Consider the following 72,089-nt stretch of genomic DNA (forward strand, 5'->3'; position numbering starts at 1 on the left):
GGGTGTAGAACGTCTGGGTGTGTGTGAGCGCTTTGCTGGAGTAGATTCAGATGGGCGTCCACCCCGCGGCGCTGAGAGGACACCGTCCTCGACACCCCGAGGAGACAGCATAGCGGGACATCCGAGCAGAGCTGTGGGGGGGTGGGGACAGCCGCCAGGAAGGAGGGAAGCGGTTTCTGCTTCTGTTTGGGAAATGAGATGTCACATCAGAAATTACACACAGTTATTTATCACCAGCTGGAGACTTCCAGCCAGACTGGAAGAAATTGAAACAATACCTCCAAGTAATTCTAGCCCTTTCTGGTTAGCATCTGGTCTCAGGAAATCCCTGTAAACGAGGTGATTCTGACTATTACAAATTGTGAGTTTTTCCCCGGGTCTAAACCCAACAGATTTATTTTGAGATGGTGTTTGACATGGTGCATTATATCTGTAACCAAGGAACCGTAGAAGCCACTTTCCTGCAGGGACTTTGCCTCATCCCCCGAGAGACTTGCAGGCAGTGCCCAGCGGCCACGGCCACGCCAAAGACAGGTCTGGCTTTCAAGTGATTAGAGTCTTCTTACACGAAATTACTAGAACGTCATTAGTGAATACTGGCGGTACCCTTACAGTGGTTGAACTTACGATTTTTTGACTTTACAGCGGTGTGAAAGTGACGTGTATTCAGCAGAAACCACACTTGGAGTTCTGAATCTGGACCTTTTCCTGGCTAGCGGTATTCGGCCCAATCCTCTCTCTCTGAGCACCTGCAGGGTTGCTGCCAATCAACAAACAGTGCTCTCAGAACCACTCTGGACCCAGACCACCATCTGTTTTTCACTTTCAGTGAGTGTTAAATTCATCGCATGAGATAATCCACACTTTATTAGGAAACAAGCTTTGCGACAAGGATGTCGCCCAGCTGCAGGCCCACGCGAGCGTTCTGAGCACCGTGAGGCAGGTGAGGTGAGGCTGGGATGCTTGGTCGCTTGGGGGGATTAAATGCACGTTTTCCGACTACAGTGCGTTTGTTGGGGCGCCCCCGCCTCCTTGTAAGAGGAGGAAGATCTGTACCCAGAGCGTGGCCCCTGCAAACAGTCTGATACAACAACCAGCCCAGTGGCGCCCGCTGGGCCTGCAGACGCGAGAGCCAAGGTCGCAGAGCTGCCGCCGCGTGGAGGACACGGGAGCAAAAGTCGTGATGACCTCGGTTCCAGAGCCACACACCCGAGGAGGGACCGCAGCTTGGCCAGGACAGGGCGGGGGTCACAGAAACATCTGTCTCAGCTCCTCCACGACTGGGCAGCTGACAGCCAACAGAAACTCTCTCAGTTCTGGAGGCTGGAAGCCCGAGATCGAGGCACCAGCAGATCCGTGGCGGGTGAGGACCTGGTGGTTCCCGGTTGGTGTCTCCTCCCCATGTCCTCACCACGGGGAGGGGAAAGGGAGCCCTCTGGGGCCTCTTATCAGGGCACAAATGCCATTCACAAGGGCCCCATCCTCACCTCAACAGGTGACCTCATCACCTCCCAAAGATCCCACCCCGTGATGTCAGCACGTGGGGGGGTCAGATGTCAATGTGTGAATCTGGGGGACGCACTCCCCCAAGTGTCTGGGAGGACGAGAGGGTGCAGCTGGGGAAGCAGCACGTGCAGGGATGTGCATGGGGCACGAGATCACGTAGTGCAGGGACAGGAGGGCGGGCAGATGCCACCATGAGCACAGGAACTCGAGAAAGCAGGGGGTGAGACGTGAAATTCAGGGTTAGGTCACAGAGCACTAAGATGGTAAACTTTATGTTCTGTACATTTTAACACAATTTCTAAATTATAAGAAAAGAATCCCTCTTGATGCCTATGTTCCAAAGTGTACCGCAGCCTTCCTGCATTCATGCTGGGGTGACTTCATGTCTCCTAATGACTTTTTCTCACCCTGACGCCCCTGGGCTGTGATGCAGGACGTCCTTGGGGCCACCGACTGCACAGCTCGGCCGCTCAGCTCTGCCCCGTTTCCGCCCGGTGCCTCCAGGGCTGCTCTAGGCAGTGGAGATGCCAATGTGACAGGACAGACAGACACACGGTCATCAGTACCAAACACCACTTTTAGAAGCTTGTCACTAAGGACCAGGGAGAAGGAGGTCGGTGTGTGTGACGTGAGTGCAAAGCCAGCCCCAATCATGGAGCTCCGAGTTGCCTGCAAGGACCAGACTTTGGACAACATGTGTGCACGTGCATGTAAGAGTGAGGATTCGCCCCCACCCCAGGGTCTCCACGCGCAGGCCCCCTCCCAGAGAGAAATCAAATGGCAGAAGGGCCCAGGTTGACACCACAGTGACGCCCAAACACGTTACAAGTCGCTGCACAAGGGTCTAATCTCCAGATAAAAGACAAGTTATAAATGATGGGAGTCAGGGGCGGGACATTCCTAAAGGGTCCCAGGTGAGAGGGGCTTTGGGAAGCGGGGAGGGGCAGGGTCTGAGGCCACAGGTCTGTCCTCAGTCTGAATCGTCAGCACCAAAACCCTGCACTGTCACCCACATAATGGTATTTTATCAAGTTGTCTTTGGCATCTTCCCAAAGTGGGGCCTCCAGAGGCAAGCGGCGTTGCCGACGGGGTTGCTCTGCTCTGGGAAAAGCTCAGTCCGTGGCTGCAGCTTCAGGAGTTGCTGTTTATAAGAAGACGGCATAGGATGATGACTGATAATATCACTTAATCAAAATGAAAGTGGGGTGCATAGCTGTTATGGGCTGAACTGTGCCCCCTAAATTCACATGTTGAAGCCCTAACCCCCAGGACCTCAGAGAGTGAGTGTAGTGATTCTTCTTTAAAGAAGTGATTTAGGTAAAATGCAGTCATCAGGTTGGGCTCCGATCCAACGGGACTGGGGTCCTTATAAGAAGAGGAAGGGACCCCAGAGGTGCAAAGGCTCAGGGGAAGGACCTTGTGAGGACACGGAGAGGCCAGCCGTCTGCAGGTCCAGGACAGAGGCCTCGGGAGAGCCAGTCCTGCCGGCGCCTGGATCTCTGACTCGGGCCTCCAGGCCTTCAAGACAAGAAATCTCTACTATTTAGGCTCCACCCCGTCTGCGTCCCCAACAGACAGCGGTGCCTGCAGATGCCGTGTCTGTGTGTGGCCTCTCAGTGGGACTCTGGACATGGAAACCCTGTGAGCAGGGACTTTGCAGCCCAGCCTCCCTCCCACGTTTAGGGATCTGGGCAGGGGCATGCGTGGGGTCTCCTGAAACACCCTCCCCGACCTCCCCTCCCCAATTCTCACAACTCAAGGCCCCCCACACCCCCAGCAGGGGACAGGAATTAGACACGGGGGCATCCTGGCCACTCAGGGACGCCCCTGTCCCCAGGCCCCTGGGCAAAACCAGGGTCTCAGGGGTGAGTGACCTTTGTCATCAGGGGAACAAGGTGGCTCTACACTAGTGGGGTTCTGGGGATCCTGGCGTTCCCTGGGTCACCCCCTTACTTCCTGTCCCGAGGTAAAGTACAGCAGAAGACAGCGGCAGCCCTGCCTGTGAAGACAAGAGCTGAGACCTCTCGGGGTGGACGTGTGTGTGTCACTGCCGGGTGGAGAGCCTGGGGACTGGGCAGGGCCAAAGGCGGAGGGAGAGGGCTGGCCACCCAGGAGTGGAGTGGGCCAGCTGTGCCCCAGGGAGCAGCGCACAGAGCAGCTGCCTCTTCTTTCCTGCAAAGCTCCTGGGCCCCCAGAGGCTCCCTGCGTGCCGGCCTGCAGCTGCTGCTCTGTCCCCAGACCAGACAGAGCTGATGTGCACACTCTGGACTCTTCTGGGCCCCAGAGGCAGAGTGTTGCCCCTGGGGGCTCATACCTGTGTGGAGCGATGGGCAGAAAAGAGACAAAGAGATGAAATCAGGCAACTGTAAGAGGAACACCGAGGGGTGATGGGGGGAGTCAGGACCCCCCCAGGGGGCTCACGTCAGGCACACGCTGCTCCAACCAATAGGCCTAGTGGTGCGTGAAATGAGGGGACAACCACACAGACACCAGGAACGGCATCCCAGGCTGGATGGGGAGGCCGGTCGGGGCCAGTGACCAGGCATCAGACGGGCAGCACGGCAGAACCGAGGGTTTAGCCCCTTAATCCTCCTCTCTCCTGGGGTCTCTGCGGGAGCTGCTGCTTTCCCCTCTGTGATGTTTTCCGTTGTCCCTTTCTGTCCTCGCATCCGGGGCTCAGGGGCTGCGGTGCTGCCCAGGGCCATCAGGCTCCCAGCTCAGGTGAAAGTGCACCCGATTGGGCTTCCCCTACTTCCTTCCTTTCATGCTTCTTCCTCGATCTTGGACCCCAGCCTCCAAAACCGTGGGAAATAGACGTCTGTTGTTTAAGCCACCCTATCTGTGATGTTTGTTACACAGCCTGAGCTGACTGAGGCAGAGCCCATGAAAGACCCCACCATGTCCCACAAGGCCAACCCCAACAGAATGGTGTTGCTTTTCTCCTCTTGGGGATAAATAGCCCATCTGTGTTGACTTTGGTCAGAGGATGCTAGCATGTCTGGAGCCTGTGAGAGGCGCTGGGATTGTGCCCTGGTTTGGTGGAATCCCTGGAGAGTCAGACAGGGATCCCAGTCCCCAGGACCTGTGACCCCCTCCCCAGCCTGGGAGGCAGAGTCAGGGCCACAGCTCAGCAAATCCATCCAGCAGACACAAGTTATGCGCCTGTGTTTCTCATTTACTGTATTCGCAGTGTGTGGTTAAAACTTGATGTATCATTTCAAGGAACCATGAGGGCGTCTGCACTGGGGACCACAGAGCTCTCATTTCCAAATAGGGTGGCTAAGGGTCACACATTTTCCTGGTTAATTGGTGCATTCTAGGTGTGTCCTCTAGAAGTCTGAAAATCTGCACAGGAACTGAAATAACTTCTAATATCATAGTATCTGCTAAGAGGAAATTCCAAACAAACCCTCAGAGATGAAGAAAACAGGGGAATAAGCAAAAAGACTTGTTAAATGGTCTCCGTCCTTCCCTCTCTCTTTCCTTCCTTCCTCCTTTGAACTTGTTTCTCTCATACACAGGCAGCACAGGGAGATTGCTAACGTAAGAAAATTAATCAGAGGCAGCAACGGTGTCACTGCCGAAGTAAGAAGCCGAGCAGACACACAAAGTGTGACAATGTGCAGAGTCCTCCTTAGGGACCCCGACTTGGTGACGATTCTAAGCTGATGACATTTTTACGTGCATCACAAACACAGACAGGTGTGATCGCTGCTTCAAGTCTGGGCTGTGCTGCGGAAGGCAAGATGCATGGAACGTAAGCTTATTTATAGAAGCCTGGACACTTGAGCCCAGCTAGGCCGGTGTTACGTGTTCTGTAAATGCTTGACTGCATTGGAGAAGTGCATCAGCTCGATGGAAGGTGAGGGATCCCAGCTTGAGCTGGTGGGTAACCAGGATGACCGGGGGGCAGGTGGGACACGATGACAGGGTGATGCATGTTGCCTCCATCCAGGGCCACAGCCAGCTCAATCTTTCGCCACGACACCTGGGCACAGGGGCTCAGCTCCAGATCCTTTTATCAACAGCTGGACTCCTCTGGAGTTTGTTTGTAAGGAGAGCACATACTTTTCCAACTCAGAGGTGAGTCCTTAATGCACTGAGGAAGCCCATGATTGATCATTGCGTGGTGATCAGTCAGACACAAGGAGTTAGGACACCGTGTTCATGATAAAGGGACTCAGATCCTTGAAGAACACGAGTGAAGGAGCCTCATGGGACACGCACATCCTCTGTGAATGGCCATATTCCAGCGAGCTTGTTAGCAGAGGTCTGGATGCCCGTGACCTTCACCAGATCCCAGGGGAGAGAGAGACCCTGCGCACTGCGTGTCTCTGTGTGTGTGTGTGTGTGTGTGTGTGTGTGTGTGCTCAGGCACATGTGTGTGCTTTAAACTTTGACCGTGGGAAAGAAAGAGCCACAGAAAGGAACCATGTGCCTTGGGGAGGGACAGAAGGATATGCACGTGCGTGTGAGTGATTGACGTGTGCCTGCGTGCAGCTGTGTGGTGTGCGTCTGCGTGTGAACGTGTGCAGGTAAGCAAGCGTGCACCCACGTGAGGCACACGCCACGGGGAGGAACCGGAAGATGGAAGCTCTCTCCAGAATCAGGGCCTCTGGAAGAGGACTCCCCTTCCAGTAGGTACCCTTTGGATGAGCTGCCCTGCTGTCAGGGGCTTGCAGTGCCCTTCAGCTGGGCTGGGGCAGCTGGGAAAGAAAGGTTGAGGGGAGGGTGGCAGGAGCCGTGCCCCTCCCAGGTCCAGGGCCGCCTGAGAACATCCAGAGGGAGGGGGAGGGAGTCAGGGCTTTCCGCAGAGCAGAGTCTGGTGGGAAGCCAGCTCTAGTCACTAAGTACGGGGCTTTTGGCACTGGAGCTGGTCCTTTTCTTTTCTTTTCTTTTCTTTTCTTTTCTCTTCCCTTTTTGTTAAGGAGAAATTACAGATAGGAACTCCCATATTTAACAGCTGGTCCTTTTAACAGAAGAAAGTCACACTGAGACAGGAGTCATCAGAAGGGTCCACTGAGCTGGACGTGCAGGATGGCTCAGCCAGTGGCCGGCAGCGATGGTGGCCTTTCCCAGGGGCTCAGCTGGGCTGTCAACAAGGTGATCGCACATGGCCTCTGCAGGTGGCTTTGGCTTCCCAGAGCTGGGCAGCGGGTTTTGAGATGAGACATTCCAACAGCAGGCATCCCAAGAGACCCAAGCAAAGAGGCAAGGTTTCTCACACCCTGAGGCTCATTCTGCTGTGTAAAGACATGGGCTAGAGACAGCTATGTGCCGTCACAATGGACGCAGAAAAATCCTTGGAAAATCCACCATCCACTCGCGATAAAAATTCTCAGCCAACTGAAACTCAGTGAAAAGTGTAGACAGAATGCCAGCCGCACACATGCCACGTGGTGGGGAAAGAAACAGTCTTGGCTGTAGATCCGGGACGAGACGAGGACACCTTCCTAAGAGTCTGGTCCAGAGTCCCTGGAGCTGTTCAGAAGAGCCAGTGATGGGGTGAGCGGGGGACAGGAAAAGGGGAGAGTGGCGAGGAGAGAAACGAAGGTGGCACTGTTTGTGCAGGGCAGGGAAACCTTCTAACTTAATGACTTTAATTAGCAACAGCAACAACAAACAATGAAGCCAGTGAATAAAAGTAGGAGAATGTGAGCACACAGGGAAACATTGTGCCTCTTCCTTAAAGACTGTGAGGTGAAACTAACTATGTAGCCAAATACCTCGCGTTAACCACCCGTTATTTGATAGGAAGACTCAAAAGCATAAAGAGGTCGATTGTCTTAAACGGTTTTTGTGGATTTAACGCAATTGCAGTCAAAACTTTGACGGGTAAAATTTAACTCACATTAAGTTCCTACTCTGTAAATTAAAGAAAAATCCATTTCTGACACATAAAACCTTAAAGGTAAAAGGCAAAATGGTAACTGCAGGAATAAGATTGGAGAGTACCTTATGATTTCGGGGTATGATAACATGTCTTCAGACAGAAAACTCCAAAGACAGATAACGTCGGCAATATTAAAATTAAAGTTTCCTGCATCCAAAAAAGTACAAATGTTCTGAGAATTCAAGCCACAGTCAATAGAAACATTTGCAATAACGTGCTCCAAGGAGAAAATGAGATGGGCTTATAAATTCTAAAGAATCTGCATCTTTTCTAATTAGTTAAAGAAAGGCAAATGAAACTCAAATTGAGATATCATTTCACGCTCAATAGACTGAAGAAAAAAAAGTCCAAAAGTAATGGGAACTTTCACTCAGTGCTCCAGTGAACGGAAATTGATGTTGTCACTGTAGAGTGTTTCGCAGCATCTGATGCACCATCGTGGACAGGTTAATGGCTGCTCAATATGTCCACATGCAAACCCCCAAAAGCTGTCAATCGGTTACGCCACACGGCAGAGGGGGATTCACACGGAGGACGGATTGTAGCTTGTTAGTCAGCTGACCTTAAAACGGGGAGGGGACCCTGGATTCCCCAGGTGGGCAGCGTAATCACAGGGTCCTGAGGAGCAGGGGACGGAGGCAGAAGAGAGAGAATCAGCGCGAAGTGATGGGGGCCCCTGACCACCTCTGGTTTGACGATGAAGATGAAGGTGGAGAAAGGGCCCTGAACCCGGAGGTGCAGGGGCTTCTAGAAGCTGGAAAAGGCAAGGAAGCGTGTTCTCCCCTAGAACCTCCGGAGGGGACACAGCCACGCCCACACCTTGATTTGAGCCAATAAGATGCATTTCAAACTTCTGACCTCCAGGACTGTAAGAGAATAAATGTGTGTCATTTTAAGCCACTAAGTTTGGGGTGACCTGTTAAAGCAGCAGTAGAACATTGATACATGAAGTTAAACTTAATGCTGCTGAAACAACAATTCCACTCTCAGGAAAATGACTTTGAAAAGTTCCCGCAGATATGAGGATCCAGCCTGGAGAGTGATTTATTGACAGCTTCCTTGAGGTCTAATTGAAATGCGATAAAGGGCGTAAATTCAAAAGGTGCAATTTGATACGTGTTCACCTGTGAACTCATCAACACAATGGGGATAGAGCACAAATGCAGAGACCCCGGAGTTCCCTCCGCTCCTTCTCCCAGCCGCTCTTTGCTCTGTTCCCTCCATTCCCAGGCACACACTGGTCTGTCTTCCTTCACTGTGAATTAGATTGCATTTTTCGGAATTTCATATAAACAGAATCCTACGGTGTGTCCTCATTTTTCTCTGGCTTCTTTCCTTCCATTTAATTATTCTGAGATCATCCATGTGGCTTCATACATCAGCGGTTCATTCCTTTTTAATGCTGGTAGCGCCTCGTTGTGTGGGTGTCCTGCATTTCTTGACCCATCCACCTATGATCCTTATTTTTAATCTTAGTGATTCTAATAGGTGTGTCATGGTATCTACTGTGGTTTTAATTTATATTCCCTAATGACTGATGGCCTAGAGCATCTTTTCAGGTACTTATCTGCCATCTATATATGGTCTTGGTAACGTGTCTGGTCAAATCTACTGCCCATTTTTGTGAGTTTCTGGGGTTTCTATTATTGACTCGAGAGGGTTCTTTGTACATTAAGAATTCAGGTTTCATATGAGGTGGGTGATTTGTAAGTATTTGCTCCCAGTCTGTGGCTCGCATTTTCATTTCTGTTAATAATATACTTCAAAGAGCCAAAGGGTCTGTTTTAGATGAATTTTTATGAAATTTTCTTTTGTAGATCATGTTTTTGGTTTTAGGTCTAAGAAATGTTCGCCTAACCCAGGCACGATTATTTCCTCCTTTGTTTATAAGTTTTATAGTTGCATTCAGATCTTCCACTTAGGTCTGGGGTCCGTTTCGAGGTGATGTCTCTATCAGGTGCAAGTTATGGGTAGAAGTTCATTTGGGGCACGTTGATGTGTGTTCAATTGTTGCAACACCATTCGTTGAGAAAACTATTTTCAATCTACTGAATTGTCTCTGCATCTCTGGTGAAAACTGCTTACTAGCTTTGCGGCGTCTGCGCCTGCCCCTTTGATCTATTTGTCTATCTTTATGCTGGGACTTTCTTCTGCTCCATTGATCTATTTGTATATATTTATGCCAGGATCACATTGCTTCGATTACTGTAACTTTCTAATGTCTTGAAACCAGGTAGTTTTAGCCCCCCCCGTTTTGTCCTTTTAAAAATTGGTCAGTTATTAATTGATTTTCTTCTCACGTGTCATATTTTTCAATTTTTTTGCATAGCTTTACTTTTTTTTTTTGGATACCAGACACTGAACTTTATCTTGTGGGATGCCAGATATTTTTGTGTTCCTGTAAATATTCTTGAGTTTTGGTCTGGGATGCAGGTAAGATACTCAGAAACAGTTTATCCCTTGGGTTTTGCTTTAAGGTTTATTCACAGAACAACATTATTACACGGCCTAGGACTGGTTATGCCCTCTTCCTAATGAGGCAAGACCTCCAAGGCAAGTCCTTGACCCAGTGCCGTGATTTGTGAAACGGTCGAGTCTGGCTGGGGGAGACATGAGCTCTCTGTCCCTGCCTGAGCATCTGGTGTGCTTCCCTCTAGTTCTTGCAGGAAGTTATTTCCACAGCGTCGGTCCCTGATAAATACCTGAGGGGCCCCCTGCAAACCTCCAGGCTTCTCTCTGCCCATCTCTCATCTCTCGGGCACCATGTCTTGTGCAATCCAGATGTGGTGGTCTCTCCAGACCCTTAGCTCCACATCCTCAACTCGGAGGCAGGGGTGGGGGTGGGCTGCCGGTTTCCACCTGACCTCACACACAACCCATCTGGCTCCCCAGCCTGCAGCGCCCCAGGTGCTTACCTGGGGCTCTCTTGGAATCTGGTTCATCTCTGAGCAGTGACTGCCCTTTGTTGACTGGTGTCCAGCATCTTGAAAACCATTGCTTTGCATATCGCTTCTGTTTTGTGTTCCTTGTTTCTTTCAGGCAGGAGGGTAAATCTGGTCCCTATTCCATTTTGGCTGAGCACAATTTTTAATAGGAAAAAAAAAGCCTGAAAACGACCTAAATGCCCATCAACAGCAGACTGTAAAAATACAGGGCCCCTCACCACCAACCCCATATAACAGTGAAAATACTTTATGCACTTCAATGTGATGAATCTCAAAAGATAGTGTTGGGCAAAGGATCAAATCAAAGAATGATAAATGCAGAGCTGTCCCATTTATAGGTCAGAGCAGACGAAACTAATGAATATCTTGTTAAGGATGCACTGATAGGAGAGACACCATAAAGGAAAACACAGAAACGGTGAACGCACGATTCAAGAGGAAATCTCCTCCAGGGCAGAGCAGGTGATGGAGTCAGAGAGACACACAGGAAGCTGGTGTGGTCCAGGGGACCCAGTATCTACCCAGTGCAGGATGACACATTGCACTGATAGTAACCCTATGACCAATGTCTCACAATCTACACGAAATCTTGTTACTGTTGTGGACATATACAAACATATCCTATATTTTACAACTTACAATATTGTTTTAAAATTTAAACGACCTATTCTTCTCAAAATAAAAATTTGCCTAATCTGTCAGAAAACAAAGTTCACTGATTTGCTACTTGTAAGGGAAATGCCTAAAACAAAATATGAATATTTTAATTGCCAAAATTAATAGGCAAATGAATTCAAGAAGATAATAGAGAATATACACAAACAGCATCACAGGAGACACTAACCCATGTATTTCTGTATTTGTTACAACAAACAGAAGTGAGATTGTAAAAGTTCTAACAATATACTTCAGAAGCAATTAATTTATTTTAACTGTACCGAAAAGATTTCAAAAAATAAATAACATAATATCCTACATATTCAAATAAAACACTGTTCAAGAACATCCAAAATCATAAATTATATGGAGAATGTTCCTTGATGATGTCAAAATAATAATAGAGGACATATGCAAACAAAACTTTAACAAATGACACGCATCTTGGGATTGAAGAAAGAAAGGATGCCCTTCTCTTTGACAGAGACCTTCGTGTTTTTATTAGGACGGTTAAGACCTGTGAGGTTGAGGGTATTTTATGTGTATTTGTCATTCATACAAGCTTATTTGAATTGCCTGTCTGTGTCTTTTCCCCATTCTTTGTTAGTTGCATTTTTGTTGCTGTTGATTTGAAAGATGTGTGTGTGTGTGTGTGTGTGTGTGTGTGTGTGTGTGTATGTTATGTGTGTGTGTGTGATTTCAATCCAGGGGAACCTGAAGAGTCTAACAATTCAGTTCCATTTAACACTACCTGATTCGGCCAAGGACCCGTCACCCCTGCAGAGGCAGCAGTTGGGGCTCTGGGATGCTCGCTCTGTCCTGGGGTCACCTCAGCTTCGCGGGGAGGGCTCACGGGAGACATGCAGAGGGAGGAGGGAGGCAGGTGCGGGCTGAGCAGGCAGAAAGGAGAGCGATCACGGGTGGTCCCTGCCTTGGGGTCATCTCCCCTCTTCCCCAGGGATGGATGCAGGAGAGGCAGCCCTCCCACCCTTCCCCGGAGCACGAGGGCAGCTGGTGCCCACAAGAAACTCACGCTCTCCAGGGAGAACACCCAGAAAACTGAGGAGTTGACTCCTGTCAACAAGGTCAAAGACATGTAAGAAGATAAGGGAAGAGATGGGACGAGGAAAATTCACTGGAGAAGCAGCCAGCGGGGACCTTGGGCAGGAAAATGTAGCACTTGAGATGTAGCACAAGGAAGCCGGATAAGTGGTAGAATGGGCACAGCCGGGGAAAACTGTGGGCTTGCAGACCGCAGGGAGGAGCAGTCAACATCACTGTGGGACGTGAGGACACCACAGGCAGTGAGAGGGTTACAGAAGCTGCAGGGAACGAGCGTCTGCCCCCAGCGGCCGCGCCAGGACCCCCACCAGAGGTCTCTGCCCGCAGCCTAGTGAGTGTTAGAGAAAAGAGGCTTCGGTTTACACATTTATCACTGAGTCATATTACTGGAGTGTGACTACAAAAAAATAAGTAAATGGTCTTTTTGTTGCGATAGAGTTGATTTACTGTGTATTAGCTTCCGGCGTACAGCAAAGAGATTCAGGTAGATATAGATATGGATATAGATAGATTCTTCTTCAGATTCTTTTCCCTTATAGGTTATCACAAAATATTGAGCATAGTTCCCTGTGCTATACGGTAGGTCCTTGTAAATAGAAATAAACTCTTAAATTCCTCAAATAAAATCAGCAAATCCAGAGAATTCACAAGCTGTATGGGGAATAGGGTGACCTAATATCTAGGCGCTATTTTTGTCTTAACATATAAAAAATCAACTAAGCCAAAGAAAAGGAAAAGAGAAAGAATATTCATGACAACTCAGGAAGGAACACAAATGTACCACAACAGGTGTCTTCTTAGAGGAACAAGAGAAAAACTGATAAGGCAGAACTCAACAGCAGTAGGTAAATATAAGTGTGGTCTTAAACATAATCACCCGTAGAGTAAAATATATAGAACATATAACAATAGAAGAAAACAGGAAAGAAATGAAGGTGAAACAAATAAATGGGTAAGTAATAAATATAAATGGAAAATAGAAATAAAATGGCAGAAGTCCTAGTATAACAGCATTTAAAATAAAGTTAAAAGATTTAAACTTACCAGTTACAAGAAAAAATGTCTCAGGCGAATGAAAAATAATAAGACACAACAACACAGCATCTATCAATATATACATACTTAAGAGCAGAACGGTCAGCACTGAGAAGATGGAAAAGACATTCAACCTGAATGTGAGTCCAGGGGAGGATGGCTGGTCATCATAATATTGGACAGAATAAAATGTGACTAAAGCACGTCCTAAATATCAAAGCAGGTAAAAGGGCAATTCCACTGACACAGAGCCACCGCTAACACGTATGCCCCTAATCATACAGCTTAAAAGTATATCAGTAGGGCTTCCCTGGTGGCGCAGTGGTTGAGAGTCCGCCTGCCGATGCAGGGGACACGGGTTCGTGCCCCAGTCCGGGAGGATCCCACATGCCGCGGAGCAGCTGGGCCCTTGAGCCATGGCCTCTGAGCCTGCGCGTCCGGAGCCTGTGCCCCGCAGAGGGAGAGGCCACAACAGTGAGAGGCCCGCGTACCGCAAAAAAAAAAAAAAAAAAAAAAAAAGTATATCAGTAAAAACTGAAAGAAAAAAAAACCTGGTGGAAGAGAGGGTAAGTCAGATATTGTGACTGGCAATTTTAACTCCTCTGGAATCCTTTGGGTCCAGCAGTCAAACACGCACCCAGAAAAGAGAGACACACAAAGAAAGAGACGTAAAGATTGAATCAAGTTCAAGACATGTGGAATATTTGCAAGTGTAGACATATAAAGTCTCAACAATTCCCAAGTTTCAATATTATACAGAAAACATATCCCAACTACAAAGTTTTAATATTATACAGAAAATATATCCCAACTATAAGACAACCAATGTTGAAAATACCAAAAAGTATCCAAATTGCCTGTACGTTTAGAAATGAAGTGACATTTTATTATAGAAATTCTGGGCTATAAAGGAGAAGAGAACTAATTCAAAACCTCTAGAAGTGAAAGTAAATAAAACACTACATGTAAAATCTGTGGATTTAGTGGAAGCAGCACTTAATGGGGGATTTATGGCTTTAAATGTATTAACCAGGAAACAAGTGAGGTTAAAAACAAACACTCTGAAGATCCAACTCAAGAATTTGGAAAACACAACAGAAGAGACCCAAAGAAACAAGAAGTGAAAAAAAAAACAAGAAAGAAAAAGATAAAAGTCAATGAGATAGAAAAGAGGATTAGAAGAGAGATGCAACCAGATTTGATTCTTTAAAAAGAGTAATGAATCAACTTTCCACAAATCTGCATACGGAAAAAAGTAGGAGGATGGAGAGAAGATTAAAATGACACAGAAGGGATGGGGACAAAAATGATGGGGACTCAGAGGGACAGCAGAGACAAAAACACTTCACAGGTATTTCAATAGGATATGCCAATGCATCTGAAAACTAGATTAAATGGATAAAAAGACACAATGCAAAAACTGGCTGAAAAATAAATAGGGAATGTGAACGATCTGCTACTTATTAAAGAAATGAAAATTACAGCCAAAGACATCCGTCTTCAAAACCCTGGAAAAGACTGTAAAAAATTCTTCAAGTCTATCAAATTTTCAAGGAATAAATACAATATAATATAATGCAATATAGTACAGTATAATATAAATATCCGGCTAGCTTTATGAAACTCATGTAATATTGGTTTTAAAACCAACAAGGGTTATAAAGAAAATAAAAAATATGTCTTCTTCAGTGATGAACACAGATACCAAAATTACAAATAAAATATTAGTTACAGAACACAATATTGTATTTAAACAATACATCTTGAAATTACAGGCACACGGGCCGCTCCGCAGAGGAACTTGAAATGCCTTCCCTTTAAGACCAGCTCAGCACTGAAGTTCCGTGTCCTCTGGAGAAGAAAGTGAGTGCCCTGGGGGGAGGGCGAGTCACCATCGTCCTTTGCAGACATAATGATCATCTTCCCAGGAAAAAAATAATCAGCAGAATCAACAGACATACTAAGAGTTCACCAATATTGCTGGAAACAAGGCCAACATATACAACCAACAGCATTACCTGGACCTTTAATAATCAATAGAATATACGATAAAAATAATATGCCATTCACAATAGCCACAAAAAAAAATCTATGTCTGGGACTAAATTTAACCAAACATGCAGGAGCCCTCCTCGGAGAAGGTTTTAAAATTCTGATAATAGACAAAGGGAATGATCTGAATAAATGAACAGGGGCACCATCCCCTAGGATATAATTATTTATTACAAAGATGTCAGTTCTCCCCAAATTAATCTATGCATTCAGTACAATCTGAATTAGATTTTTAATTGGAGCTTTGGGGAAAAAACAGAATTATTTTAAAATTTGTGTGGATGAATAAATGTTCTCAAATGGTTCCAGTAAACTTAATTTTTTTAATGCAAGCCTGTGTTATGACAGACTACTTGGCCACAGTAACAAATACGGTGTAGGGGGTGAGAGGGATGCCAGTGCAGACCTGAAGAGGATTCAGAGATGGCTTAGTGCACAGGGTGTTACATGCGTGGGATCAGTGGGACGTCCAGAGGGCTCACTATTTACTGGAAAACAGAACTGTCCCCACGCCTGACAAGTGCAATGATGGACCCCAGCTGTGAAAGATGAAACCACGATGTTCACAGAATAAAATGTAGAATCGTACGTTGTATCACCCAGGGAGAGGGAAGGGCTGCTTTAAAGAAATAAAAACTTCAAAAGCACAGACCAGGAGACCTCAGACTGATAACATTTTGATACCAATGTATTCATTTACAGTTCTAGAGCCCAGGAGTCTGACCTGGGTCTCATGGGGCTTAAAGCAAGGTGTGGGCAGGGCGGGGTCCTTCAGGGGGCTCCAGGGGAGGATCCATTTTCTTGCCACATGCCTTGGTACCTCCAGAGCGGTGCCCCTTCTCTCCTCAGAGCCAGCAATGTCAGGTCCAGGTCTCAGGTTGCATCACATGACCTCCTCTCCTGCCTCCTTCTCCAACTTATAAAGACCCTTACTGATAGACAGAACCCACCTGGATAATCCAGGACAACCTCCCGGATTTAAGGTCCACTGGTTCGCAGGCTTTGCTCCAGCTGAGGCTTAAACCCCCCTTGCCACGCAAGGCAGCATGTTCACAGGCTTTGAGGACTATTATAGGGACATCTCTGGGGAGGGCTTTATTCTGCCTACACCATATTATATAATATTATATTATGCTATATTGTGTTATATTTAAGCACCTATAATTTCTAGATAGAGACGTAGATGATGATGATGATTCAGTTGGATAGATGACAGATAGATAGATAGATAGAAAGATAATAGACAGATAGATGATAGATAATATCTTGAAGAACGCCCACGTGCCAAATGGTTTTCTCCCCAGAGCAAGATTCAGTCTTGCCTTTTTCCATATACACCCTTTTCCATCATCTCGGTTACCTATACCGAGTGTGCATTATTTCCATAAATATGTGTGTGGGTTTCCATCGCAGAAGGTTTAAATGAAACCGTAAAATAAGACATGGTGCAGATGTCAACTGTAGGTTTAACTCGGGACGTGTGGCCACACGGGGACAAAGGTCATCACTCTGACTCCTTGGGCCACACGCCTGGACGCGTCTTCTCGGGACTCACAGACACGCCCGCGCTCGCCTGGCCATGCCTGGACCCTGGAAGGCGCTTGCATGGCTCTGCTTGGTGTTTTCTGGCTCAATGAGGACAATTGCAGGTAAGAGGCTCCATTAGGAGCTGTCGTATTTAAGTAATCTTCAGTTATCGGACAAAACCAATCAAAGGTGGCCCCCACCAGGGAAATCGCTTGCAGCATGTATCAGCTTTGCTCACCTCTGCCCATCCACACGGTAAATCAAACGCTTGCGCCTTTCCAAGGCAAGCAGCAAATAATTAATCTGTCCATAAAGGCAGGGATGTCGTAACAGGGTTTAATTGTGTGTGAGTCCACGGCTCAGGGGATGGGGGGAATCCGTGGGAACCTGAGAGGAGGTCCCACCCTAGCCATCCACCTGCCCTGGTGGACAGCGCCATGCGGGCTCTTTGTCTCCCGAGGAGGACACCATGCAGACGGTCAGTCTAAGGCCACTGGTGAGCTTGTGGACACACCAGGAGAGTCAAGGCCACTGTGATTACCACCCAGCCATGCCCGCCAACCTCCAACTCCAAATTCTGACTCAGCCCCTTGGTCCATGGTTCCTCCCCGCCGAGGGAGCCTGCATGTCCACCACCGCTTTGACCCTCCACGGGCCTAGGGCACTGTTGGTCCTTGAAAAATGCCAGGATTACAAGGCCACCCACTGGGAGGTGACCGCCCCCCCCCCGCCAACCACTCAGACTCCAGGCTCCCTGAGAGGGGTGGACGAGAGCCCTGGAGGAGGGCGGACCCCCTCTCCACTCATTCATGCTCACTGCGACAACTTTGCACAGAACTGCAGGTAAATCGGGGACCAAGCCCTCCAGGATGAGACGGCCAGGTCAGGGGAAATCCCATTCCACGTGGTGGGGTCAAAGTCTCGGTGTCTGGACGCACCGCTTTCTTTCACACCCCAAACCTAGTCCACCAGGAAATCAGTCCAGCCTCCAGAAGTATCCAGAATCCAGCCTCCTCTGGTTGCTTCCACATTCCCCACCTGAGCGCATCTGCAGAGTCTGGGCTTCCTAAGAGGCCCCTGCTGCCAGCCAGGCTTCCTGGATTTCTCCCACCGCTGCTGCAGGAACCCAGGCCCTGCTACGCCTCTGCCCGACACCTGCAGGGCCCTGCCCTCTGCGGAACCTCACGCCTCCAGGGCCGGCCTCTCTCACCCCTGGACTCCTCTCAGCACTCACCAGGTGGGCTCCTGTCCCAGCGCCGTTGCCCAGCAGCCTCCACCTGGGATGCTCACTCCCTCACCTCTTGCAGGTCTTTGCACAAAGGTCCCCTCTTCCAGGAAGCCCACCCCACCCCTGGGGCGACAAACCCTGCTTCCTCCACAGCCCAGAGCCCCGGCCCCCTTGTGCTCGTAGGTATTGATGAATGAAGGGATGAATGGACGAACAGGGTCAGCAAGGGTGAAGCATGTGTGAGATGGGCTCCGAGAGACCCTGGTGGAGGTTCAGGGCTTGGAGCGGCCTCTCTCTGGGCTGCATGAAATGCAGACCTGAACTGGGGTGCTAGGGTCAGGAAGGGCGGGACGTGGCCAGATGCTCGGCGCTCAGGACTGGAGAGGACAGGGCTGGAGCCGCGGGTGGATGCAGGGGTTTGAGGAGTAGGGTGAGGTGTGTGTAGGGACTAGACGGGCAGCCTGTCTTCCATGGAACGTGGAGGAAAGGAAGGCAGGCCCCTGTGCCCGTGCTGTGCTGGGTCAGCCGTCCTGGTCCGAAGCTCGGGGAGCCATGTGTGTGAGGGGCCCGCGGCTGCTGGAACAGATCCCTACCGCCTTAGTGGCTTAAGCAACTTTCGTTATTGTCCGGCTCTGTGGATCACAGGTCACGGGATCAGCCTTGGGGCTGAGAGCAGCACGGCACCCACACCAGAGTTTCAGTGGGGGAAGGGAACCCACGCAGCGTGGGCAGTGGCGGAAGGAGCTTTTGGTTTTTTATGAAATTATTACTGTAATTTTATGAAATGATTGCAGAATACACCATTACATCATTACAAAGTCCAGTGTAATGGACTTTGTGTGGGCCGGTGTCCATGTGAAATTCGGGCTTTCTTGTATCGTATCCCATAAATCTATTGCACTGGGATGACTTCTAATGACATTTTCAAAAAGTCATTTTTCGTAACTCATCCAAGTTCTGAGTCCGTGGTCAAAGCTGGATTAAATTGATCAGTGCACAGGCGGTAGGCAGAATGATGGCCCCAGAGCTGTCCCCGCATCCGCCCTGGAGCCCGTACATCAGCTCACGTGGCAAAGCGAAGTAAGCCTGCTGATTGGCTGACCCCGACACTGGGTAGTTATCCTGGGTCATCCCAGTGAGCCCTGTATCCTCATAGGGTCCTTAAACGTGGAAGCGGGAGGCCGAGGAGAGCCAGGGACATGGCAGCCTAGGAAGGACTTGGAGGTTGGAGGAGGGGCCAGGAGCCCAGGAGTGCGGGGCCCTTAGAAGCTGGCAAGACAAGAATTCTCCCCTGGAGGCTCCAGAAGGAACTCGGCCCTGCCGCACCTTGATTTCAGCCCAGAGACACCCGTTTTCAACCTCTGACCTCCAGAACTGTTTAAGTCCCTGAGTCTGTGGTCGTTTGCCATAGAAACCAATACAGGGCCTCACCAATCACTCACCAGTGACACGTTTCCCGAGCCCTTTTGGTAAAACAGGCAGGAGGCAATGACGGAAACGGAGCTGAGCGTGGTGGCTTTAGGCAGGGGCCGTGCACCCTGCCGGCGGTGACCCTCCATAACCCATGTGTAGAGCAGGAGCGGTCCCGCCAGCGACACGCCCTGTACCTCAGCTGTGACACGTGTGCAGCGGAGGGCGGGTCCTCCCCGGAAAAGGAAGGGTGAGGTCCACACTGAGACAATGGCGTGAGCCCAGCTAGAGAGTATTTCGGAACAAAATTGGTGAGACTTGCCTGCGATCCACCAGCCATGGGGATGCAGGAGAGGATGGGGCCAGAGCAGGGCAGCCCAGTGGATGGCGTGGAGAAGGCATGTGATGGGGAGGAAGTAATGGAAGCTTCGTGGCTCCATGTGGAGGTGACCCCGCAGGGCCGGCAGTGTATCCCTGGGAAGACAGCCCACGGCAACTGTCTGTCGTACTTTCCCATCATCTTTGCCTCTGAACGAGCTGGAGCCCATACATCCCTCCTGCCCCCGCCCTGCGGGGTTAACGGATAACGGGTTCAATAATGTGCTTTGACTTCGTATTCATGAGCCCTGGGATTTCACGCTTTTGATCAACGCACAGGAATATTTCAGGTGGATTGATTTTAACAGAAGCGTCACGCCCACCCAGCAAGCCTGGGTGCCCATATGCTTCAGTGAGAACTTGCCATCTGCGTCCCTGGATCTCATTTCAGCTCGTAATTGGCTGGACACGGACCTGCAGGTGCCGGGGACACAGCTATGCCCCTGGAGCCGACCCACCTGTCCACACAGAGAGGGTGGGTCTTCCTGGCTTCTAGGGATAATTGAGTGTGACACATCCAGCACCCAGATGGATACAGACGGGCAGTAGGGAGTGGAAGCGGGGAGCTCTGGGCCCCCAGTCATGTGTCTGTGATACAAGAGCCCGTTCCTAAACCACATCAAAAGTACCACAACAACAGCTAGAACATGGCTAAACCCACACCCTGGAACCCAAATTCTATAGCACGGATCTTTGTTATTGTGATAAAACACACAGAGCATAAAATGTACCGTCAGCGACGTTCGGTTCATTCACAATGTTGTGTAACCACAGCCACTGGCTCATATGCCCCCAAAAGGGGACCTCACACACATGGGCAGCCGCTCGCCACGCCCCAGTCTCCTCACAGCCACTCCTCTGCTTTCTGTCCCTCTGGGTGTGCTATTCTGGACAATTCGTAAAAATGGAATCATATAGCGTGCATTCCTTTGTGACTGTCTTCTCGCGCTGGGCAAGACGTTTTCAGGGTTCATCCACGTTGCAGCGCGTGTCAGTGCTTTATCGCTATTCATGGCCGAATAATATCCCATCGTGTTCAATCAGAAGCTTGTACACCGAGGTGCACAGCAGCATTAACCACAATAGCCGAAAGGCAGAAACAGCCCAGGTATCCGTTAACAGGTGCGTGGACAAATAAAACGTAGCCTAGCACGTCTTCGTGGTCTTGACGCCCACACTGTAAAGCAGCCGAGAGACCAAGAAAGTCCTCCTTCCTGGTGGGTCTGCAGTCACCCCCTGAGGCCCCCCGTCCAGCTGAGATCAGTCTGATTCACTTCACACGGAGCGTCTGACACACACCGTGTATGCAAATCTCACCAGGGACGCAGGACCAGAACCACGACGGTGGGCGATGGTGGGAGGGCCGGGCTGGGGGTCAGAGCAGGGCCGGGGGAGTGAACACGTGTCTGTCTTCTGGAAACTCGGGGAACACCACATGCAGAGCCAGGCGGCACGAACAGCAGGGCAGGGGCAGGAGGACAGGCGTCAAGGCCGCAGAAGGCTGGAGGCAGTTTTAGCGGCAGGTGCCCTGGCAGGGACGCCCCCTCTTCCAGAAAGGGGCGGGGAGGCAGGGCTGCCATCACTGGCTCCGGCTCCAGTGCAGGTGGGGCGAGATGAGGGACCCCTGGTTGTCATACTGGCCGGCGCACAGCAGAGATAGGGCTGCAGGCAGACGCTGCCCAGAGTTGCCCCTTCCCCGGGCTGGCGCTGGGCGTGGATGGGGGACCCTGGGCCGGGCTTGTGCAGTCTGCTCCGTGGGAGACGTGCTCAGGCCGCTTGCTTCGGACATCGGTCACCAGCTCCTTCTCAGTGACCGCAAGGCCTCGTAATTCAGGTTAACTGGAAGTCCGCATCCTCCAAACTCAAATTTGATAGCATTTCATTATTGTGCGGGGGGATGAGCCCTTTCTTCTTTGTGGCAAGTTTATTTCAGCCTAAATTATTAAGCAGATCGTTCAATAATGCAAGCCTCACATTGTGGATGGAAACGCAGATGCCATGTTTCAAAGCATATTGTTTCCGGAAAGCAGTGGGCTGCTTCTCTCTCATCTGACAGCACAGGATCATCTGTTCAACAAGAAGAACGGATTTTTCTTGGTTAGTAAATGAGGCTGGGCCCTGCCTTGCCCACTGAGGCGGGCGATGGGCACCTGGCTCTTCTTTCTAATTTACTGATTTGTTTGCGTTTGACGAGGTCCCCAGGATAGATGTTGGCCATAGGAGTGGTTTCAGAGAAATGCAGACGCTCTCGTGCACGCCTGTCGCCAGGTGCACACCCCACCCCACGCGCTGGGCACTCGTGTGAATGGTGGATTCGCATTACTCAGAAAGGATCCATTTCCAGGGCTAATTCTCACTTCTTCAAGTGCCCTCTCGGGACGCAGCCTTCATGCTCTAGTGGCGAGGCTCAGTCCCCAGCCGGGCCTGAGGGTCTGAAGGTCACTGAGGAGGGAGCAGAGAGGGGAACTTGCTTTGCATGGGAATGGAGGCTCCAAGCCAGTTCCACATTAATTAAGCGTAAGTTCCTCCCAGCAGCCTTACCCAAAGGCACCTGCTCAGGGCTCAGCCTTGCACCAGCCCCGACGTCTCCGGGGCCCCGTATGTTCCAGGTCCTTCTCTGCAACCAGGGAGGCTTGGGGATGTGTGGAACGCCGTTTGCAAGCTCTGTAAAGTCCACCAACAGCACCATGAGATTTTAGAGCAGGAAGATTTCCTGGTTGGGAGTTTCCCAACTCTAAAAGGGCCTTGGGAAACTCAGAGGAAGCAAGATGTGCAGCCATGCGGTGCCCCATGGGAGCGTGGCCAGCCTGCTAGGGACACCACCAGGTTACCCTTCCCTGGGCCCGCCAGGGGGGAGGGGGCACCAGGAATAACAGGGGACAACAGACAGAAAGCAGGATCGTCGGGGAGGCTGGCACCTGGACGCCTTGTCATGACCCCGGGCCCCGCCAGCACGCGGGCTCTCTTCAGCTCAGCCATTCTCAGACGGAACTGTGGAGACATAGGAAGGCCTCCCCTCCATCCCACGGCCCGTCCCTCTGGGACCACTGTTTGGACCCTCACATTCATTGGGCTCGCAGTGATGGGCCACGGTGAAGCCCCCAGGCCCAGCAGCACTGGGTTCCCACTTTAATCCATGTGGAGACCAGCCAGGCGCCTGCAGGGACAGAGGATGGAGAGCGCAGCAGGTGACCCCCCCCCCCCAGCAGCCGTGCTTCTGGCCCCAGGCCGGTGAGTTCTAACACCGATATGTGGAGTCCAGGCCCCCCGCTCCCAGGACCCTCAAGGTGCCGCGGGGATGTGGAGGGGGGCCAAGGAGGAGCCTGGTGAGGGCGAGACTCGCCTTTGAGCACATTCGTCCAGCACCTACTCCAGAGGCTGTGCTGTCACTCACCTATTCCAGAGGCGGGGCTGTCACTCATCTACTCCAGAGGCAGTGCTGTCACTCATCTACTCCAGAGGCAGTGCTGTCACTCTCCTGCTCCAGAGGCTGTGCTGTCACTCATCTACTCCAGAGGCGGTGCTGTCACTCTCCTACTCCAGAGGCGGTGCTGTCACTCTCCTACTCCAGAGGCGGGGCTGTCACTCTCCTACTCCAGAGGCGGTGCTGTCACTCTCCTACTCCAGAGGCGGTGCTGTCACTCACTTACTCCAGAGGCGGTGCTGTCACTCTCCTACTCCAGAGGCGGGGCTGTCACTCTCCTACTCCAGAGGCGGGGCTGTCACTCATCTACTCCAGAGGTGGTGCTGTCACTCATCTACTCCAGAGGCGGGGCTGTCACTCTCCTACTCCAGAGGCGGAGCTGTCACTCTCCTACTCCAGAGGCGGTGCTGTCACTCACTTACTCCAGAGGCGGTGCTGTCACTCTCCTACTCCAGAGGCGGGGCTGTCACTCATCTACTCCAGAGGCAGTGCTGTCACTCTCCTACTCCAGAGGCGGGGCTGTCACTCTCCTACTCCAGAGGCGGGGCTGTCACTCTCCTACTCCAGAGGCGGGGCTGTCACTCATCTACTCCAGAGGCGGTGCTGTCACTCATCTACTCCAGAGGCGGTGCTGTCACTCATCTACTCCAGAGGCGGTGCTGTCACTCTCCTACTCCAGAGGCGGGGCTGTCACTCTCCTACTCCAGAGGCGGTGCTGTCACTCATCTACTCCAGAGGCGGCGCTGTCACTCATCTACTCCAGAGGCGGTGCTGTCACTCATCTACTCCAGAGGCGGTGCTGTCACTCTCCTACTCCAGAGGCAGTGCTGTCACTCTCCTACTCCAGAGGCGGTGCTGTCACTCATCTACTCCAGAGGTGGTGCTGTCACTCTCCTACTCCAGAGGCGGGGCTGTCACTCTCCTACTCCAGAGGCAGTGCTGTCACTCTCCTACTCTAGAAGCTGTGCTGTCACTCTCCTATTCCAGAGGCAGTGCTGTCACTCTCCTACTCCAGAGGCGGCGCTGTCACTCATCTACTCCAGAGGCGCAGCCCCTTCCCCACTGTCCCCAGGATAGGCCAGCCTCTTGGTGGTCCTGCAGGAGGCACCCACGGTAGAGGGCTGTTGAAGGCATGTGTGGGGCCCCCCTTGGGAGCATGCAGGGGAGGGTGGACTGGGTAGGGCAGGGGTCAGCCAACCGCAGGCACTGCCTTGAGGGTGGGAGCAGCAGGCCGAGCTGGAGGCTAACTTCCACTTCACTTTGCCACGTTGCCAGGTTGGGTTTTATAACTTACTCATTTGTTCTTATTGTTTACGTAGGAAGAATGGTTCCTTGTCATCGACGTTTTGATGAGAAAACACGATTTCCGTGGCAGACACTCTTCTCCACACTGCCTTTGCCTCCTCGCAGCTGCCGGGTATCCCCTTGATGGCTAAATATTGCTCTGGTACACCCCTCTGCGCATGCCGTTTTGCCGTTTTTGAGTGAAAATACTTTGATTTAGTTGTAGAGAAGCACTTGGCATTGTCCTCTGCTTCCCTTGCATTCTCTTGCTTTCCGTTTGTCCAGGTCAGTGGATGTTAAGCTGCAGTAACAAATAGCTCTAGATGGTCGGTGGGTTGAATGTAACCAAGTTCACTGACCTCCCAGGCTGCTCAGTCTCCCACTCCATGAAGTGCTGCTGACATTTTAGCCCCACGCCTTTTAGTTCCCTGCTGCAGAGGAAGGCAGGCTGAGAGCCCAGCGTCACTGGTGAATGCTCCATCCTGGGATTGACCTCAACGACTTTTACCCCTACTGCATTGGCTGCAACTAGTGACATGGGCCATGCCTGACTTTAAAGATGAAGGGGAGTTCTCAGTGTATCCAGATCCAGAAGAAAACCAGAAATTGGTAAACATGAAAAAAAATTCAAACACACCAAAGAAAGACTGGCATTTGGTGTGGACCCAGAATGGCATTAAAATAAGTGATTGTCACGGTCACCTGATACCCAGGCTTTATAACATGGTTGTGAAGTCAGGTAGCAATTAAGAGTTAAACAGGAAGGGAAGGTAATTTTAAAAGGTGAGAGGAATGAGTGTCAAGTGAGTGCAAATGAAGAACGAGAGGGAGACGGAAAAGGGAAGGAGGGGAGGGAACGCCTATTTTCAGCTCAAAATTGTGCTAGGCATTTTTACAAATGTTGTCATAGTTAAATCTTTGCAAAACCCACAGAAGAACTTCCCCTTCTACGTAGGAAATTGTAGGGTGGGGCAGTGAGATTTGCTTTCCCCTCCCTCTACCTGTCCACCCCTGGCTCCCTGACCTCTGACCTCAGTGTTGGGGAAACAGCTGGGACTCCTCTAAATTCCACTTATTTATATACAGAAGGCAAGAGAATGCAAGGGAAGGAGAGGACAATCCCAAGTGCTTCTCTACAACTAAATCAAAGTATTTTCACTCAAAAACGGCAAAACGGCATGCGCAGAGGGGTGTACCAGAGCAATATTTAGCCATCAACGGGACACCCGGCAGCTGAGAGGAGGCAAAGGCAGTGTGGAGAAGAGTGTCTGCCGTGGAAGTTGTGTTTTCTCATCAGAACGTCGATGACAATGAACCTGGCCGTGAGGGGGGTCCTGGTGTCTTTGATGCCCCACGGGCACGTAGACGTCATCCAAGTGCACTTTCAATTTGGTTTTCATTTGACGTTTCATTTGCTATTTTGCTTTTAATGATTCATTTTTTAATTGATTTATTTTTTAATTTAATTTAAATGATTTATTTTTAATTTAATGATTTATTTTTTAATTTTAATAATTATTTATTAATTTTCTAATAAATTAATTTATTTTTAATTTATTTTTAAATGATTTATTTTTTAATTGTAATTTATTTTTTAATTGTACAATTAAAATTCATTTTGATCCATTTAGCAAGTGACAATATAAAGAACACATATTATCAGCATCATAATAACGACAGCAGCTAACATCTATATGACCTAGACTTTACCAGGTCTTGTTACAAGTGCATTAAGTGTACTAACTAATTTAATTACCAGCCAACCCAATGCTACATATAAGAAAAACAATTCACTGTAATTTAATATTTCAAACGTGTTCCATTCCATTTTCTCAATTTAGCTAGTATAAAATGAGGTTGCATATTACTCTGATTCAATAATTGTCATGAAATTGCATATATTTTCTCACAAATTCATTGTTATTGACATCAAGAGTTAAAACTACATGAGCAGTAAAAGAAGCATAATCAGTGAAAAAGCAGAACAGAGAACTATGCAGAGAAGACGCCCAGCTTCATGTGTGAGAGTATTCACTACTGGAATGAGATGCTATTTAACAATTCTTCTTTCCTGAGAGATGGATTTATTTTGGACCTTATTTCCATCTGGGATCTAGACTCAGGACGTCACCCCATAAAAAATTCCCATAGTCCACAATAAGTGCATGGGAATTTTTCTTTTACAAAATGTGTACACAATGAATTATTTTAAATCTCTACATGCAAAGTGAAGTTTATGTTATTCAAAGTGTAGAATGTAGAATTCCACCCCATTCCCCCTGCTCCTTCCTAAGAAATAAGGGGGTGACCAACAGTTCCAAATGAAGTGGAAACGTGTGTCCAATGGCGAATTAAATATCATTTGGGTATTTAATTGGGTAGTACCAAGTGTGTCTCTCCCTGGTCTCCGCAGGTCCCCGGAGCGAATTCGGGGCTCTGGGCTGCATGGTCGCGGAACGATGCCAGGTCCCATGTCCTCCTCTCCTCTCTCACACTGTGAGTTCACGCATCCACCACAGCTTCAGGGAACCCGGTCTGAGCTGTGCACGGGGACGGGTCCTCAGTGGGGGAAGCTTTAGCCCGACTCACTTGATGAGTGGATGCACCAGGCCCTCAGCCTCCTCCAACCACTAACATGAGCCTTGCAATTTGCTTCTCCTTTGTTTACCCATCTCAGAATGGAAGGCCTTGAAATATTTAAAGACATCAATTCCGCATCCCCCACCAACATTATTAACAGGGAACAAAAAGTTATTTCATACCCTCATTGTGTCAGTTGCCAAAAGGACTCAGGGGACGTGGGGGACTTCATAGTGGGGTATTTGCAGTGTAACAGATTGCAGATCCTTTCAACACTTTCAGCTAAACCGTCTGCTAAATAATTGAGCACATGTAATAGCAAGCACTTAAAAGTCAGTCTCAAGCCGGGGGCGCAGAGATGCTCCCAACCGACACATGTCCCCACGAAAGTACCACACTGGGTGGGAACACAGCCCTCGATGGGGCACTTGGCAGAATTTCTGACACTCCAGGAAGCAGAATGAGGCTGGACATGGAGGGGCTGGGTGCTGGGAAAGCAGGACCATTCTCAAAATCATGACTCGGATTTCCTCAAAGACTAGAACCTGTGGGGTTTCAAGGGTCCAAATTGTCAGTTAAAATGGTGGAATGCAGGCTCAGACCACAAAGCTAAAAGGAGAGAGAGCCAACCAAGGACAACTCTTCCTGAGTCACCTCTGCTTGGGATATGCGACAGATGCACCTCCAAACACAAAGTGGCTGCCTTCCTCACCACATCAAGTCTTCCTCCTGGGTTTCCAGCTCTGTCGTCCCCGTGTTGGACCCAGACCCTGGTACTGCCTCACTGCACGGAGTAAGGAGCTCCAGACCGTGCATCTGGTCACTTTGTCAAAGTCCCCACCTGGTATGTGGTGCGAACCTCCAACTCAACAGGTACAGAGTGGAATCTGCTGTCTTCTTCCTCAAATATGCCCACTTGTCCTCTCAACCTCCGTGAAAGCTCAGTATGTGGAGGAATCTGTGAGTCATTCTCGACCCCCGCCATCCCCACTCCCTCCAGCCTGGAGTCAGGTCAGGACACACCAGCACACCAGAAACGCTCATAATTTGAGAGTTTTGCAAATTGGTTATCCGTTCCTGTTTGCCAGGTGTTTGTTTATAGGGCTGGGGAGGGCCCGAGTCAAGACCAAAGACAACAGACCTCGGCGTGAGCTTGGTTGTGGAGCTGCCCCAGAAGAGAAAGGCCCTGTTCTACTCCACAGAGGAAATTCTCGGCAGGAGCCGGAGCTACTCAGCTCAGAGGCCCCTCAAGTGGCCAGGCCACCAGGCCAAGGCCAGCCACGGGGTCCACCTCCTTGAGTCTTGGGGCCCAATGGCAGAGTCCCCAGGGCGTCTCTTTACCTCGAGCCCCAAGATCTCGCTCCATCTGCCCCTAAACCACCCCGAGTGGACACCAAGCCGGCGCCCCTGCTGTGCGCGCCACCACCCACTTCAGACGACCTCTAATTTCTCTGAATGTTTTCTGTTTCGAGGTCATTCACACTTCTCATTAAATTTATTCCTATGTGTTTAATATTTTTGATAGTTATTTATATAACCTCTTTTAAAATTCCACCTCTAATTGTTGGCTTTTATGTAAAAACAAACTTGATATTTACCTTGTTCCAGCAAACCATGATAAATGTGGCTTATTAATTCTGATAATTATTCTCTGACCTTTCCGAAGTTTTGCATAATCAATTATGTTGTATTCAAATCACTTTTATTTCTTACACTGTGATTCTCTTACTTTCATTTTTTCCCCTTGCCTGAAAGTACCATCTAAAAACCTCTGTTTCCACGTTAAACATGGTAGTGACATAAGCGTCTCTGTCTTGTTCCCAATTTCAGGTAAAAGGCCTGACTATTTCAGCGTTAAGTTGTTACTCTATCAGATTAAGGAAGTTCATGCGATTTCCACTTTGCTAAGAATTTTTGTTATGAATGAATATTGATGGCTTTCAAATCTTTCTTTCATGCCTATTAAGGTGGTCACTCTTTCTGAGCTTATTCTATTAATGCGGTAAATTATATTAATTTTTTTCTAATTAAGATGTAATTGGGACTTCCCTGGCAGTCCAATGGTTAAGCCTCTGAGCTTCCAGGGCAGGGGGTGAGGGTTCGATCCCTGGTCTGGGAACTAAGATCCCGCATACTGCGCGGTGCGGCCATAAATAAATACATACATACCTATAATTGACATACAAAATTCCAGAGATCTTAATCGCTCAGCTTGACGAGTTCTAGCAATTGTACACGTCTGTGTAACCATCATTCTAAACAAGATCTCCGACCCCCGCCCTCCAGAAAGTCCCTCCAGCCCTTTTCACGTTTCCTTTCCTTCCTGCCCACCCAGGAGGCACTGCTTTCTATCACCTTAGGTTAGTCTGCCCATATCTGGATTTATCCCCGTGGAAACACCTCACATGTATATTTCTGTCCTCGCTCCCTTGCTGAACGTGTTCTCGAGATTCACCCCGTGGCTGCATCACAGACCGCGGTCTTGGTGACTGGTTCCTCCCACTGAGCAGCTCCTCTGGTTTCATCCACGTGGTGTCCTGTGCGGGTTCTTCTCTCCTCTGACGCCCGCGATCGGTCTGCCCTCCGGATCCATCACACTTGATCTAAACATTCATCGGTGTGTACGATGCGCGATAGCCACCGTGAGAGCGCCTCCCTCAGTCCGCTGCCTGCTGGTCCCCAGCTCCAGGAAAGCTTAGAAGTGGGCAGTGGTCCAGAATGTCACTGGGGTCCCCGGGTCTGAACCCCTCTCTCTCCCCGCCCCCCGCCCACTAACGGTTCTTTGATTCCTGGATTCCCCGTAACTGGCCTTTCTCTCCGCCTGTCTGTGGCCATTTGATCACACTCAGCATCTCCGGCTGAAGCCACCGCGATGGCCCCGCCTCCACGGCCCCCCTCACACCCTCTCCGCGCCCCGCAGCTGCTGGAGGGATGCTCCGGGCCCCTAACGGAGCCTCACGGCTTCTACCGGAAACTGGTGCCGCCTGCCGGGACGCCCTCCAGGACTTTGTGTCCCCAGGCCCTGCCCACCCTGCCCCGCCGCAAGTCTTCCTCTCTCCCCTCTCCTCCCGGCCGGCCTGGACGGCTCCACAGGGCCGGGCAGCCACAGTCTCCGCGGGCGGGGGTGTGGGTGGGGCGCCGCAAAGCCGGCCCCGAGAGCGGATCTGCGAAGGGCGCAGACTGCATCCACACAGGCCTGCGTCCCTCTTACCGGGCATCTGACCACAGAAGGGGTTCTACTCTGCTTCCACACCAGACTCAAAGCCAGCGCGATTGTCATAAATCATTCTTGAAACAAAAGGCGAATGCCGGTAACACACCGACTTAAAAGGTCGGGTACAAAATGCTAGATTTTATCTGCGATCCCAGCAGGTGGGAGGGGAGGCTGAAAAAATACAGCACATCCTACATCATCCCACAGACAGGTTGGTGCAGAGCGGCCGCATCGGGGTTTTGTTAGTAATTACAGAAATGCGGGTGCAGGCGTAAGCGTTCTTACTAAGGATAACCGCTGTAAGAGTTAAGGAATAAGATACTTACTTTCTAAATAAATAGGGAATTCTAAGTCACGTAAAGCGTAGTACAGAAGGCAAAATATGGAAAGTCCGTGAAACAGCAAGGAAGCAAAAAAGAGAAAAAGCAGAAAGAAGTTTTGGTTCTTTTTAATTGGAAACAGTTAAAGCAAAAAGCACCAGTGGTGTCAAAACAAGCTCGAGCCCATCAATTAGGACAGCAAATGCAGATGTGGGGACCAGGCTGCACACGGGGTGCACACCTGCACTGCTGTGCCCACCTCCACCTGCCTGGGAATCGGGGCTCCTGAGGTGCACAGCAGGGAGCGTTGGACGCGCTCCAGCGCCAGATTCGGACGGAGCTGCACCGCCACGCGGGGACCTGGACGTGGCCATGTGACCTCCCACATCCTCCTCTCAATCCCTGGGGGTCACCGGCTGGTTTTCCTCTTTTGAGTAAATGGGGAGAGAAAAAAGAAAGAATGAATGAATTGGTTAAAGCAGAATTCTATTGACATCACTTTAAAAGAGCGCTTTTATTTTACAAAATGTTAAAGCCAGGGGAAAAAAATTAAGTAATAAAAAATAAAATGTAAGAAATGGACTCAACACCTAAACATCTCAGGAAAAGACTTCACCTGGAGATGCCAATCCCACAAGTAATGCCTGTAATGACCAGAGGTTCAGGTTGTTTTATAGAGTGCTTGCTTTAGTGCTGGAAGGAGAGAGGGGTAGAGCCATCAGGCTGCAGGGGGGCCTCCATGCAGGTCTCCATGTGGGATCCGGGCCCAGCTCCCCATTTACAGCCTTGGCTGGGCCCTAGGAGAAAACCACAGAGGTGGCCCGTTTGCAGGATACAGTCCCAGGGCAGCCACCAGGGCAGGAATCAGGAATTCATGAACACTGCGGGGTCCATCATGGTTCTCAGCCTCTATGAGCTCCCCCGAGCGTCCCCTCAGAGAGGTCACTCGGGGACACAGGTGACGGGCTTTGTCCTGCTGGTGTGTAAAGCAACAGCTCATCACTAGGTCACCGACATCCAATAACGGATGACTGGATGTCACACAGCTGTTACACACCTTGTTTCAATGTGATATTTAATGTTCTCATCACAAAATGTTATCCATGTAGATTTCAGTCAGCTTTATGGAAGCACGCAGCCGTCAGCGGGGTCGGGCTGTCCAGGTGACACTCCCAGGCCGTCACTGGTCTGTGATAACCCCTGAGGTCAAGCATCTTCTGGCCTGTTTGTTGTCCACATGCCTGTTTCCCTTTGCAGGGTGTGGACCGCACCTCTTTCTGTCGGGGTCTCTAACAGCAGGAATTTAACACTGTCAGTCTTTATCTTCACTGATGCCCACGTGTCGGGAGGGTCCCTGTCTGCTTGGATCACCGGCGGTCACGCCTCTCACCTCCCAGGGCTGCTCTGCTGTGGGATGAGCCCTGAAGGAGCCTCTGTGTCCAGTGGCTGCGACCAGATGCCGAGCCAGGGTGTTCTGTGCACAGTGTGTCTGGCAACACACACACTAATTTGATGGAACTTGGGAAGGTGTCTATAAAATATTTCACCATCCGAGACGTGAACGGAGCACGCAGGACTCTCGCCCGCCCAGTGCTAGGAGTTCAAGGCCATCGCATCCTCACATGTAGGTGAGCAAATATCGATGCCCCTCTGGTCCTTCAGTCTGGGACGCTGTGATCTGAACTGGTGACTATTGGAATTTCTCATTTTGTGCAATTTCAGGAATATATTTCAACATTTATCAGCTTAGCTATCCCTCCAACCCAAGAGGACTTTTTTGTAATTCTTTGAGCAGAGCAGGAAAATTGAATATTTGACTGATTTATGGACACATTTATGGCTGAGGAAACATAGGAAAAACTCACGTGGAATATTCAATATCAAAGCGAAAACCTCTGCAGTAGAAATGGAAACAGTGTCCTTGAAGTCCTTCTAAGGGATCATATTTTCCTTATATTTTTAATAAGCCATTGTCTGATTAAAAAATAATTTGCAGTAGATGAAGAAATCAAATTCCTGGCCGTCACTGAGGCAAACTTAGCTCCAGGCCACCAGGAATGAGCACAGCTGCCTGAGGACTGAGGTGAAAGGGAACATTTTTAGGGAGCGTGACAGACGCGACAGACCCTTCCTTCCTGCTCCAGATACACAGCAATAGAGGAAGATAGAAGACAAAAGTTAAAGCCATGGCTAAGCTCTAAATCAAGAAGCTAAGTCTAAAGACAAGTGTCATGTGCTATCACTTACATGTGGAATCTAAAAAATGATACAAATGAACTTATCTACAAAACAGAAATAGACCCACAGACATAGAAAGCAAACTTACGCTTACCAAAGGGGAAGGGTGGAGGGATAAATTAGGAGCTTGGGATGAACAGATACACACTCCTATATATAAAATAGATAAACAACAAGGACCTACTGTAGAGCACAGGGAACTCTACTCAACGTCTTGTGATAACCTATAATGGAAGAGAGTGTAAAAAATAATATATATATTTATGAATACATACGTGTAACTGAATCACTTTGCTGTATACCTGAAACTAACACAACATTGTAAATCAACTATATATCAATAAAATTTTTTTAAAAAATTTGATAGGACAAGGTTCCTTAGCATTTTAAAAGATGTTTGTTTATATCATGCTCTCATTCACTCAAAATAAACATTTAAAATCAAGTCACAGAACTTCCCTGGTGGCGCAGTAGTTAAGAATCCACCTGCCAGTTCAGGGGACACGGGTTCGAGCCCTGGTCCAGGAAGATCCCACATGCCGCGGAGCAACTAAGCCCGTGCGCCACAACTACAGAGCCTACGCTCTAGAGCCCGTGCTCTGCAACAAGAGAAGCCACAGCAGTGAGAAACCTGTGCACTACAACTAGAGTAGCCCCCGCTCGCCGCAACTAGAGAAAGCCCACGCACAGCAAGGAAGACCAAATGCAGCCAAAAAATAAAAATAAAATAAAGTCTCACACACACAAAAAGAAAGCAAAGTCTCAGATGCCAGAAACACAGAGGGATTGGCAGTGAGGTAAGAAGGCCCGGATGAAGGGGCCACAGAGCCTGGGGTGGGGACTTGCAGGGGACAGTGACCACGGGCCCACCATCGCTCATCCACTGGCTTGGCTTCCCTCATCCCCACAGACCCTGAACTTGACGCTTAAGCCAGGACCACACGCAGCAACCCCTTCCCAGCAGGTCCTTTTCTGGCACGCTGGCCACTGCCCGAGGCCTGAGCCCTCACCACGAGGACCTGGAGGCTGGTTTCCTGCAGAGGATACTGACAGGAGGCCGCTTCTGCTCCACGGCCCAGCTCGGCTTCCAAGCTCTGGCCTCCTCGTGGGAAGACACACGGGCACAAGCACTCCAGGAAACAAGGCGGCATCATTGCGCCAGGAGGCGTGTGTGCACAGCCCACCACCCCTCAAATCCACTCTCACACAGTCTGGGGGACGCACAGCGTAGGCTTGGAGACAAGTGAGAGGTGCACGGCCTGGACAAATCGCACGTTCTCATCAGCAGCAGAATAACTAAACTGTGTCTATTTGCCCATTAGAATGCTGTACATACATGAAAACGCGTGCATTTCAGCTGCGCAATTAAAATGGATGTCCCTCAATGATGTAACAGTCCCATAAGGAAATTCACAGAGTGAGTCCTTCCATATAAAGTACAGAAGGACATACAGCTCTGGGACACACTGTGCAGAGCAGTGATTCTGAAAGGCTTTGGTCTTGGGACACCTGGCAAACTGGAAGATCGTGGACACCACAGAGCTTTTTAATGAAGATTACGTCTATCAATATTTATTAGAGATTAAAGCAGGAAACTGAAAATATTTTTATGCTCCTTTTAAAGTAACAGTAATAAACTCATTACAAGTTGATATAAACTACATAATTTAATGGGCAATGACTGTATTTTCCCAAACCAAAAACACATAGCGATCAGGGAGGCATCACCTTCTAGCTTTGCCAATCTCTTAGATGTCTGGCTTCATAGGAGACTTCCGGACGCTCACACCTGCTTCTGCAACCAATATTGTGATATCACATGTCGTGGAACTTCTGGAAAACACCACTGTATTCTCATGGGAGAACGAGAGTGAAAATGGCACAAAGCACAAAGCGTCATCATATTGTTATGAAAATAGGGTCCCAGGGACCCCCAGATAGAGCCTCGGGGGCCCCATGGGTCCCTGGAACGCGCTTTAAGAGCCACTGGTGTAGAGACACACCTGTGTTGTGAAGGTATCAAGACAAAAGCAACAAAAGGAGAAGGCACAGACCATGAACACCTGACACCCATCATATCATGGGGACTCTCACACACACACGCGCACACATGCGGACACACACGTGCACAGGCACATACATGCACACATACACACATGCACTCACACTCAATGCAACAGGCCTGAGCTAAGTGCCTTAGGGAAAACATAAACAGCATGGTGTCAAAGCAAAGAGAAGGGAAAACTGATTCTCACTCTGGGAACAAGGATTTGCGGGTAGAGGGAAGCTCTGGGTCTAGCAGCCCGGGGAGTGGGGCAGGGGGCAGGTGGAGGGGGGGATGAGCAGGGCTGGGAGGGAGGTGGGGTGGGCAAGTGGGGCACCACTGTGAGCTGAGGGGCCGTCACAGACCAGCCCCAGCAGGAGAGGAATCCCCGGCGCGGCGGGGCCTCTGAGACAGAAGGGCGGTGGCCCCGAGCTGGGGCCCACGAGGCGGGGGCGTGTGCGGATGGCATATCCAAGGTGCGTCTGCACGAAAGGGCAGGACTGCCTCCGGGCCATCCGCACAGCGGGCCGGCCATTCCAACCGAGCCAAGTTTGCCACAGCAGATACTGTTCTCAAACTTTGCTCAAAGTGGACTTTCTTGGAGCTCCGTGCTGGCCCTAAGTTTCCTATAAATAATGCAGAGAGAGAGGGGAAATAATAGCTAAGGCAGATTCCTATTGCCCAGTTCCAGAAACAGTCTGTTCCTTTTTCTCATGTATCAAGAGTCAGCCCTACAGGTGCGTGCTTTATACAGACGAGTCAGCAGCCCCCCACCTAAATTTTTGATGAATTCAACGGCAAAATACTCGCAACCCGGAACTCCTTAATATGATTCATGCTTTTACCATTTATTTTTTTCTGTTTGGTCCTATAAAGGAGACAGAAACTATTAGTCATGTGAACAACACGGGGACAAGATCAACAGGAAAATACTCTCCTCTGGAGTAAATTAAATCGTCCTCCAAACGCCCAGCACACCCAGGGGAGCCACATTTATTAATTCTAAAAGGTAGTCAAAATGGATAAAGATGCATCGGTGTGGAGCGGGGGTGGTGATCGCTCCCTCCCCCCTGCTGCCATCGGTGTGGAGCGGGGGTGGCGATCGCTCCCTCCCCCCTGCTGCCATCGGTGTGGAGCGGGGGTGGCGATCCCTCCCTCCCCCCTGCTGCCTCTTGCCACGTGGATGCTCCCAAATGAAGGTGCAGCAGGAAGTGAAGTTTGGAAATGGCGCTCGTGACTCATTTTGTCAAGCAGGTGAGAAATGTCCCTTTTAATGGAAAGAAACAGAAATGGATGATTATTTTTTTGATTGATGGTTGCTTTCTGTTGCTCAGATACAAAGGGGTATAAATACATTTAAGCGTGGTACCCTCGCCGCAGGACGGTCCAATCACGGAGCCCTAATTGGGGCGACTCTTCTGTGCCGGGCGACCAGCGCGTCCTCCCACGTTTCAGCCTCAGAGCTTCACACAGGGGCTCAGATCCCTTGTGTGACCAGCGGGGGTCTCTGAGCATGAGTGTGAGGGTCACCAGCGTAAGCACCTCATTTTACAGGTGGGGAAACTGAGGCTGGCGGGGATCCACCCTGCCTGAGCTTGTGCTGTGACAGACACAGGATCTAGACCCAGGTCTTCCCAGGATCTAGAACATTCTGTCCACTTTATCTCCATTTGTCATTCTCCAGGGGATTATTGGAAACTGAAGTGGATTTGTCAAAATTATAATGGAAACTATCTTTAATTTTTTGGAGGAAATTTGATCTCTGAGTTCAGAGCTCGGCCCCTCCTGTCCACTCAGCTCCAGCTGGTGTCCTCTGTCCCCTCCCTGTGGACATTCCTCCGCCTGCATCCTGGGTCTGGGGTCGCCAGTCTTGTGGGACAGGGATGGAGTCTGAGGGGCTCTAGATGCCAGGAGCTCCTCAGGTGCAAAGGAGGGGGTTCCTGCTCACAGACGGCTTCACCCCTGGACAACCCCCTGCTCCCCAGGTGTCCCTGAGGCCTTGGGGCTGAGTAGCAAGGGAAGCAGCCCCACCTTCCACACCTGTCGAGCCTGGGGACGAAGCGAGGCTGAGTTGTACTTTCCGATAGCACACTAGAAGCACGCTCCTTTTCAACAGCCGAGGATACAGCGGAGGGTCTCCAGTCATCTGTGGACAGTGTTCCGAGCTCTCGTTCTCAGATGCCCCGGGGCCCTGCTCTCCTGATGGTGGCGACCTTGGATTCTCACGGGGGTCGTTTCCCGCATTCCCTCCCCACCGAGAGTTCGTGAGGTTCTCATGGGTTAAATAAACATCCTTCCCAAACTGCCTGGGGCAGCCATGAGGACCAGAAACATGCGTGTAAGGGACTTGGGACAATGAAGAGAACAGGACCCGTGATGAGAGAGGGGTCCCGGCGCCGCCTGTGTGGTCACGACCTTGGCTGGACCTTGGCTCCAGCTAAATGGAGAAGGATCCGGAGGACCCGAGCGGGGAGCTTGCCCGGCCTCCCTCTGCTGCCTCGTAATCGCCATGCGTGGTTTTCTGTGGGGGTTGAAATGTGGTAACGCAGAGCCTGGGGTAGCAATTTCTCAAGCCGCCTTTTTAAAATCTTCTGAACGGTGACACCGCACAACGCATTTTTTTGTAGCCATTTGTGTGTTTTACGGTTGGGACGTTCTTTATCTGGATCTAGACGTGGCCCTGCGCCTTCCGGTGGGGGGTCCTGGGTCCCTGGGGTACCACACCCATGACCCCCGAGGGAAGCGCTGCAAACAGCCTCCCGCTCCCGGTGAGAGCCTGGCTCCTGGCAGGGCTCCCAGGGGCTGATTAGGAAACACATATGGAGACGGGACATGGGGCACCAGCAGGACCCGAAGCTCCAGGAGGGCGGGGGCTCCATGGAGACACAGAGCCAGAAAGACACGCGGGACTGAGCTCGTCTGGGCCTGGGTCAAGGTTGGTCTTCATGACTCCTGGGACCCCAGCCCCCAGATGCAACGATTTCCTCAGAGACACCCGGTCTGAGTGCGTAAGTGCAAAGGCAGACGGTGGGATTTGTCCACAGTTGGGCTTTTCTAGGTGAGTGTAATATGTCCAAGGATGGACCACTGCCAAGCTGAAAACTGTGGGGAATTAAAACTTGAAGGGTCTGGAGACGAAAGCCCGGAGGGCTGTGATAACAACAGCTAATGTTTATGAAGCACTAACTTTTTTCTGCTGGACAGTTTCCCTACACTTCGTGCCATTCCCATCTTTACACGTCGTAACAATCCTATGAACTGCATTTCACAGGTGAGGAAGCTGAGAAGCAGAGGCCCCCCGCGTCCCATGGTCACGTACTAGCGAGTGGCCGCCTCAGCTGCTGTTTCTACGGCACAAACCATCCCCATAAAGACAACACACCTGTTGTTTCCCGCGCATCGGCGGGTCAGTGGGCAGGTGTGACCTCCGCTGCCTGTGATGCCCAGGCTCTGCCTGCACAGCCTCTCATGCCTGGCCTGGCTATTTCCCAGAGGTGCAAAGGTAGCAGACTAACCTACCTGTTCAGGAACCCCGGGCCCCGGGCTCTGACCTGGTTTGCCACCGCTTCCCTGCACCTGCTGTACAAAGCAATGCCCGGAGCCCCCAGCACTGAAAGCGGCCTCCAGGACAGGAGGCACGGGGAAAGGCCCCTGCAGGCTCTCAGCAGGGGCCACTGTGTCAGAGCCAGTGAGACACGGGGTAGGTGGTGGTCAGAGTGGGACGTGTCAGTGCCATTTTGATGTCAGGTTAAGAAATAGTGGAGTTCAAGGAGACCGTTAAATGTTTTCTCCACTAATTCTTAGACTAAGGGAAGACTTAAAACTCCACGTGTTACACCCTCAAGGATGTAAAATACGTGAATGAAGAACGATTGAGATAATTTCCCCAACATTGAGCCGGGATTTGTCCCCAGGGGACAGAACCGTGGACGATGGCCATTCACGTCTTTCTATGTGTGTGCGTCTTCCAAATGTTCCACCATGAGAATGCCCTAATTACACGTTGCAAAACGATGATTTAAGGGCAGCATAACTGGGCTTTGCTTCCTGGGTGTGGAAATGCCTAGACCGTAAATACCCCGAACGTGACACACTCTGACCAAGTCCTCAGGGCAGGGCACGTGTGGTTCCAAGCCGTCCACGACCACTCCTAGTTGGAGTCTGGGCCTCTGGGCTTGGTGCGGGGTGGGGGGTGGGGGTCTCTGTCTGAGGAGCCTGGATCTCCACGTGGTCTTCCTGGACTGCTGGAGGATCCAAGTCCAAGTATCACAATCCCACCTGAGTGCTTGGTCCAGGTGTGAGATTCATAATGCAAAAAGCTTTTAATAAGAAAGAAGATGTACTATCCTGAATACAAATTATAGACTACCTTACCAAAAGTAGCAAATAATGGGATGTCTATTTCTTATGTAAGGACGCTCACCGCACCTCCGACGCTGTGCTCAGCCCTCAGTGCCTTACCTTCCAACGCACTACCCATCACAACAGCGCACAGTGAATTGTAACAACGGCAGCTGACGCCTGCGTCCTGGTCATCACCTGCCAGGTGCTCTACTGGGTCCTTTCCACGTTTTGACCCCTTTCAGCTTCAACCCCGACAGGTAGACGCTCCGCCTGCCTCTACTTCACTCAGGAGGAGATGGCGGGGCAGAAACCGCCAGGCTCCCGCGGGACACAGAATCAGTGAGCTTCTGGGCTGAACCACAAGCCTATTATTTAGCCTTTAACCCCGCGCTGTCTGTGAACCTGCACAGAGACAGCAGGAGCTGAACCTGCACTCAGCGTCAGGGTGAGCGGGAGGGAAGGAGAGACGGTGGGGCTTGGAAGGGGAGAGAGCCGTGGAGGATGGAGAAGGCCAGGGTGGCGGCAGCAACCGCGCTTACGGCACACGGCGCCCTGCCAGGCGGTGTGTTCACACTTCCTTATTCACATGCTCAAACCTCCTGACAATCCTTCGATTGCTAAGGCATGAGAAGATGTCCTCAGTGAAACAAGGACGAGAACACATGGAAAGCACTGAAAGGAGTGAAGGTCCACCGCTGTGCGAGCGGAGTCCTAGGAGACGAGGAACAGAGATCAGAGCAGGAAACTTAAAGAGGGGACGCCCAGGAATCTTCCAGAACTGATGGAAGGTGTCACCGTGAAAACTTAAAGAGGGGACACCCAGGGATCTTCCAAAACTGATGGAAGGTGTCACCGTGAAAATGTCAAAAGCTTCATGAGGGGCTTCCCTGGCGGTCCAGTGGTTAAGACTTCGCCTTCCAATGCAAGGGGTGCAGGTTCGATCCCTGGTCAGGGAGCTATGATCCCACATGCCTCGTGACCAAAAAAACAAAATATAAAACAGAAAGCAATATTGTAACAAATTCAATAAAGACTTTAAAAGTGGTCCACATCAAAAAAAAATCTTAAAAAAAAAAACTTCATGAACTCTAAGCAGGGGTCACCCGGGGCGGGGGTGTGGTTCTCATGGGGTGATGTCTAGACCACCTGGAGGTGGCGTGGTCCCCAGCACAGGGGTGGGTCCCCAGCTCTGAGTGTGGAGGAGCCTGGGGTGTCCTGAGCCACAGCAGAAGGCAGGGCTCCACGGGGGAGACGAGAACAGAAGGAGATCGGGAGGGGGAGGGCAGGGGCTGGAACACCTGGCCTTGAAGGTCATGGTGAGGCGTGTGGATTTTACCCCAAGTACGTGGAGAATCCATGGGGGTAGGAGCGTGATCCACTTGTGTTGACAAACATCAGTCTGGTTGTTGTGTGAACACTAGGTATAAGGACGTGAGGAAGGATTCGGGTTTCCTGGGAGACCCCTGTGGTCCAGCAGAGAGGGGATGGGGGCTTAGCCCGGGTTGGGAGGACAAGGGGCTTACAAGTGAATGGATTACAGGTATAACTGGAGGAAGAAATAGAACCCCTGCTTCCAGCTAAATATGCAGAAAGACAGCTCTTCCTGGGGCAGAACATCCAAGGGAAGAGAACCGTGTCGCGTGAAATCCAGGGCGAGAGCAAAGCAGCGGGAAGACAGATGCCTCGGGGCTGATTGACCCGCGGCAGGGAACCCAGACCTTGGAAGAACCGCGTGGGGAGAGGGGAGAGTTCCAGGAACAGAGAGGGGAGCGTGAGGGACACAGTTCACAAACCTTCCTAATCCTCCCAGCAGAGAAAAGCCTGGAGGAAAGGGGAGCCGAGGGGACGACCTGCATTTTCACCATTACTTAAAATATTCAAACTGTTCTGTCATATCCTTTCTGACTCCTTTAACCCATGAGTTATAGAAAAGAGTTTTGCTTAATTTTCAGGCGCTGTGGAGAATTTCTAATTTTCTGCTATTGATTTCCCATTTAAGTCCCCACTGGTCTGAGGATATGATCTGGTTTCTATCCTTTGACCTTCATCTACCCTTGAGTGCCTCTACCCCTCTGACTTTAAACATTTCCACATGTTCAAAGTGCCCAGGACATGTGTAAGGACACGTTTTAGCACGGAGATTGTGAAGGTTTCTTTTTGGTGTTGTTTGGACTTTTGAAACAATTCAGTCTTAAATACTTTCTGATTTTAACATTTTTAAATCTTGTTTAACAAAATGTTTATGTATCAAAATACCATTTCCCTTTCATCATAGAACTTGTTTATAAAACTTCATTTCTTGAAAAATCAGGAAAACTGAATTTAAATTAAATTAAATTAAAAAATTAAAATTCCTTTTACTATTAATCACAGCATTTATGCTGTGTTCACATGCTTTTTGACCAGCCTTAAGCATCCCACATGGACATGAAAAGAATGCATATTCTGCATTATTTGGGTACAATGTTTCTGTAAATCTATTAGCTGACATGGATGAATCATGGTCCTGAGCTTTTCTATATCTTCCTGGATTTTTTTTTCTCCCTTTAGGAGTTACTGAGAGAGGAGTATGAAAAACCCCATGTATAATGGTCAATTTGTTTACTCTTTCATGCAAATTTACAAGCTTGTAAATGCTTAAAAGCGTCATACTCCCTGTTGAATGCGCCCTTTCATCATAAAGAAATGTTCTTTTTCTCTCTAATAATATGTCTAGTTTGTCTGATCTTTGTAAAGCCTCTGTTTTCTTTTGGTTTGGGCTTATGTGATATATATTTGTTTTTATTTTTGTATTATCAATTCTCAAATTTCCTCTGTCCTTCTTTAAAATGCATCTCTCGTAAACAATTGTTGTTTTGTTACAACGTGATTTTCTTCTTTTAATTGCTGTCTGTTTTTTACCATTTGCAAATAATGTGAATACTGGTAACATATGTTTTTAGTGGAATACTTTCATCATTTGTTTTCTACTTGTCCCCTCTATAACTAATTCTTTATTCTCTCTATCTCTCTCTCTCTCCGTTCTTTAAACTTTTTTGCTTATTTAGGTTTTTTAATGATTATCTATTTTCCTCAATGTTTCTCTTTTAAAATTTTTCTATACTCTTGTTTTTCACTTTTTGCATTTTTAAGTCTGAAATTACTCCAAAACAAAGTTTTAAATAATAAAGTTTAAGGGCTTCCCTGGTGGTGCAGTGGTTGAGAGTCTGCCTGCCGATGTAGGGGACATGGGTTCGTGCCCCGGTCGGGGAGGATCCCACATGCCGCGGAGCGGCTGGTCCCGTGAGCCATGGCCGCTGAGCCTGCGCGTCTGGAGCCTGTGCTCCGCAGCGGAGAGGCCACAGCAGTGAGAGGCCCGCGTACCGCAAAAAATAAAAAATAATTTAAAAATAATAAAGTTTAAAAATCCCCCTCTAATTTTAGCATTCATTCATCATCCTTACCCAAACCAGTAATTTCTCTGGTGTTTGTGCTACCGAGTCCAAGCAAATCCTGCTGGCCACTCCCGCCACAGCCCCGGAACCAGCCGTTTCACTGGGAAAGATGTTTTAATACAAATATTTTCATCAAAATTATGCCAATTCCAATGAGCATCCATGGAGTCTGAATTTTCAAAATTCTATTGAAGCAATTTAATTCTTTCATCAAATTGCAATACTTGGGCAGACAAGGTATTCCCCACATACTCACTTGCGTTTTAATTTTATTGAGTTATTTTCACTGGGATCACGTATTTGACATTTTTCAAAAAGGTATGAATAATAGTTCTTCCCACCATGTCAGTTTTACTAATTACAGTTTTTGCCTTCAGGGCTTTTTGAGGGAACTGTATCAATAACGTGCACCCTGAAGGTGCTCTATTATACGTCCCACTCCTCTTTCAAGCATGATTCACTCCTCCTCCAACCTTTAACTCGTGCGTCACTGTCACTTAATCTTATCAAAACCGACGACCGGTGTTGACGTCTCAGCTGATCTCCTGCCCCTGCCAAACGTCTCCCCAGCTTTGCTGCAGCTCCCTGAGCCCCTGACAAGCCACGTCCTCCCCTCCTACCTCTGCCTACCTGACTCCGCCTGGGCTTCTGCGTGTGGGCTCCCCAAACCCACAGCGTATGTTCCCTCGTCTCTGCTGTACCCGGAACATCTCCTATTTCTGGTTCAGTTTCTTATCATCATGAAACATCACAACTCTAACATTTGTTCACAGCCTTCTCCAAGCCAGATACTGAGACCTTGTGTTTTTCCTTTTAATTATCCCACCATCATATGAGTCACACAGTATTTTTCACCCGTTTTTCTGGAATATACACAAATGTACATAAATATTTAGGTACGGGCACCTCAGGGATATTGTGTGTTCAGTTCCAGACCAGCACAATAAAGTGAATCTTGCAACAAAGCAAGTCACACAAAGTGTTTGGTTTCTCAGTGCGTATAAGGTTGAGTTTACACTATACTGTAGTCTATTAAGTGTGCAATAGCTCTGTGTCTAAAAAATATGCACAGAACTTAATTAAAACCACTTTATTGCTAAGAAATGCTAACCATCAGCTGAGCCTTCAGTGAGTCAATCTTCTTACAACGGAAACATCGAAGATCACTGCCCACAGGTCACTGTAACAAATGTAACAATAACAGAAAAGCTTGAAATATGACAAGAATTACCAAGATGTGACTCAGAGACAAGAAGTGAGCAAATGCTGCTGGAATAGCAGCAAGAGGCTTGCTCAGCACAGGGTTACCACAACCCTCCCATCTGTAAAGAGCGCAATATAAGCGAAGCGCGATAAAATGAGGTGTGCCTGTGTATTATTCATATAAGTACATACAATATATTACATTTTATCATATATAGCACATTATATTATATATTATATTACAGCATAGTATAGTATGTATATTATACAAAATGAAACAATGTTATATATACTATACATTATGTAGATTATTGTATGTGATAGATAATAATACATACTTTCATATAATATACACATATCTGTGTAATATGTATTTTATAATATATCAAATATTATATATGAAATGTATAATAACTATATATTATTTAGATTTTAGATAGATAAATATAAACTAGAAGAGACCTGCGCAGGGTGTGGCCAGCACAGACCTCAGGGCTGTAAGCCCATCCGCTGCGCAGTTGCCAGCCCTACATCCTAAGGGCAGCCTCGGCCGCTGCCCTAGATGGACGGAGGGCTCGGAGTGCAGGTACCGGTCTGCTTCTCATCCCTGTGGCCCCACTATGAACGGGCTGCTGGTAGATAGTAGGTGCTCAGCATCTGTTTCTTGACTGACCAGAGGGGAACTGTGTTTTGTGTTGTCAGATAAATAATTGAATTCAATGGGTCTTGCTTTGTCAAAATTAGAAGGACGTTATTTTAAATCATGGTCTTAAAGATGGATTATTCGTGGTACTGGGTCACTAGTGAGGCATTTGGGTTGAGGGAGGGAACTTTCCTTAATACAAATTAAATTCCAGAAGGTTAATGACTTCATTATAAAAAAGATGCAAAATAAAATAGAGAATAGTTTTGTCAGGAAGGTATTTTTTTATTTTTAAAAGCACTTAACGCAGACAAAAAAAGAAAGATTTGGCTCCATAGTAGTGTTCAAGGGAAGCACAGATACATAATTATATAACTGCAAGCTGTAATAACTCATTGCATCATATCTGCCAGACAAAAAATTAGTATCTATAAAATATGAAATTTCCTCAAAGTCAACACAGAGCCTCAATTGAGAAAAAAGTTGTCCAATGCGCTAAAAAGACAAAAAGAAGGAGGAGGAGGGGAAGGAGAAGAAACAGTGAATAAACAAGAAATTCAACCTCAATAGAATTAAATGAAGAAAAATGGAATAATAATAAACTGTTATTTGTGAAGTCGGTCGCAAACATTGGAAAGATTGCTAACACTCAGCGTTGACGAGGCCCTGGGGGGCAGCAGCCCCACCTAGTGGAAGGACCTTGTGGAGGGCAGTTTGTCACATTTACCAACATTTAAATTTGTGCTCATGGTAAGCTGGCATCTTCCAACATCCACGGAAAAACATTTGCAGGAATATTCGTGGCAGCCCCGTGCACTATGGGGAAACTGGGGACACCATGAATGACCACCTGTTGCACGAACACAGGAGAGGATGGACGGCCTCAGGTGGACCCACGACCTGCCCGTGTCCACACGGAGATGCCGTGTGCCCCTGCTTAGGGGGAGCAGGACACGGTCCGGGTGTAGACTGGCCCAGATGAATCTCAGACACCTGCCTTTCACACTGGATCGTGATCCCAGGGGAAGGACACAGGCCCCACGGTGGCTGCAGCCTCAGCGATTTATCAGAAATGTGCATGCGTGATTTCAAGGATCTGGTCAACTCTCCTCAGCGGGGCGGCAGTTGTCCGTGTGAGGGTTCTGGTTCTCCTGCCCCAGCTGGAACCCGAGCTCAGATGCTCAGGTCACGTGGGAGTCTGGCACGCTGTCTGTCATTGTACCTTTGTGTGTCCTCATCTGGGAAATGGGAGTGAACTGTCAGCTCGGGCTGCATGACAAACGCCGGGCGGTGTGGCTTAAAGAACAGACACTTACTGTCTCACATCTTGGAAGCTGCAATCCAAGATCCAGGTGTCTCAGGGCTGGCCCCTCCTGAGGCCTCTCCTGGGCATGTAGATGCCACCTTCTCCCCCTGTCCTCACGTGGTCGTCCCCCCATGTGAGTCCGTGCCCTGATCTCCTCTTCCTATAAGGACAACAGACCTATTGGATCAGGGTCCCACACCGGTGACCTCATTTCACCTAATAATCTCTGTAAAGATGCTGCGTCCACATACAGTGACATTCTGTGGTCCTAGGGTTTCAACATATGAATTTGGGGGTGGGGATGCAGTTCAGCCGTAGCATGACGACCTGCTTCACAGTGTGGCCAAGAGCCTCAAGTGAGTGAATATTTGCAATCCGTGTAATAACAGGCTCGGGGGAGCTGTGGTGCACTGACCTGCGTCAGGCTCAGCCGCCAGGCCTCCACCAGGCCTCCTGAAGACCCTGAGCTTCCTGGTGGGATAAATTACAGTCATTAAGGGAGGTTTAGTGATAATAACAATAATAGTGAGCTGCTCAGAGGCATCAGAGCAGCGTTCAAACCTACACCTGCTGCCAACACCCTCTCTGAACTGCCTTCCAAGCTAAAATGGCACAGAATTATTGAGAAGACATTTCACAAGAATCTCATCTGAATATGTAAGAGGAAGGAGTGTTGGTGATTAAAGCTGGTAAGGATGGGGGACAGCGTGGTCCCCAGCGAGGGTTGTCTGCACCCTCAGCAAACCTGTGCATCAGTGGGCGTCTGGAGCTAGAAGCTCAGCCTCAGGGGCCTGGGGGTCGTCGGGGGTCCGTGTCCCCCACCCTCCAGAGCAGCAACGTCAGAGGGCTCTGCTCCAATCGCTGTGGTTCTAGGAAGTGAGGGGCTCAAGCTCTGTTACCTGCAATCCTCTCTGCTTCACTCCCGCGTCAGGAATGAAGTTAGTGGAACCGCAGAGAGCACGCTGCAGCCCCCCACCAAGTTCTGGTCACAGTACTTGTTGCTGAACCTCAAAGCTTTCAGGAAATCGCTTTCATCTCATGCGTGAGGAGCTCCCGGCTGATTGATGGCAGCCACGGACCCTTCCCGCACCCACGGAGTGGCACTAATTTGCAAACTAAAACAACATTAGCAAACCGTTAATGGGCCATGAAACTGCAGTGCGGCCGTGATCACGCTCAGAACGACAGCTGCTTACCTGCGTTCCCACGCGGCGGCAAGAGTCGAGGATGCTAAACCCTGCCCCGCGGGAGACCAGCTGCACCGTGGCGACAGAGCTCCTCGGGACGCTCGAGGCCGGCACCCAGGGTCCTGGGCCGTGGCTGGGATTGGACCTGCACGTGGGGCAGAGCCGGGTAACTGCCGGCCACCTCCTGTCACAGCCAAAGCGCCACGTGTGCCGGGTTCCTGGCCGGGCGGGGCTCGCTCTGCTGGGAAACGACCCCATGGCCCCTGCTGCTCTGCGCATCCTGGACAGGTGGTTCCCAGGTGCAGCCAAAGCCTGAGATGCTAAACAGGCTGTCGGGGTCTGGAGGGGACCTGGCATCCCTGCACCAACGGAAGATGAGAAGGGCTGTCTTGTCAGGGAACCACAGGGTTGGGTGGCAGAAGGTGTCACAGTGGAGGACCTCGCAGGTTTGAAAATACAACATTTAGGGCCAGTGAGAGCAGGTTTCAGGTCTAGAGTAAGCTGATGACTTTGACAGGAAGGTCAAAGAACCTGCGAGGTGCGGCTGTAATGTCCAGGAGAGGTTACTGTAACAAGTGACTAGACAGTATTTGGGGACACAAGTGTCTGCCTGTCTGAGCTGCGTGGCTTCTGTACCAACGTCGCTATTGCTCAAGAATATTGAGAACTCCAGGCAAGGGCCATCTTCAGTCTGGTCATTTTACAGCCAAAACGCCACGGGTCCCACAGGAATCCTGCCTGTTCAGCATTGGGAAGGAAGCTCTTCCAAAACATCCCACCCCGGACACACTCAGAGGGACCGGCCAGGCTCTGCAAACGAACATCAGTGAGGCGTCGCAAATATGTCCGGGATGGGTTTAGGAAGCTTTGCATCCCCAGAAACCCCAATGCGAAGGGAGGCCATCAGCCACTGCTTTCTGTGTGCATGTGTGCATACACGCGTGTGCGTGTGCACGTGTAGGCGAGTGATGCATAGGAGAAGAAAGAAAGAACACGCTGATTTTCAAGAACGCGCAGTCAAGTCCATCCCAGGAGCTCAGAATCGGGCAGGCTCTCCAGCCATGTGGAGAAATTCCGTTTCTAGACTCTAACGAGCGCGTCTCCTGAAAGCTCCCTGGGGTTGCCAGCCACCTCTCAAGGCCCCGCTTTGCGCTGGGACCACACCCCACCTATCACCCGTTCTTCCTCCAGTGGCTCCGAGATGACTTCTGATGGACCTAATCCCAAAGCTTCATTTTTTTCTTTGAAAACCTTTATCCAGGGCTGCTCAGGGCCAGCCCTCCTCACGGTCAGCAGTGGACGATGCAGAGACCTGTCCTCAAGGGGCTTCATCCAGTGAGCACGAGGCCGTAAGAGAGAATAAACTCATTAATATGTTACATCATCCTGTTTTTAATTAAAAGCCTGATCATTGCATTCTAATTACTTTTCCAAAAGAAAAGTCAGCATGAATTAATTTCAAGATCGATAACCTGAGGAGTACATGTAATTCAAATGAAAGCTTGATTCTCCTGATTCAGAATTTAGTGAATTTAGACAATGGCGAAGCCGTTACAATTTGATGTATAAAGACATATTACACGTTTAAAATGTAAAATAAATGCAGAAGCAGAAGTTGGCCAAAATCACGAGAAATCATCTTTGCTGACAGTCGACATTACAGATCACTGTTACTTATTGTCGTGGATTAAGAACCCCAAACTCCCGTGCCAGGCAGGCCCTCAGCGTCCTATGTTCATTCATTCACTCATGGACTCAACATGATTTCATTCGGCATTGTGACCGACCGGCACATGTAGGGTTTGAGGATGGGGGCGTTGATGATGCTTCTGCAAACCAGCCACAGGGGTGAGCTCAGAGCCTGGTGCCAAGAAGGAGGATGGAAACGCAGGTGTCAGCCCATCTGTGCCCACCACACTCTCCTAGAGCAAGAAGTATCATCAATACAGTTAAGACAACTTTACAAGAGGAAAGTTCTAAGTTATTCCATCCCACAGAGAACATTATTTATTTTTCCCTTTAAGGACTCGGAGAGTAATGGGAATTGCCAAGGAAGGGGGGTCAGAAGGTCGGGCTGGACAGAGCAGGGCAGTGACCTGGCGCGGGTGGCCCCCCGAGGGCAGCTCAGCGGTCAGGAGAGCATCTCAGGTCAACCGTGTCTCCAGAAGTGGACGGACCAGCGTGATCCTTGGAGAAAGTCACTCTCAAAGTGACCTTCATGATTTCCAGCAATTAAAATCTCCCCAAAATGAGCTCACATCCAAAAATCGCCAAACACACAAGGGAAACTCTTGCACGAATGAGTCAGCGGTGACGTAACAACGGGGACCTTATCCCCACATGGCCCTAACATGGGAAAACGTAAACTGTAGAACATAAATTAACCATCTGTAAAATGCTTAAAGAGATAAAACTGAAATTACCCAAAAAAAGAGAGAAACAAGAGGTCCTCAGTAATGAATTGGCAGAAATAGAAAAAAGTTACCTCCTCGAAATGGAAATTGGAATTGTTGACAGAGAGTTCAGGCGATGGGCACACAGCTGAAGAGAGAATAACCGATAAGCTAGGAGATGCATCTGAACAAACCACCTAAATGGGTCATAAATGAAGAAGGTAGAGCTTCCCTCTCATTAAGGGCACACACCGGGCAAAGAGCACATACCAACAAAGGTCAAAGAATACGTGTGACAGTCAGTTTCATCAGAAGTCAGCCATAAACAGATGAATTGTTTAAACTCACATGTTTGGAAATTGATCGACGCATTCCTATATGGGAATTAAAAGATACTTAAAAGTGAAGGATAGTCAATGTACCACATTAGCAAGACGGGTGAGATTCAGAAAAAGAGGTAGTTTGAGAAAAGGTATAGAATTTAAACCTAGGATGTAGAAACCTAAAATATAGAAAAACAAAAGGTAGAGGCCATAAGAAATGCTGAATATAAATGAACCTGGACCCCCCTTCCTCTGTGAGTGGTCAGCTAAGTGCAGGGCCCTCTGCCCTGAGCCCAGCTGGACGCGGGGCTGGGATGTCCCCTGCTAGGGCATATGGTTCAGGAGATGGAATCAAGTGCACAGAAGGAAGGAAACACACCTGTGACGCCCTGGCAGAAGTCAGAGTTCACGCTGACACGTAGCCCATTCCGGGATCTTTCTGGGTGTGGACGCATCCGTGTTACAATGGGAGCACAGCCAGCACCCCAGTTTTCGGCCAGTGTCCTGCTTGTAAACAAGCCTAGTTTGGACGTAGCAACAGAGCCACCAAGGTGATGGGTGGTGACCCAGGCTGGCTTGTATGCTCTCCTCACCTACTGCTAGTTATGGTTACGGTGGCGATGGTTTGCTGCCATCCACACTCTCTAACCCACCCCTGGAGTCAAACGATATTAAAGACCCCAAGTACTTAAGTACTTTGGGGGGGGGGGTTAGATCCATTGAATCGAATGAGCCAGTTCTAAAAATGAATTATTTAAGAATATTATTTTTAGCTTTTGAGTCATTTTTTAAACGGGTCTTTAAAAATGTGTTCCAGTTGACATTCCTATACATTGCGTATAAATACATCTTTTCCCAACTTGCTGACATTAGGAAATCGATTTTTTTAAGTCTTTGCATAACATAAGCAAAAGGAAAAAAATGTGGAAGTTGGCTTTTTAATTAAGAACACCCTGATTATATAAAACGTGTATTAAAAATGTTTCGTCTTTGTGTATTTGCTATTTTGTACAGTTGGACTACTTTCCTAATAGTCTCAAGAAAAAGATAAAATCATCAGAAACATTGAAAAACTCCTTCTGAGGCTTTGGAAGTAGGGTTTTCCAGCTTCTGAGCTGATGGAAAGCCCCCGAGACCCACTTTATCCTGAGGACCATCGCCTTTCCCACAGAAGCAGAACGAGTTCCTTTTCTCTTGTCTTCTTGGGGAAAATAAATTCAGTCTAAGCTTTTACTTTCATTTCCTCCAGGAAAAGGGGGTGAAAATAGGGTATCTGGGGCTCCTGCTTTCCTCTCTCTTCCTGAGACTTGGGTTCCTGTTGTTTAGCTATTTTATATCTAGTAGTTTGCAGCTGCTAATCCCAAACTCCTAATGTATCCGCCACCACCTTCCCCCTTTGGTAACCATAAGTTCATTTCCTAAGTCTGTAAGTCTGTTTCCGTTTTGTAAATAATTTCATTTACATCATTCTTCCAGATTCCACATATAAGTGATATCATATGGTATTTGTTTTTCTCCGTCTGGCTTACTTCATTTAGTATGATCATCTCTAGGTCCATCCATACTGCTGCAGATGGCATTATTTCGTTCTTTTTTATGGCTGAGTAGTATTCCGTTGTATATATGTGCCACATCTTCTTTATCCATTCATCTGTCGATGGACACTCAGGTTGTTTCCGTGTCTTGGCTAGTGTAAATAGTGCTGCTATGAATACTGGGGTGCGTGTATCTTTTTGAATTAGAGTTTTTGTCATTTCCAGATATATACCCAGGAGTGGGATTGCTGGGTCATAGGGTAGCTCTATTTTTAGTGTTTTAAGGAACCCCAATACTGTTCTCCACAGAGGCTGCACCAACTTACATTCCCGCCCACAGTGTAGGAGGGTTCCCTCTTCTCCACAGCCACAGAAAGGTTTTTTAAGTAATGGATGTCGGATTTTATCAGATGATCTTTCTGTATCTAGTGAGAGATCATACCATTTTTCTTTCTTAGTTATGGCAAATTTCATTCATCGATTTTTTTAAAGAATTTACCAGCAAAATTTTGTGAAACTGCTTGAACCTACTTGAGGAAGATTTCTCATTTGTTTCTCGACGGGTCTAGAGCTCTGCAGACCTTGAACTTCTTGTAGGGTCATGTTTTCCCTTCTTAGACGTTTATCATTTTTATCAACACTTTCACAGATTCTTTTTCTATTGTTCTATTGGTTGTTTTCTTTATCATCAGCTCGCACCTGATTATTTCCTTCTGCTCCCGTTAAGTTTAAGTTACTTTCCTTTTATAACTGCTCGTGGTGAAAACCTAGATTACAGAAAACATTGCTCATTATCCAGTATAAGCATAGAGTGATCGGACTTCCTCTAATCCCTGATTTATCTGCATACACACATTTTCACTTTGTTTTCATTTTCAAGCATAACGTACTTTTCATTTTCCCTGTGGCGCTGCTGATTTTCTTCAGTCTCTGTTCTCCAGCGAGATCATTTCCGTTGATTGAAAGTTCACCGACCCTTCCTTCCGCCACCTCTACTCTGCTGCAGAGCGCCAACACTGATACCTTTTTTTCCCTAGTTTTTGTACATTTTGGTTCCCACTTGGTTGTTTTTTATAGTTTGCTTTGCTGAAGCTCTCGGCGGGTTGAGTCTTCAAGAGGGGAGGCTAGCCCACTAATTACCCCGCAGAACTGCCCGCAGGCGAGGGTCGGGGGCCTGTGAGGCTGAGGATGGGGGGGGAGCACACCGCCTCATTTGAATGAGCGAGGGATTGAATGAAGAACAGAAGGACAGAGAGGACGGGGGAGACCAAGGATGGAGACAGGAGACATGTGCCTCCCCCCTTCCTCCCACCCAGGTTTTGGGTCCAGCGTGGTCCAGGGCCCAGACAGCAGGAGGAGCTATGCTGAACGGGTGGGCATCTGGAGGACGCCCAGTCCAGGCCTGGTCTCTGGGCGTGTGGCAAGAGCGAACGAATCTCCCAGAGAAGCGTGAACCGCAGGCCAGGGGGGATGCTGGGCTCAGGGCTGCATGGGGGGCAACCCCTCCCTTTACCAGGAGGAGAGCCTCTGTGGAACACATTTTAAATGAGGCTGTTTATCAAAGGAGGGAAAGAGAAACTAATTCCATGACATGGAAGATGTTCCCTTCCCCGGTTACTAGACGGAGGGTCCTCTCCAAGCAGCAGGATGAGAACCCGATGCACACGCATGATTTGCACATGAAATAACACGCGGACGGCTCACCGCTTGGCCTGTTTCGTAGCCTGAATCAAATGACATGATGTGCCTTTTGTCTTTGACCGGCTTTCTTGGAAGAAGTTGGCTGATTTGGGGGCAAAGAGAAAGGAGTCAACAACCTGGGAGGCCGGGACTAGATGGGGCGCAACCCATGCTGGAGGAGGGGGGCTGTTCGGGCTGTCAGACTGCAGCCACCAAGCTCCCGGGCTGTTTGTGTGGCCTCTGGACCACAGAACCCAAGGAAATGTCCTCGCCAAGGATAGCAGCCCAGCAGCTGCGGCTGGAACCCCCAGCTCCCTGGACCTGGATTTCGACAGAGACGTGGACCGCCAGAGCTGGTTAGTGCAGGGGCCATGTAAGCCCCCCGGGGCAGCGGTGGGCGAGCAGAGCTGCAGTCTAACGCCCATCAGGCCAGCCCGTGCCCTTGCACCCAGCTCCTCTCCCCACAGCCTGGTGGCGCCCGCCTGTCGGAGAGGTTCTGTAAAACCCCGATCCACAAAGTAGGCTGAACACCTGACCGGCCGTGATTAAAGGCACCCGTCCCTGCCCTGCGCCTCCTTCCACAAGTGGGTGTGACAGTCCAGTCACCAGAGCGAGAGGCCTCGGTTTCCCCATCACTCAGGCCAAGGGCTCAACTCCCTTTGAAATGCTAATTCTCTGATTAATTACGCTTTCCACTTCTCCGGCCGTTTTTCATATGTTTATCTTCAAACGTCAAGAGGTTTTGCTCTGATAGAATGATAGCGGCAGCTACCCCAAGGCCCAGAGCGAAATCACCCCGGAAGTGCGAGGAGGCTGTACCAGAGGGCACCCCATCCATGGTCCACGGCCACGCTGTCCCGCGAACGGGCAGCCAGACTTGGACCCTGAGAAAGGGCCCTCGCAGAGGGGGTGCGGAGTCGTCACCCCATGGAGGACAAGCCAGGGCCAGGGCCAAAGCCAGGACCACCAGGCAGGAAGCCAGCCCACGGGGTCCAGCCGCGGCTGGTGTCTCCCTTCCTGGGAGCAGAAGCTGCTTCTCCCCAGACGGTCCTCGCCAAACAAGCCCCATTTATAACAGGCCTGTTTACGATGCTTTTGTCTATGTGGTCATCAGCGCACCAGCGATTCCTTCCTTACCCTCTGCCCACGTCCAGGGGCCCCGTGACCTTGGTTCTCCAGCCACTCACGTCACCTCTAGCACAAAGGCCCCTGTCTGACTCTGACTTTCCTCAACTAGTAAAGTAAAAAGCTCTTAACGTACTTTAGTTTTAAAGTTACAAATCAAAATAACGTAAAGGCTTTGTAACGAGAACCGGGGGATGGCTCTGGACAGACGTGGGGTCCCTGGTAGTAGCCGTGGGACCTGCTCTCAGGGGAGCCCCAGCCTCAGCCCCGGGGCCGCCTTGGTCGTTTCCATTTCAGCACGTCACCTTGACATCACCCCAACCAGCCGCCATTCTCTGCCAAAGAGAGAAATGAGACGTGCGACATGAGAATTTGGCCTGGGGATTTATGACTCTGCTGTAGGAAAATCAGCTTATTCTACACGCACAATAAAAATGCAAATTAAATTATAAATGAATCAGAAAAAAGATCCCATCTTTCCAAAGCATCACCCCGGGTGCACGTCCCCCGAATGCCTCCCAAGACCTCCCCTAAAAATGTCTTTAGGTCTGTGAATGTCCTAACGGCTCTCCTCCATCAGGAGAGATAACAGCAGGTTATCCGTCAACAGAAAGACGTTTGTGCCTTTTGGCTACAATTGAGATCGAGGTTGGATTTGCACTTCACTTTAATTACTAATAGATTCATCCAAATCTAAAAGACCATCCGTAATTAGCATTGTGTTGATTGATTTGTTGCAAAGAAATGACCCGATTATGTTCTTAGTAATCAGTTTATAGCTAAGTGGCTTCCTTTCATTAAAATATAAAGAGACATCCCTAAAAAGTGGCCAAGGTGTGTGGGATCATACGTCAAAGGCTCCATTACTTGTCACGAGCGGGCCTCTTTGATTTTCATGGAAATCTAATTATTCAGTGAATTAAGGGATTTGACCTCCACGGGAAGGCTGGGGGGTGACTCCCAGACATTGATCTGCGGGGGGAGGCACGGCAGCCGGGGCTGATGCATCGTTGGCAAAAGCAGCCGCGTCAGTAGACAATAATTACAGACCCCCCTCGCAGCTCAACAACGGCAAAATATTGAGAGACTGCAATTAAATCCTTGGCAGTGACAATGCCTGATGAGGTGTAATCCTTCTTACTCCGGATCAAAACAAAACAAAACAATTCCCAGAGAAGCAAGACCTGAAAGGGGGGACATTCGTATTTTTAGCAAATTTCAGCTGCCGGCCGGAGCACCCGGCCTCCACGTCTGCGTGACCACAAGGGTCTGCACTGAAAATGCTCAGTTATTATCACCCGTGGGCTTCAAAACCACCCCAGGGGTTACCTCAAGCCCAGGACAAGTGCACCTACGTGCAGATGAGGGTCTCCTTGCAGAGCTCGCTCCCCTCCACCAGCACCACCCCTGGGGAGGGCCTCGGCTGCTCCCAGACCTGGGTCTGCCTATCCTGAGGCGCAGCTCAGTCTGTGGCTCGTGTCCACGTGGCCTTGGGCCCCTGCAGCGCTTCCTCCGAGCGATGCTTTGACATTGCGTATTTTCAGCAGGGGTTCCTTGTTATCCCTCCTGGCTGCTCCTGGTTTCCAAGGTGCTGGGGTTACAGCAATAAACCTCCCTTCTCTGATGCACGAAGTGTAAGCAGACCCTCTCCTGCAGCTGATGACATGGGGCGCCCGGGGCCTTCGCGGTGGCCACTGCTACCCCCCGAGCACACCGTGACTCTTGCTCTGTGAGCTGCAATGCCGCCTGTCCCAGGTGTGCACGGCGTCTGGACGACACCAGAAGAAAGACACCTCCACTCAATCCACAGGGCTGGGGCTGCGGCCCTGATCTGCTTCCAGGGCGGCCGTGCCTCGGGCTGGGAGGCTTAAAGCATAGAGATTTCTGGAGACCAGGTGCGGACAGGGCTGGCTCCTTGGGAAGGCTCTGGCGTTGCCGCCGTCCTCGGCATCCTGCGCTCGCGGCCGCATCACCCCCACCTCTGCCTCTGTGTCCACGTGTCCTCTTCCTCCCCGAGTGTCCCTGCCCTGTGAGTCAGTTACAAGGACACCAGTCACTGGATCTAGGGCCCACCCTCATCCCAGGTGAAGTTGTCTGGAGATCCTCAGCTTGATCACGTCTGCAAAGACCCTTTTCCAAATAAGGTGACAGCCACAGGTTCCCGGGTGAGGAGGTGGACGTATCTTCTGGGAGCCACCAGCCCCCAAGCGCGCCTTGCAGCCAGGCCGGCCCTGAGCGCCGAGTCAGCAGGGAGGACCCTACTGAGGGCAGGGGAGCTGGGAGAGCCCCCGACGAGGTAGGCAGAGGCCTGGCAGAGGGAGCCAGGTGAGGAAACAGCCGCACACAGGAAGAGAGGCCTCCTGCCAAGGAACAGCGAGAAAGTCTGCCCAGAGCCTCCTGCTATGGGGGAAGGAGCTCCCAGGATGGTGCCGTCGGCCCTAACCGGGGGCTGGGATGAGAGTGGCACGTGATGGCAGCCGTGGTGAAGCCAGGAGGTTGGTCAGTTGCTGGCAGGCTGAGGACCGAGTGGGAGGTTCATGGACGGTCACTGAAGCCTCATTCCAGTCACCTGGGTGCAGGACAGCAGGAAACATCTCAGGCCTGGGTTTGGGGGGATGAGACCTGAAGGTATTAATATTAGGGGGGGTGGGCAGGGGGCACTGAAAGGACAGTGGGAAGCGGGGTTCAGCCTGTGGGGAGGGAGGTGAAGCGTGGCGGGGGAGATCTTAGCTCTTCCACCCCAGGGAGTGGGCGTGGCTCCCGGGCGCCTCCAGCCCCGCCTCTGGCCTAGACTCCTAACTGGAAGCTCTTGACTCTCCTGTCCTCGCAGTTTGCTGGTGAGCACGTTCCAATCTAGGAAGGGCCGTCGTGGGTTCAAAGTGTCCCCCTGAGCCTCCGGGGGCTCCGTCCTCACGGGTCCCCCACCCTCTTGTCATCCAGGAGGATGTGACCCCTGTTACCAAACAACAGCACAGATTCAGCGATTAATGCTAGAAGTGCTTTATTTTCAGCTCTGACCATCCGAGTCCTGCTGGCCGAGATCTCCCGTGATTGCCATCCACTCCTTTCCCTTGGTTTGGGGAGGGACCTGGAGCGGGGGCGGGGGACCCCCTGCCCTCCTTCTGCATCGTCTAAGGCTGTCCCCCGCGTGGTTCTCAGGCCACCACCCTGAGCACAGAGGGCTCAGCCAGGGTCTTGTCTCAGGACCCCGACACATTTGAAGGGTCAAGCAGGTCCCAGGATTCGCGGGGTGTTTGCAGACCACCTGCGGCTGACCACCAGCTGAGATGGGGCGTCTGTACTGGAGAAGGACGGAGGTTACACGTGGGGACCGTGTCCTCAGGCTGGCCTTGAAGGGAGGTGCCGGGAGCAAAGGCTGCCCCTTCTGCACTCGTTCTGCTCCCTTTACTGCCCGTGATCCGCATGTGCAGTTTTGCGCGTAAATAAAAATTCTGAGTAGTGGGCAGGAGGCCGTCAGACACCAGCCCTGCGTTAGGCACCGAGGCAGCTGACAGGCAGGGAGAAGACCGGGGCCCTCTGAGCGCTTGGGCAGAGAGAGATTCGCCCACCGACGGAGCAGTGGGACCGGCTGGTGTCAGTGGACTCGCGCTCGCTCCTGTGCAGCGGGTTCTGACTGGCCCCGCGGGGTCCGCGTTCTGAGCCCGGAGCCAAGTGCAGCCGCAGCCCGTCACCGGCTTCCTGGAAGAGGAGGCTGGGGCTGATCCCAACTGGGATCCCACAGGATGGTGAGGGACAGTGTCCTGGAGCCGCGGGACCGCTGTGCACGCCCCACGGGCCTTAACCCCTGCTGAGCCGAGGGAACAGGGACCCTCTGTACCCCCGAGGTCGCTCATCCACCCTCACGGCACAAAGCCTGGCATCGGTGGAGCCAGAAATACACCCCCAGGCTCCTGGCGAGTCACACAGAAGTGTGCTCTACGCGGAGGTCTCTAGGGACTAGAGCGGCGCAGGGGGTCGGGGAGAGACCTTGGGTCGCTGGGTGTGGCCTCGGCGGGCATCATCTCAGGGCACCTCCTGGCAACCCCTGTGTCTTTTCATCCCTTTATTTTTTTGGGCTGCACTGCACAGCTTGTGGGATCTTAGTTCCCTGACCAGGGATTGAACCCACACCCTCAGCAGTGAAAATGCAAAGTCCTAACCACTGGACCACCAGGGAATTCCCTCCCATTTTTCAGACGACAAAGTTGACGTCCACAGATGTATTCAGGTTAGAAAACCATACAGCAGCCTTGCCCGAGGGCAGCTGGCACTGCCCCTGGGCTGCCCATGGACTCTGCACCCCCCGTGGCTGCAAGGAAGACCCCACGTCCTCTGCGAGCTCAGCATCCGTCATCTGCTGACAGCTGTCCGCCCTGACAGGGAAAAAGCCAGTTAAGGCTCCGCCCAGGCTGGACTTCACCACACCCCAGCCGCCCTGGGAGAAAGGAGCCTGGAAGGCACGGGAGCAGGGGCTGTCCTTCCCGCCACCGTATGTAGCCAGCTCTGCAGACCTTCCAGGTGTCACACCCAGGGAGCACTGCGTCTCGTGGAGATTCCAGGGATTCTCTGAGCACCTGCCGTGCACAGGGGACCCCCCTCAACACGTGAGGACCCGGATGCTGACAGGGCCACGGTGGGAAACCCGCCCTGGGCAGAGAACGGCCTGCCGAGCAGTCCCAGTGCCCCGCTCAGAGCCGATCTGATCAGCCCTACTGCGCGTCCAGGGCTGTGGAGGTGCTGCAGACCAGCTAGGCTGGGCCCACGTGCCCCCAAGACCTCGTCCTCCTCAAAAGGCCTGTCCTGGGGCGGTGCCCCTGATGTGATGGTACCCTGGGGAAAGGCCTGGGGGCGGGAGCACGGGGCACCCTCTAAATGATCCCCAGACTCTCGTCTACCCTGTGCTGCCATCTCCCCCCTCCCGCTGCCGGTGAAATACAGCACCCTGCCCAGAGCCCCACCTGCAGGGGCTCTGCTCCCCCTCTACCCAGCCCCCCGGTGCACTTGGCTCTGGGGCGCCCCCCATCCCATGAAACATCTCCCACCCCCTCCCCAAGGCCCTCCCCACTGCAACCCCCAATGAGCCAGGCCAGGTCCACCCAGACCAGCCTTCGCTCTGGAGACGTGTGCTGAGACGGGGCTGTCACCCTGTCCTGCTCTGGGGTCACCTCTGGTCCTGGCCTGGCCACTGCCCTGCCCTGACTCTCCTTCTGTCCCAGACATGGCCGCTGGCCCCCTCAACCCCCGGCAGCTCCGCTGGACCCCAAACCTCTCCATCCAGAAGGGCTGGGTTCATGTGGGCACAGCGCCAGCCTGTCAGGCTGCTCTGGGAGCTCGGGGGCCTGTGGGCGGGAGCAGAGGGGCCGGGCTAGGTCACCTGCGAGGTCCATCTCACCCGTGACGCCACCCACCCCCACCAGGACGAAGGCCGTAGAGCAGGCAGGCCCTCCTCGGGCACACCCACCTTCCTGCGCTGGACTGACCAGCCTTGCCCTCCCTCCCGGGGGCTGTAAACCCCTCAGGCGGGGGTCCACAGACCAGTTGTGCTGGGGCTCAGCACGCACCCCCATCCCCTCCCTCCTTCCCTCCTGGGAGGGCCCCACACACCAGCCTCACGCTTATCCATCATCTTCTGCAATTCAATTTTCACTTTTATCCTGATAGCATTCGTACATATTTTAAAAGGTAAACATCACTTAATAGACCTTTTTTTCTTGCTAAAGGCGCTGTTATTTGGGGATTTCTGTAATTCACAGCACAGCTGACGCAAAGCAAGGCAGGAATCTCATGGAAATTGCAGTGAATTTACATATTCATTTAAGAGAAGGAACACTTCTGTGATATGGTGTATCCTGACCCCCCAGTAAAGGGTTTATTCATTTCCCAGCTATTCTTTTGCTGTTTAGTGATGTTTTATACTTTTCTTCACGTGTGCTGCTTCTTGTGAAATCTAGTCTTACATAGTGTGTGTGTATTTGTGTGTGCAGGTGAGATAGAGTATTTTTATTGAAGAATAGCTTATTTACAATGTTGTGTTAATTTCTGCTGTACAGCAAAGTGAACCAGTTATACATACACATATATCTTCTTTTTCATATTCTTTTCCATGATGGTTTATCCCAGGACATTGAATATAGTTCCCTGTGCTATACAGTAGGACCTTGTTGTTTATCCATCCTATATATAATAGTTTGCATCTGCTAACCCCAAACTCCCGCTCCATCCCTCCAGTTCTCTATGTCTGAGTCTCTTGCTGTTTCGTAGATAAGTCCATTTGTGTCCTATTTTAGAGTCTACGTGTAAGTGATATCATATGGTATTTGTCTTTCTCTGACTTCCTTCGCTTAGTATGATAATCTCTAGGTCCATCCACGTTGCTGCAAATGGCACTATTGCATCCTTTTTTATGGGTGAGTAGTATTCCATTATATATATATGTACCACCATCAACAGATGAATGAAATAGAGTATTTTTCTCCTTTGATGTCTAGGTACTGATTGCTGCAAGAGAGAAAACTGTTGAGTGCTGTATGTCACGGCTGGATCCAGCCACATCCCTGCTTTTTCTTCTTGATCTGAGCTGTGTCTTACTCTGAAGCTGCTTCAGTGTCTCAGGTACACAAACATCACATTAACAAAAGGAGAGAGGACTGTATTTTTGCACGTCAGGTTTTCATTAATCTTTCACTTTACTGTCTTTGCTAAACCCTCTAAAATATAGAAGGCCTGGCTTGTCCCTGTCTCTAGCTGAAATGCTTTTAATGTTTTACAATTTAAGTAAAATGTATGAAGTTGTTTCCTTCTTCTGTTTGGTTCAATGTCTTCGTTAGGGAAAGTCGCCAATGTCATGAGATGTAATTCGTTAGGGAAAGTCGCCAATGTCATGAGATGTAATTTTCGGAATCCATTCGTAATAAGTCTGTGCCTTTTGTTTATTGGATTTATATGGACCGTGTGAATAGATTTTCTGATTTCCAATAACCCTCGCATGGCTATTAAAGCTGGGCTCTCTGCTCCACCGCTGAATCCACCTGGTAATGGCCTATTAGAATCTCTGCAAACTCCTCACAAGTGAGACTGGGCTATAGCTTTATCTTGTTGTTCGTTTTGAGTTTTTTGCGCCCCATCAGATTTCGATGATAAAATCGGGCTGGGTTTGTAAGATAAATTGGGGCGGGGGGTTTGGCTTTGCCTATTTCTAGAGACTCAAGTCCCTTCCCCAGCATCGCCCTGAACTTTCCTTAAAGGTTAGGGGAGATGCACAGTGAAGCTGGCTGGCTGCCTTCCCACGGGGCTCCCAGCCCGCCCCAAGCCGCCCTGGGCCGTCCCCCACTCCGTCCCCGGTCCTGGCTCTTCCCGAGATCAGTGCCAGCAGCTTGCCTTTCTCCAGAAAGCGTTCTGTCCCTGCAGGCTCGCACGATACTGCCCGTAGCTCTCGGTCGTGTGTCTCTCATCCCTCCACGGTGGGTCTGTCACCTGTGCTGTCCACTCCTGACCTGGTCTATTTCAATCTCTCTCCTTTCTCTTCAAGCCTGTGAGGGGCTTATCTATTGCATTAGTCTCTGGAGTTTTTCACCACAACAGCAGAGTTAGGTAGTTGCAACTGAGACTTACAAAGTTTAAAATAGTCCCTTTCTGGCTCTTTACAGAAGAAGTTTGCCGACGCTGAAAAGGAAGACCCAACGCACATATACGGTCTCTACAGATGTGAACGTGGCACTGTGCCTGAAACAGAGCATGCGCTTTCCAAAGCACACTGAATGTTTAATAACATTTCCCACATCATGAGCCATAAAGAACTCTCAATAAATTTCAAACACTTAAATCGTTCCAAGTTTGTTTCCTGGCCACTGCAGAATTCAGCTAGAAATCAGTAAGTTAAAGATATCTAGAAAATGTTTGAAAGTTACTACATACTATGCAACTAAGTAACCCATAGTTCAAGGAAGAAGTCATAAAGAAATGAGAAAATATTTTTTTATAAATTTATTTACTTTATTTATTTTTGGCTGTGTTGGGTCTTCATTGCTGCGTGCAGGCTTTCTCTAGTTGTGGCGAGAGGGGGCTACTCTTCATTGCAGTCCGTGGGCTTCTCATTGCAGTGGCTTCTCTTGTTGCGGAACACAGGCTCTAGGCACACGGGCTTCAGTAGTTGTGGCACGTGGGCCCAGTAGTTGTGGCTCGCGAGCTCAGTAGTTGTGGCTCGCAGGCTCTAGAGCACAGGCTCAGTAGCTGTGGCGCATGGGCTTTGCTGCTTCGCGCCATGTAAGATCTTTCCGGACCAGGGCTCAAACCCGTGTCTCCTGCATTGTCAGGCGGATTCTTAACCACTGTGCCACCAGGGAAGCCCTAGAAAATATTTTAAACGAATGACCTTAAGATGTGTTCAAACAAAACTCATGTGAGTAAATTTTAAAAATTTTATTGGCTTCATTTGACAATTCATGAATCGGGTGGCATCCCATTAGCAGACAGAAAGGAGCTCTGAGGAGATGCTCAAAATGAAAGACTTTTATAGGCAGAAGGGAGCAGGGACAAGAAGTGATTTAGGCGAAAAGGCGGGTTGGCTGGGGCAAGGTCACTCTCCTTGAGGGGACGGCAGGGGTCATTCAGGGAGACGATCCCCCAGTGCTAATCAGGGGGTTCCTGGCTGACTGGTCCATGATTCCATTCCTGAGACAGCCGAGACTCCGATTCAGTTAAGTCTCAGTTTGGTAACGTAGGGCTTAGTATAATAAGCCAATTTATTTTGGGTCTATATTGTCTTGTTTTTAACAAATGCAACTTATTTGCAGGTAAAATAGTAATTAGAAGGAAATTTATATCCTTGAGTACTTCTATTACCAAAGATTAGAAGCTAAAAGTCAAGAATCTAGCTCTATATCTTCAACATTAGAAAATGTACAGCAAATCAGTCTCAAAGAACGCAGAAGGAAGGCAATAAGAAAGAAAGGAATAGGAATCAGCGCACAGAAAACAACCGTACAACAGAAAACTCAACGAAGCCAGACGCTAGCGCTTTTAAAAGTCTTACTGAAACGATTAACCCCTAACAAGCTTGATGAAAACATAAAGGTAAAAAGCACACACTACCAAAAGCAGTGACGGAACATGGGCGCCTCTGCGGAGCCTAAAGAAAGAAAATGGGTAATAAAGGGAAGTTATGGACAACTTTATGCCAACGCCACGACTTAGATGAGATGTACAAAAAAAGGGGGAAAAGCACAACTCACCACAGCTGACACAGGAAGAAGCAAAGCATAGGCTCTAAGGTCAGCAAATAAATCTAAACTTCAGTGGAAAACCTGTCCACACACAGAAAATCTTCAAACCCAGACGACGCTAGTAGCAACTCCCTCTAATCATTGAGATTTGAGCAGTGACCATACTACACAGCCTCTTCCCGAAATGAGAAAAGAGTCCACACAGCAAGAATCAGGAGGCCCGAGTGGCCTTGACCCCAAACCCTGACAATTAATTTACAAAGCGGGAATACCGCAGAATCATCTGTCTCCTGAGGATGTAAGTTAGAATCCTCAACAAAATATTAGTAACTTGAATTCAGCGATTTGTAAAATGTAGGCTACATCAGGATCAAGGGCATTTAATCCAAGGATGCAATTGTAGTTGCACATGAAAGGAATTAATTAACTCACGTCACCCCATTGACAACAAAGGAGAAAATCACACAATCATGTCAATAGATGATGAAAAAATATCTGACAAAATTCCACATCTATTCTTGTTAAAACCTCTTAGCAGACTAGGAATCAAAGGTAACTTACTATAAAGCTGTAGTAATCAGGGCAGTTTGGTTTCAGCATAGACATGTAGACAGTAAATTACATGGAGAATCCGAAGCTGTCCCAGGTCCAGCCCCTCCCACAGGACACGGGTGACCTCGCCGTGGGAGGGTGTGATGTTTTCATTAAATTGTGTCTCATCGATTTGGGCAAAAGAAAATGAATCCTTATCCTACCTGTATCATTTTGAAAAATTAGTTCCGGAGGGATTGTAGGTCTGAGTTTTGTGAAAGATAGAAACAAACAGACAAAGAAGCTGGTAGAGGGACACATAGGACAATATCTATGATCTTTAAGTGGACAGAGATTTCAAACTGACTCCAGAAGAGAATTCAGCACAAGCAGAATGTATACACTGGTAGACACTCAAATTAAAAACCTCTCCCCTTTAAAACACAGCTCTCAGAGAGTGAAGAGTCTCGCCAAAAAGAGAGCAGATATTGATAATACTTCCACCCACCATGGACCTGTGGTCAAAACACATAAAGAACCACTACAATTTACATTCCCACCAACAGTGCAGGAGGGTTCCCTTTTCTCACACCCTCTCCAGCATTTACTGTTTGTAGATTTTTTGATGATGGCCATTCTGACTGGTGTGAGATGATATCTCATTGTAGTTTTGATCGGCATTTCTCTAATGATTAGTGTTGTTGAGCATCCTTTCATGTGTTTGTTGGCCATCTGTATGTCTTCTTTGGAGAAATATCTATTTAGTTCTTCTGCCCATTTTTGGATTGGGATGTTTGTTTTTTTGATATTAAGCTGCATGAGCTGCTTGTAAATTTTGGAGATTAATTCTTTGTCAGTTGCTTCATTTGCAAATATTTTCTCCCATTCTGAAGGTTGTCTTTTGGAAAACAGTATGGAGGTTCCTTAAAAAACTAAAAATAGAACTACCATGTGACCCAGCAATCCCACTACTGAGCATATACCCTGAGAAAACCATAATTCAAAAAGAGTCATGTACCCCAATGTTCATTGCAGCTCTATTTACAGTAGCCCAGAGATGGAAACAACCTAAGTGTCCATCAACAGATGAATGGATAAAGAAGATGTGACACATATATACAATGGAATATTACTCAGCCATAAAAAGGAACGAAACTGAGTTATTTGTAGTGAGGTGGATGGACCTAGAGTCTCATACAGAGTGAAGTAAGTCAGAAAGAGAAAAACAAATACCGTATGCTAACACATATATATGGAAACTAAAAAAAAAAAATGATCATGAAGAACCTAGGGGCAAGACGGGAATAAAGATGCAGACGTAGAGAATGGACTTGAGGACATGGGGAGGGGGAAGGGTAAGCTGGGACAAAGTGAGCGAGTGGCATGGACATATATACACTACCAAATGTAAAATAGACAGCTAGTGGGAAGCAGCTGCATAGCACAGGGAGATCAGTTCGGTGCTTTGTGACCACCTAGAGGGGTGGGATAGGGAGGGTGGGAGGGAGGGAGGTGCAAGAGGGAAGAGATATGGGGACGTATGTACATGTATAGCTGATTCGCTTTGTTGTTGGGCAGAAGCTAGCACACCATTGCAGAGCAATTATACTCCAATAAAGATGTTAAAAAAAAAAAAAAGAACCAGGACAAACCAGTAAGACAAAAAAAGATGAGTCTGCTGAGAAGAGCAAAGGTCTGAGCCAGGCGCCTCCCAACAAGGATGCTTGTGTCCGTCAACACGTGAGGACACCCTCAGCCTCGTCAGCTCAGGGCAACGCGAGTTCATCCTGGTGCCACAGTGATGCCCACCTACCAGGGCCCAGAGTGAAAACCACAGGTGCCGCCCAGCCCCGGTGGGACCCTCACTTGCTTCTGTGGATTTTAGCTGCTTCAGCCCTTAGGAAAGCGTCTTCTAAAGATGAAAACACACCTGTGGCCAGCAAGCCCCCTGCTGGGTTTCTACCCCATCGCTGCACCATCCAGGAGAGAGAAACCTGAGATGCTTCCTCTGAAATGGGGTGGACGAGGTAAATAAAGTACCTCTCTAACCGCGCACCCATCCTAACAAACAACTACCGCCGCGCACAGCAGCATTCCTGCACCTGACACACTCACGGCCAAGCGAAAGAAGCCAGCGTAAAGGTACAAGCTGTGAGACCCCATTTACATGTGGTTCAGAAGCAGCAAAGCTAAGGAGTGGTCAGGGATGCCAGGACACCTTAGCCGGGCCGCGTCCGGGAGGCGCTGGGAATGCACCCCCAGCCCCATGATCTGGCCGATGGCTCTTCCCTCGGAGAAAACCCTCAGCTGCTCTCAGCACCTCCCTGGACGGTCTGCAAGGTCCCTGCAGGGACCCACCCCTGCCCCATACCTCCTCTCCCAACGACACCAAGTCCGCGTCACCGCAAAGCGGACAGTGCTCTCCATTAGCTGATGAGAACCAGAGGACCTGTTCCCCGCAGGGGGTCTTGTGGGAAACGACAGCCCCGTGCCCAAGGCTTTCTGGTTCCCGCTGGTGAGAGAATCACGGCTCTTCTACGGCGGAGTCTCTGTGTATTAGCCTCGGCTTAGCGGTGAACTGATTCCCTGTGGCAAGACCTCGGGGTGACACCTGTCTTCCCCGTCACGAGCAACGTGCCTGTACACCACTCTTGCCCATTTCAGCCTCTGAAGCCAGCCATCTCTCCAGGCACCTCTGGGAGCCTGATGTGAGGTCACTCCGCCAGCCTGGATGAGAGCATCTCCACGCCCCTCCCCCGCCCCCTGTTGTCACCACCGGAAACAACACCTGTTCCGACGAGGCACTTCCTGAGGCCTGACGTACATGTCCTTCTGGCTATCGGTGGGCTGGTGTCTGTTCTGGTCTGTTCGTTGCGCATTTGTGTGTATCCCTTTCCAAATTGCCATATGGTTTTCTTGGCCCATTTTCAAATATTTTCATCATTTTCGTATTGATTTGTAGAAGCACTTTCTGTGCAGAGTGTATTTACTCTGTCATATAAATCTCAAGTATTTCCCTATTTGCTGGCCATTTAACTTTATTTTGGTGCACAGAAGTCACAAATATATGTTTGTTCAAGCACCACATATTTTATACACGGCTATTGCCACTGTTGCGGTGTTTTGGAATGCCTTTCCCAGCCCGTTATTCTTTATAACTTTTAAATCTCACACCAGAAAATTTTTTCTCATTTACTTTCTTTATGAGAATCCCAGGAATATTGTTTTCACTATTAAATGCAGAAAATAACATTACAATTGCATATTGTGAGCCAATCAGCTCTATATGGTCCAGCCTGGGAACTCAACTACATTTCCATCAGTATATGGGGAAACACTCTGCATTTCAAAATGACATGCAAGTGGGCTCCTGAACCACAGTCTCCTGTAAATTTTAGATCCCTCTGTCCAGGCCACTGGGGAACCTGGGTGTGGTCTCCTCTCCTTGTTTTCTGCACCATCCGGCCCATCCCAGAGATGCAGGCAGCTGGAACGATGCCCCTCACAGCTTCCCCAGTGGATGAGGCAGCCATGCGGTCCAAGCCAGGCTATTCTTTTGATATGGGAACTCCCGCCAGGAGGGGCCCAGTGGAGGGTCACAGGCACATCCGCATCCTTCTCCTGTCACCTGAGCATCTGCTCGGGTTCCTGTTTTCCTTTCCGTAACTCCAGCCAATTACAGACTCAGTGAGCTGCCAAAGGAGGCCCAGGACCTGGATAAGCGGGGGTGGGAGAGGGTGGGAGATGAGGCGACGTCCCCGCCCTCCTGCCGGGAGGACCCCCAGCCACGGCTCCAAGTAGTCTGAGGACCACGTGCTGCCTGCTCTTCCCGGCCCATTCTCCCCTCACCATTCTCTCCCCAGTGAAATCAATTATCTCATTGCTACAGTCAGTTAAGAGTGAAATTAAATGAATTCTGAACATTAATAACAGGCTGTAATAAGAAGAACTACCTCTTAATGATGCATAGAGGCCTGATGGAAATGAATTTCCTTTTGGTGGGGGGGGTTGTGAGTCAGGTGGGAGAACACAAGAGGGAGTTTCATCTGCTGAATTGAAATGAATATTGATTGCACAGCCGATAATTAATGACAGCAATTTTTGATTAAAAATGAGTTCATTTAGCAAACAAGTGGAGTGTAGCTGCATATTATATCTAAAAATAGAACCGAGAAGAAAGGATCCTTGTTACACGGCAGGATTACAATGAGTGCTTTCATCCTCACGCTGATGCCTCTAGATTTGAAATGAGCTTCTCCATTCAGAAGCCCCCGGAACACTGGTGTCCAGGGATGGGGAGGCACCTGCCCCTTCCCGCTGAGAATTCATTATGGCAAAGGACTAGCCGTGAGCCACCGGCAAGATTGAGTGATGAGTGACCCAGGTGTTTCTCTCTGGAAATCCTGTGTCTCGGGGGATCCAGCAAAAATGGGACACAACAGAGTATTCATCTTGGAAGTACTGAACTAAGAAACTCCCTGCTACCACCACTGGAAAATCTCATTCACATACATGTGCACATACATGCACATATATCACACACACAAGTAATAAAAGGAAATGTTTATGTGGCTATGGTCAGGGAAAATGAGAAGGCCTTCTGGTTCAGAACAGTTAAAATCCTGGATCAAATGCTCATAGCCCTTCGGGCAGTGGTGGCTACACTAGTAATAAAGGTCTGTTAGCAGTCAGGGTCCAGGAACAATGAGAAGTGAGACATCAGGACCAGCCCTCAGCGGAGCAGGACAGGCAGACAGGGCTGGAAGGCCAGTGCGCTCCAATGGGCTCTGTGCTGGGGAAGGGGACAGGGTCTGGGCCCTAAAAGCGTGAGAGTTCAGAATGGAGATGTCTGTGAGCCCAGAACACCCCAAAGGGCAACAGAACAAACAAAAATGCGTGGACTAGAGAAAGTCTAATTTTCACAGGAAAGAGCTGCTTTCTCAACCATGGCACTGAGTGAAACAGAAAAAAATAAAATAAAAAGATTCCACCCACAGAAGGCACAACAACCAGCATGAGACCTGATGTCAACTCTGGGCCGATTGTAAGAAACGTCCCTTGCTGGTTAATGGTAGGGGAGGCTGTGCACACAGGGGGAGGGGTGTAGGAGAGCTCTGTGCCTTCCCCTCAATTTTGCTATAACCTAAAACTGCTCTGAAAATTGCCTAAAACTAAAGGTAACTTTTTACAGTATTAACCTTAACCCTCACCTCTCGCCCCCAGCATGCCCTCACCTTAACCCAAACACACACTTAGTTTGGCTTGCATTTGGAATTCACTCCCTTGTGTCGCCCACCCCACGCCAAAAAAAAAAAAGAAGGGAGAAAAGCCAAGTATTTAAAGAGGGCTGGACTGGCAGTGCTACCAAGCAATTAGCAGAAGCCAGCGTGAAGCTTACCTAGAGGGTTATACTTTACACATTATTCAAGAGAGCATGAGATTATAATTAAAAATCATGGGCCTCATAAAGGAAAAAGCCACCTGAATGTGTGAGTCCAGGGAAGGAACTAAATGCAAAATTTAGTCAGCAAAGCCTGAGGACATTGGGATATTGGAAGCATCCCATTCAGCGTTGAAATAAGCGCATCTACTAAGTTCAGAGGAAAAGATGCGGATTGGAAGTATGATGCGGGAACAAGAGGCTATCAAAACTGAAAAGCTGCATTTACAAAAGAATGAAACAGAACTTCTAGGACTTCAGAGCATAATTATTGAAATTTAAAACTAACTGGCAATTCAACGCCACTAAGTGGAAAGAGGTGTCACTCAAAAGCTTCCCCGCGAAGCAGAAAGCCAAAGAGACTGAAAATGCAAGGGAGATGAAACTCGAAGAACAGATTAAGAAGGTCTGATGTGTCTACGGGAGTCACAGAGGAAAAAAAGAAAGAATGATGGAGAGCACGAGTTTAAATGGATAAGGTGAAAGGAAAAATATGGAGACAAAAATGAAGGACAATGAGAGAATCAATGTCGTATCCAAGAACCACTACAGATCCCGAGGAGGATAAATTCAGGGAAGTCCACACCTAAACACATCATGGTGAAAACACAAATCCCCAAGTCAACCCAATCTGAAAAACAGCCACGGAGAAAGGACAGACCCCGCGCAGAGGGAGGGATTCCAGACAATTCCCCCTCAGCAGCCCTGGAGGCCAGAAGACAGCAGAGTGAGATCTTCAAGGAGCTGAAAGAAAAGAGCAGTCCAACTAGGGTGGCCAACCCATGCAATATTTTTGTTAAGGAGAAGAGAGATGGAGTATTTTCAGATGAACAGAACTGAGAGTTTGCAAGCATGAATAGCATCACTAATGAATTTCAGAGCGATGTATTTCAGAAAGGAAAGACAGGAGTTAGGAAGGAAAGCGTGTTCGCTGCTGGCTAGCACTAGTCTTTTTCTATTTTTTGTTTCCTTTTTCATCTCACAGCGGAGAGGCTGATGGTCAGTTATCGTCAATATTCTGGGGGTGGCAGAGCATCTCCTGTGTTCACTGTCCCCTCTGCCTTGTCCTCAGGATGTTCTATGGCTCAACCCCTCGCTCCATTCAAGGGTCCTTGCAGTTGTCACTTTAGCAGAGGGACCTCCATCCAACTCACCTTCACTCTCCAGTTTCTTACCTACTAATTCCTCTCAATGGTTTTACTGTCCCCAGAGTGTGCATAGCTGTGCCTCTGGCCAGGGGGAGTATGCGCTTCCCCACATCAGGAGCTTTGCTTGGTCCACTGCTGTCTCTTCATCACCCAGATCAGAGCCTGACACACTTTGGGAGCTTGATGCCTCCTTACAAGTGAGTAAATTACCTCATTACATCTTCAAAGGGACATTGGAGTAGGAACTATTAATGTACTACTTGTGAAGGTGAGAAAACCAAAGCCTGAAAGGTGTGGTCATTTCCTCAGAGGTGGACACATAAATGAGGACCCTTGACCCAGACCCACATGACTCCAGAACATGGCCCGTGTGGACAAATAGAGAAGCTGGACCGTGAGACCACCGAGGCACACGCAGTGGGGTCCTCCACCTCCTGCTTTTCCTGAGACACTTCTCATCCCCATCACCCATGAGGCCCTGCCCCCACTGCTCTTGGATACGTCCCCAGCCCCTCCTTGCTTCCGGCGCCTCTCCCTTCCCCTGGGAGTGTGGTCAGACAGCCTCCCCCGAACCTCCCATAACCACTCAGGTCTAGATAACACCCAGCACGACCACCAGCTTCCACGTGGACCAGGCACATAGGTGAGTAGGTGGCAGCTCTCATCTAACTGAATTCCCCCAACTTCTCGGCAAGGAGTCAGAAGCACAAAGAACGAAATACTTGTGCAAAGACACACAGCTGTTATATCGTGGAGGCTGAACTGAGACCCAGACAACCCTATCCAGAACCAATGCCTTCAGAGCTGATGACAGATGGGTGGATGGGTGGATGGGTGGACAGACAGATGGCAGGATGGATGGAGGGATGGATGGAAGGAAGGAAGGAGGGAAGGAAGGAAATAGGAAGGAAATAAGGAGGGAAGAAGGGGGAAGGGAGGGGAAACAGCTGGATGGATGGGTGACGCATGTGATTTTACTGAACAGGGCTGACGATAAGCTACAAATGACCGCTGGGAGAGACGTTGCCATCCGTGCAGGTCTCAAGGGCACCTTGACTGGTCAGGGCTCAGAGTAGAGGAGGACATCAAGCCCACTGGCTCTGCCCACTGAGCCCCCCTGCCCTCCTCAGCACTTTCTCTCTCCCTCGGTCTTGCCTCCCGTCTCACCCCTGCTGTGTCTCTGGCTCTGGTGATTTCCGCGGCCTCGCCCTCCCTGCCTCTCTTCTCATGTCTCATTAAGGCCCTCAGTGGAAACTCTGCTCCCTCCTGGAGAAGAAACTTTGAAGCTGCATCCATCTGTTCGGTGACACTGTCAAACAGCTCAAGATTCCTCTTTTAAGCCATCGCTATGCATCAGCAGCTGCCTTTTGAGAAGGCAAAGCTCTTCTGCTGGTGAAGAAAAGAAGTGGAGAGAGGAGGGAGTTTATGCAATCAGCCTGGACCCCTGGACGCGGGACCCCGCGGCCCCCGTGTTTGTTCTCCACCCTCGCCGGACCTCACCTTTCCAGGGGGCACCCTCAACCTTGCCTGTCTGGGAGAAAGCGTGCCCACTGAATGTGTTTATGTGCAAATGTGCTTTTAAATTTCTCCCTTTCTATTGTTCACCAAGCAATTCAATTGCTCTCATATGGAAGAAAAGAAAAGAGAAATATAAAGGCACATAATTAGTAACATATAAAAGAAATGGTAATGAGAGCACAGAAGGTGGAAATGCAAATGACCCATGTGTCTTTGTGGATGAAGGTCTTTGAGTCGAAGGACGGTCCTCTGGGCTCCTGT

Source organism: Leucopleurus acutus (genome assembly GCF_964270905.1).
Source record: "Leucopleurus acutus genome assembly, chromosome: 11".
Taxonomy (NCBI): domain Eukaryota; kingdom Metazoa; phylum Chordata; class Mammalia; order Artiodactyla; family Delphinidae; genus Leucopleurus; species Leucopleurus acutus.